Genomic DNA, 72,089 nt, shown 5'->3' with positions numbered 1-72,089 from the left:
TGGATCGAAGGAGCGAGGCTTCCACAAACTTGCGTTGGACCCAAGGTAGGCCTAAAACATTTGTATGACTTTGTTTATAAATGCATATTTAGATAAAGATAGTTTGTGATTGGTTTGCTTGTCATTAGGTATTCTTTATATTCTAGGAAGGTCTATCTTGTCCGCAAGATCGACTCATTCCGTGTGACAAAATGGAAACTCCACTGGGGACTTGATTTTTTCCTTGTTTTTACTTTGACCTGAGAAACTGTGTTTTTGTTTCTGTTTTTGGCTTGTTGTATGTGGAATTGGGTATAAATTGTAGATCCAAGGTTATTTTTCGTTTTTCATAACTTTGGGAGAGGACCGCACCCTAGTCTTTTGACACAGTGCGTACTTATCTGCACTTTTGCTTTTAGCACAGAGCGGTACCGCACCTGTGTTAATTGTGGACCTGCGGACCCTGTCAAAATTTTGAAAAACCTAAGATTTCCTCTGTTAGTCAACTTAGTTTTTGTTTAGAAGTTATTATCCACTGCCCAGACCTGCATGTAACCTATCAGAAGCTTTCCTTAGTTTGATTTCATTGGTGTTAGGGTTTAGGTGAAATTCCTAGGAGTTTTGCTTGTTGGGTTTGTTTTTCATTTTGGTCTTGTAGTAGCTCTGAGCTTAGAAGCTGTAGGGACCTCAGATCACCTTGGTTTCTGCCAACCTTCTTATGAGTCTGACCATTTATGAAATCTACCTTTGTTGAGGAATCCGCTTTGTGTTTTCTCTTTACAAAACTTCAAAAAGCTTGTGTTTAAAAGTTTGGATTTTCATTTTTAAAAAGAAAACAAAATTGGTTGTTTTTGACTGATTTGTGATTCTGCATAAATTGTTCCTTAGTTTACATCTAGCTAAGTAAAACATCCTTAAAAAAGACATCTTGTAAGCTTTGACTTCAAATAGGTTTTTATAATTTATAGATCTCAAGGTTAGTCATTTGCATAGTTTTGAGCGTTTTATAAAAATAAAAAATAAAAATCTCTTTTGGAAAAAGTTTGTTTTTATAGTGGTTGAGTGCTTTGAAAAAGAAAAGGGAAATTTTTGTGAAAATAACTACTTGTCTCGTTTTGAGTGCATTGGAAAGGACAAAAGCTCTTCTTTTAATTTGTTTGTTAAGAAAGATTTGTGTTTACAAAGTATTTGCATTCTCGAACTCTTTCCTAGCTAGAAGTTCATCGAAGGGAAAAGATTGTTTAATCATCTTAAGTGTATTTTTAGTGATTTTGAGTCGAGTCTTCATACCACGAGTTTCATCTTCGCACCTTTTGACTTAAACAAAAACCAATAAAAATAACGCTTAAAGTAAAATTCATCTAGTAAAAGTTTTATTTCTAGGGCTCTGATACACCAACATAGCTTAGGTTAGTGTCTTGGAGTAGGAGAGTAATTAACTCTCCAAGACAGTAAAAACAAACAAGTAGTTATATCTTGTGGTAGGGAATAAATCCAATTTTTGCATGTATGCTCTGGGAGAGCTCCTCTTAAAGGAGAAGCATGAGATCGTATTCGAACCAGTGTGGGAATCAATCCTTCCTCATTGGGAACGGCGCCAGATATTCACGTATTAAAAACGGTAAACCTCAGATTAACCAATGTCGAGGAGCCTGGGGTCACTTGTTGGTAAACCTTGGATTATGTCAAGGAGCCTTCAAGGGGATTGAGCTTGCTACTCTGCCCTTGCGTGCGTATCGGATCGTAGACTGTTCCCCCAGGTATATTTGTTTCAGTTGGTAGCCTTAGTGACCATATTCTTTAGGATTCTTCCTAAGGTGACAGTGGTGGGAAGATCCCACTGTACCTGGAGCACACGTCGGCTACAGTCACTTGGATTTTCTGGGGGGTTCTCTTCACTCAAGATGGTTAAGTGGAGGAACTTGTGCTAGTCTATTCATTAAGCAGGTTGTCGGGGTAACTGTTCCAACCGCCATTTCTGTATTGAACTCTGCGACGTTGGATTTCATCACCAACTAGTGTTCTTAGTACGGAAAGTTACTGTTTGTGTGTGTTTGATCTCCTAGATTCTTTAGGCGTGTGATTCAAATTTGTTTGGTTCTTTAAAGGCTTTAGGTGGTTTTCATTGAGATTTTACTTTGTTTGCGTTTGAAGTAGTTAAAATTTTTTAACTGTGGCTGAATTACTGAGGAAGTCCCGTAGACTTCGGGGCCAACCTCCTGAGTTTTCACCAAGCCAGCCTGAAGGGTTGAAAGTCCTCGTAACTCATAGAGACATTAGAGTTGGGTCACCTGAAGAAGGAGAGTCTTCTTTGGTGGTACATCCTGATTTTCAAGCTTTAGTAGCAGATTATAATCTGCAATCAATGTCTGTTTCCGAAGTTACTGGTATCTTTTCATCTACTAGTGATATAGGTGAGGAGCCTGAAATATCCGAACCTGAAAGTGAATTTGATGCTACTCCGACATCGGGGTTTGCTTCTCCAGCTTCTAGTGGTCCTGGTTCACCTAGGGTAGAAAGAATAATTACCCAAAATCTTCCTTCTGGACTTATAGCTATCGAAGAACTTGCTACTCCGGAAGAAGAGGTAGGCATCCCTATCCCTGAAAATCAACCTCCTATTGAGCTAAGGGAGCGTGAATCAATTTTTTACAGTCCACATAGGAGCAGTGCTTGGTATCTTTCTTTGACTAATTTCTTAGAAAACCCAGGGTTAAGTTTTTCACCACCTCGTGTTCCTTATCACCCAACACCTAGAGGTTATTATCCTCTGTTAAATATGTCAAGACAGTCGTCCATGTTTACTCAATCGCTCGAATCCTTTTTGTACGGTGGTCCTTCTATTCCCTCTGGGTATCAGTCACTTTCTGGTACTTTTTCAGGAGCATCTCCTCAACCCATTGAACAAGGGTTATTAACTGGAAGCAATGGTACTAAGCCGTTGAGCATAGAAGATATTCTCATGATGTCAGGTTCTATTCCCAATCCTCAACCTCAAGGTGGCCAGTTACCGCCTGGGGGGCAGCCTCAAAATCCTCAATTATCGCCTGGGGGGCAACCTCAAGGACAGTACATACCTACGGGACAGTACGTTCCTCAAGGTCAACCCCAGACTCAATATGTACCCCAAGGTCAACCCTAGTATCAATTTATACCTCAAGGTCAACCCCAATATCAGTATGTGCCTCAAGGGTATCAACCCCAAGGTCAGTACTCGAACCAAGGTTTCCAACCACCCTCCGGTCAATCATATGTTCAAGGAACGGGAAATGTACCTTTGAATTATCAATCCTACCCTCAACCTTGTTATGGTCCTCAATATTCTCAACCTGTTATGGGTCTGTACCCCGGAATGAATTTAGTGTGGGATCCATCGCAAACTCAAAAGGTCTTGCAACCGAATGTACAGTTGTCATCTCAAACTGGACAACCCTTAGTTTCTGGTACACCCCAGCAACCTGTCCAGTCTTCTATTCAAACTTTTGTACCTTCGGTAGTGTCTCAGCCTGGGCCTAGTATGCCTCGTACTCCGCCTCAAACGACTGCTGCAACTACTGCAACATCTGTTCAATCTACCCCACCTACTTCTGGAGTATTGACAGCTCCGGTTTCTACTGTTCCTGTATCTACTCCTCAGACATCTTTACCTCCGTTTGGATCCACCATTCAAACGTCGGCTCATATGCCTATAGGACAACCTGGTTCAAGTACGGTTGTCACAAGTCAACCACAATTTACTTATCAACCATACCAAGGACAATACCAATTCGGTCCTGCTGTGCAGCAGCCAGTCTATCAATATCAACCGTACCATGGGTACACATATCAACAACCTAAACAACCCCACTACGGTCCGGTTAATCCTGGTTTTCCAGGAGGATACAATATCCCAAATGCAATTCCTATTCCTAGTTATCCTGGATATCCTCCTCCTGGGGCTGGTCTCATGACCCAGAGTTTTAGGGACCCTAATCGTCAGTTACCGTTTATCGCAACTTTGGACTTGCCTGAATTGTCGCACCTAACGAACGATCCCATTAATTATCTTCTGTTTTGGCCGCCAATTTCGAATAAGCTGCCTAGTGATATTCCTAAGTTCGAAGGAAAATCAAGAGAGGACCTGTCGAACCATGTGATGACTTATCACCTCCGGTGTGCGTCTAACTCCATTTCAGATGATTCAATCCATCTAAGGCTTTTCCAGTGCACTCTAATTGGTCTTGTGGCCAAGTGGTACATTGAGTTACCGTGAGGCACTTTTTATAATTTTAGTCAGTTAGCTACCTCATTTTTAACTCATTTTCAGTTGCCATTCAGATATGACAATGGCACAGAATTACTAACTTCATTAAAGCAATCGACGTCCACTTACATTTCAGATCATATTCATGAATGGAGACGTCGATGGCGTTTAGTGAAGGTTTTTGTTCCGGATCAGATCTTGGCTGAATGGTTTGTAAAGTCTTTGTTGCCAAAGATCACTGAAGATGTAGCTAAAGCCGGAGTTGTTACTGAGGAGAAAGTAATTGCTCAAGCACAGTACCTTGACTTGGTCTATACTTAGTCAGGTACGTTACACGAGAAAATCCTTGATCTTCCCAAGCAAAATCAAATCGCTGCAGCTCCTTCGAGATCTCATGCCGCCGATGGTATGATTGGTACGGTTAACAGTAAGAGTAAGAAGAAGTCTTCCAAGAATTATTATCCTATCATAACCTTACCTGATTCCCCGACAGGAGATTCTTCCGCGGAGATTTCCACCGATATTCACGTTGTAGAGTCATCTACAGACAAATCAAAATTCGGTGGGAAGAAGAAAGGGAAGAAGAAGAATAAAACGGACAAAAATTCAAAGGAGAAACTTGAAAATTCATAATCCAATGATGAAAAATGAAAACCTTGTTATCCTTGTCTCATTTTTGACGACGAACATTTTACAAGAGATTTCCCCTCATCATGCAGAGGTTGCGAAGATTGTCAAAGGTTCCCAAACGCCTGTTGTTTTGAAGGATCCTTTTCCAAGTCAAGACAGTAAGATGATAGGTTATTCCTCGAGTGCCAATGAGGAACCCATACTGATGATGTCCCATGTTAGGATTGCGACTCGATCGCATGATTATGGTAGTAAAAGTCCTGTTGATGGTAAAGAAGCAGAATCTTCTCATTCTAATCCATCAACCTCAGCTCCCGGTTTTGATCCACTACAGATCGAGAAACCTAATCCAGACTTGGTAATCAAACCGCCCGCCAAGGGTATACTTCGAAAGTCAGCTTTCAATCCACATGCGAGAGCGGCTTAGAACTATAACATTGTTGAGGATTTAGTTGTTTCACCCTCAGGAATGTTGGCTTTGGAAGTGCTGCAATCATGCCCAGGACATCGTAAATTACTTTTGTCGGCTATAGGAGCTGTTGACGTTCAGGACTCGAACCTAATAATTTTCGATCTAGAAAATAGTACACCGCACTTACCTCATCAAATGGATTTCCAGATTCCAGTGATAGTAAAAAACTGGCCTATTCATCGGGCTGTGATTGATGAGGGAGCCTCAACGTGTATTATGTCGATACAGTGTTGGAGATCACTTGGTTCTCCTTCGCTAAATCAATCCCCGACGATTCTAAAGGCCTTTGATGGTCGTGGGTTTCATCCTTTTGGCATTCTACAGGATTTCTCTATAGGGGTTGAAGGAAAAACTGTTAATCTAGATGTGGAGGTGGTTGATGTCCCTCTAGATTACAACCTTCTCTTGGGTCGTAGTTGGTCTTACGCTATGACAGTTGTCGTTTCATCGGTCTTTCGGGTTATAAAGTTTCCTCATAATGGAAAGATCGTAACAATAGACCAACTGGCTTACTTTTCATCCAACCCGACCTCTTCTGAAAGTATTCAGCATGTCGGTAAAACAACTATCCCATATAAGGATGTTGGAGTAGGACTAGTTAAAGATGCCGGTTTACTAGGAACTTTTCCTTTTTTCTCTAATCAACGCATCGTCTTCATTTGCAACCATTCATATGATTACATCAGAAACCATTGTTTATGATGATCCTTGGACCGTTCCTTCTGAATCTGAGATAGACTCATTTGGTGATGTCATGCCTTTGAGTCCATATGAAATTGCGTATGAGGCCGTGCAATCGTTTACCGACCCATCTTCAACCGAAATTGACTTAATGAATGTGGTCCGTGAAGAATCACTTTTCACGTCAAGCTCGGATTCAGTCACGTTTTCTGAACTTGTTCACTATGATGAGAAAATTCGTGAAATCCTATGTGTAGATGATTTGCCATGGGAAGATCTCCATCACAGATCTTCGTTTTTACCCGAGAATGATCATTTTGGAAATTATTTTTCATCAATTTTTACGACTGAATATGTCAAGGAACCTCAAAATCCAATGAAACATCCTGATTCAGAGTTAAATTTGGGAACCATCTCTCGAACTATTCCTATTGACATTTCAGTTAAGCCTGGAATTGTTGAGAACATTCATATAGGTGCCTCATGTACAGAAAATGAAATTCAAATATATAAGGCCCTATTTCAAGAATTTCGCAACGTGTTTGCCTGGTCCTATGAGGAAATGACAGGAATTGATCCCGCAATTGTTGTTCATGAAATCAGGACTTACCCAGACGCTAAACCCATCCGGAAACATTTGCGTCAAATTCACTCGAGAAAAGCTGCTGCTATTAAAGCAGAAGTTGAAAAATTATTCAAAGCAGGTTTCATTTATCCGATCCCGTTAACGGATTGGGTATCGAATATTGTTCTGGTTAACAAAAAGCAAGGGACAATAAGAATATGTATCGATTATAGGGACATTAATCGAGCCTGTCCAAAGGACAATTACCCAACTCCCTATCTTGATCAAATCATTGATGATTGTGTCGGTAGCAAAATATTCTCCTTCATGGATACTTTTTTTGGATACAATCAAATCAATATTATACCTGCCGATCAACCAAAAACGGCTTTCATTTGTCCATGGGGGACATTTTCTTATTGCAAACTACCTTTTGGGATCAAGAATGCCGGAGAAACTTTTCAAAGGGCCATGTCTTATGCGTTTCATGACATCAAGCACATTGTGCAACCCTATCTCGATGATTTGCCTGCTCATTCATTACATCAAGTTGATCACCTAATCCATTTACAAACAATCTTTATGAGGTGTAGGCATTATCGGATTCGGTTGAATCCACACAAATGTGTTTTTTGTATAGAAACGGGTCGATTGCTGGGGTTTGTTGTTTCGAAAGCCAGCATTCGCGTCGATCCCTCGAAGGTCAAAGCTATTGTCAAATTTCCTCCTCCTTCGAGTCTTCGCCAACTCCAAAGTTTGCAAGGGAAAGCAAACTTTTTACGATTATTCATTCCTAACTACGCCGAGGTTACAAAGGGTTTTACCTGGTTGTTGAAATAGAATACTCCATTCTATTGGGATGAGATAGCTCAGAAATCTTTTGATGCACTAAAACACGTGTTGACCCATGCACCGTTATTGCATCCTCCCAACTACAACCAGGATTACTTCTTGTATCTTGCCGCCTGTCATTCCACCATTGGAATGGTCTTAGTTCAGGAAGATGAATTCGGAACTGAACATGTGATATATTGCTTTAGTCGCACTTTAAGTCCAACTGAGCTAAAATACTCACATGTGGAGAAATTGTCATTAGCAGTTGTTCAAGCTGTCCAACATTTTCGTCACTACAATTTACTACATAAAACTACAGTAATTTCTGATTGCAACCCTATGATCTACATTTTGACCAAGCAATTGCTAGGGGGCAAGTACTCTAAATGGATTGTTATCTTGCAGGACTTCGACTTGGAATTTGAAAAATCTAAGTCTAAGATATCTTTAGTTTTTGCGGAGTTAATGTGTGACTTCCCGCGTGCTGACACGAAAACTGTGGCGGAAGAGCCCATTGCGGACAAATCCTTGTTTCTAATCAGCACTTTAGATCCGTGGTATGGGGACATCATCGTTTATCTCCAGACCCAATCCTTTCGGCCAGAAATTTCAAGGTCAGAACGTCGGAAAATACGACTCCAGTCCCAACAATTCAGGATTATTGGAGATACTCTTTATCGCCATGGGGCGGACTCTGTTTTTCGACGTTGTTTAACTCACGAGGAGACTGAAAGGGTTCTCAATGACTCTCACTCTAGAGCGTGTGACGGTCATATGTCTGGGTATGCCACAGCCCAAAAGATATTGCGCGCTGGCTACTTCCCACCGTCTTTGTTTAAAGATTGTACTAACGCGGTCTCAAAATGCCACAACTGCAAAATTTTTGATCGAAAGATGCGTGCTCCACCTGCTCCTCTCCACCCTATAATTGTCGTTGGTCCTTTCGCCAAATGGGGTATCGATTTTATTACATGTAACCCTCACTCGACTGGGGGGCATGCGTATATCATCCTTGCGGTAGATTATTTTACCAAGTGGACCGAGGCGATGCCTACATTTGAGGCAGACGACAAGACAGCTGCAAATTTTGTGTTCAATCATATAATTGCTAGGTTTTGTGTCCCACAAGTGATTATCACTGATCATGGGTGTCATTTTCGAAACGTTATAATGACCGAACTTACAGGCCAGCTTGGTTTGCGTCACGATAGTTCAACTCCTTATTATCCACAAGCTAATGGTCTGGTTGAATCCATCAACAAAGTTTTAGTCATCATGATCCGACGAATCATTGGGATTCATCGGTCGAATTGGCATAACATGCTATTTTCAATGCTTTGAGCATATCGTACCTCATTAAAATCATCAACAGGGTTCACTCCTTTCCAACTAGTTTATGGTCTGGATGCTATGTTACCCATTGAATGAGAAATCCCGTCATTGCAAATGGCCATCGAGTTACTTCCAGCCACTTTCGAAGAGGAAAAACGTTTGTTATACTTGGCCCAATTATATGAGAATCGACATGATGCTGCATTGGCGATCGAGACTCACGCAAAACGTATGAAAGCTCAGTATGATCGAAATGTGACCCGTCGAAATTTTATGCAAGGAGATCTAGTCTTAGTTTACGATCAACCTAATGATAAATTAGGCGCTGGAAAATTCGTTCCTATGTGGCATGGTCCCTATGTTGTCAATCGAAAGATGGCAAAAGGGGCCTATGAATTGGTAGACTTTGACGGGGACTCTTTGGGTAAACCCAGAAATGGTCTTTACCTGAAGAGGTATTATGCTTAAACAATGGGTATGGAGATTTTTAGTTATGATAGTTTTTCTTTCTAGCTGGTGTGTTTTAGTTTAAAAAAGTGTGCTTAGCTTAGAGAGTGTTTTTCATCATTATTACTGCTTATCTTGGTTTTACTCTTGATATTGTAGATGTCGATGCCTCTCCAAACATACACTGGTTTCGCTGATGGTCCTTGTTGTAATACACGAAACATTTCTTCCGCGGCTTGGGTTATCTATTCGCCCTTTGATGTGTTGGTATCTATGCATGGGGTAAGCCTCGGTCAAACAACAAACAACATTGCCGAGTATAGTGCAGTGATTGAGTTATTATCTGAATCTATTTCATTTGGGATTTGGAGTTTGATAGTGAGGTTAGATTCTGAACTCGTTGTATTACAGCTTAATAGAGTGTATGCCATTAGAAATCCAGTGTTATTGAGATTATTTTTGAGAGTGCGTCTCTTGGAACGTGAATTTGATTATATTGAATATCAGCATATTCCAAGATCTTTAAATACATTAGCAGATGAAATTGCTTCTCGAATGTTAAGTAGACATTTGCAATAATCATACATGTAAATTTAAAACCATTCCATAACGTGATTTACAAGATAAGCTAGTAATATTGATATATATATAGAGGAGTGTATCAAAAAATACATCGTCCTCGATCATAGGTTGAAAAACACCTTATGATCGGAAAAAATGATAAGTACAAAAAGAAAAAATGTCATATGTGCCCATAGGCAATCATCCTATCACTGGTGATGATCTCGATAAGAAACCACTGCACGGGTCACCTTGCAAAGGAACCTCCTAAAAGGTCCTGGGACCCCAATCACATAGCGCTGAAGTTGACGAGGAATGTCATCTATGGTGGTCTCCGGAATATCTCCTGTCAAGCGCTCTAGATGACTCTATAACTCGCCCAAAACCTCTGCTGATTCATCCTGTGGGGCTGGTGCTACTGCAATTGGTTGTTTCCTCTTGTAAGGCCGGAGAGTGGCTGGTCACTGTGGACCCACATCTGCATTTGAAACTTTTACTATCAGTTTTGGGACGATAGAAAAATAATAATAAAAAATTAAAATAAGAAAAATGTTGAAAATGATTTTACCTGAGTCATCCCATTGCTCTCCTGGTGGAAGAGCCATGTCTGGGTCACCACGAAAATCTAACCCAGTGTAAGGGAAGTCCTGAATAGAAAAAACCTGGTTTTCCAACCATTGGAAATACTCAGGTTTGAATCGAACTACCTCTATCCCCTCGTCCGGATGACGGGCCATAACTGCGACCCATCACATCAGTTTGGGCTCTCGAGGAAGCCCAGCTCTAACAGTAAGGTGCTGCGGGATCAACATGGGAACCCTCTCCAGACCAAAACTCACAACCAAAGCCCCATAACCAAAGGTCTTCAGTTGTCCGTTTTTGGCTCTAGTCAGTTGGCCTTTTACATTGGCCAACACAGCATCGCACCAGTTGAAGATGGTCCCTCGAAAGCAATCAACTGCCATCTGCATCTGGGATCCAGTGGCAATATGTAATGTGACACTCTTGCAAAGTCTGGTGACGGTAAATGCGATCACCATGAGTTCAGGAAGGGATATGGTTTTGATGTCTATCCCTTTGCCTCTAGCCTGGCTGTTGCAGAACTCTAGCCGGAGGCTATCGACAGACTGGCCACCTGGCCTAGTCCTGAATAGAGTCAAGTCTTCGCCTCTCTTAGGCAAACCGGTCAAGAAATATATGTCTTCCGGCTCGATTTCGAGCTGGTGGCCACCAATGAAGAAGCACTGGTCCTGTATGCTCCATCTGTCAACCAGCCACTATAAGAAATCCACCTGGGCCCTCATGCTAGGTATGGCCCAAAATTTGTACAAGTCGCATGCCTTCAATGCATTGATCAAAGGTTGGTGATTCAACGCGGCTAGATCCACGTCCTCATGCTCTCGTTCACGCAAATCTAGCATGATGTACTCTCTGCATCCAGTAAAAAGACAAATTAGAATGCTAGAAATTAATTTGTTTGGGTCAATTTTGAGAAATTTTGGGTTAAAAACCCTTGCTACGGGGACCGCACCCTCTGTGTTAGAGAAAGTGCGTGGGTCTGCACCTTGCCCACATGGAAGGTGTGGACCCCTGACTTTTTCCCCATTGAGAAAAATTCGGGGTCCGCGGGCTGCCAGTGTTACTCCTACGGGCCCCCGCGCGCGGGTTTTAAGCCTAAAAACCCTCCAAAAAATGAAATAAAATCCTAAAACAAGAAATGAAATGGTTGAAAATGAAGAGTAGGATGATGTGGATTACCTGGAGAAGACGGCGTTCGATTCCGACGGTTGGATTTTCCGCAATCTTCATGGGAAGTTTTCTGAACAAAAGCACTATTTTCTCACCCAAAACTCAAACGGTAAAAATGAATTGACGAAAGCCCTTTTTATAAGTTTTTTGAGTAAATAAATTGCAAATTTGTTTATGTTTCACTTTGGGAAGGTATTTTTGCAACATTTTTATCCATTTCAAATAGGTATGAGTAATGTTTGCTTTTTTGTTCAGGATAACTGATTATTCAGGTGAAATCTATCATTTTCGACGAAAAAACATTTAGAGTCACCTTTAAGCTCTTTTATGACTACTAAAACATGAAAAGATTGCCGAGTTTTTCTTTTAAACTCGTTAAAACGGAACTAAAAGATAGTTTACTTACAACTCTTTTCTGACCATAAAAACATGAAAAGATTGCCGGATTTTTGTCGTTTCGAATTCGATATTGCTTATAAAATGACGTGTCGATGATCACTTTTTTACTTTTTCGGATCAAGGGCACTAATTACGAAAAGTACTCCTTGGTCGTAAAGATCAAGTGGTTCTCTCAAGTATTATTTTATACTTTTTCGGGCTTGGGAGACACAAATTTACGAAAAAGGTCAACCCTGGAGTCTTCTTAAGTTTTTTCAGACTCTCTAAAATTGAAAAACGCCGAGCTTTTCCTATACTGGACTCATTAAAATTTCACAGTAAAGGACCTGTTCAATTACAAACAGGAACGAACCACTCCTTCTTAGGGTTCAAATTTAAACTAAGTTGGACTCATCCGAAGGATGAGCTTATAATCAAGAAAATGTTATCCTCCTCAAGCTTGTCAAAAATAAAGAGGTACTTGCCAGAAATGGTGGGGGAAAAGAGAGAAAAATGAACCTGTTTGTCATACTTTGTAACCACTCTTGAACACTACACTTTTATTCACCTGGGTTTGGAAATCCTTTGCCTAATAGTTGATCAAACCACATTGAAAGTCTTCAGCCGGTTTCTGGGTATTAACTTTGGGTCAATTGTCACCAAGCCATTTGTTGTGTCGTTATGTGTTCAAGAGGTCATTGTCGATAAGCCATTCATCTGCAAAATATCTGTCATCCATATTGACCATCCCTGATTCAGTCCTTCCAACTAAATTTATTCAACTTGATCTATGATTTCGTGTTGTGGGCTTGCCTATGACGGATCACTTTCTATCGACTTCAGCTCATTATTTAGAAAGATGATCTAGAAATCGGCAGTACCTTGGGATCTGCATGCCTCAATGGTAGGTTTCTCGCCTTTGACGATAGGTTGCATCATTGACCTTCGATCAAAGGATTCCGTGACATGTTCGACATCAACACATTTATTCACATCTCATGGATTGTACTGGGTACTTTGAGAGCCATTGACATCACTGGTGGTTTCTCTCACACTTGTTAACAGTTTACATCATCGACTGGTAATCAAGTGGTTTCTACCATGTTCGACATCAACACATTCATTCGCATGGATAGAATCGTACTGTTTCAAGAAGTAGAGATGAAGACCCTGGATCTAGTTTCTGCAATCCAGGCTGCAAGGAATTTTGTATTCATTATATAATGGACTATTCATAAACATATGGCTGCGTCCATACTGTGTCCACATGAGTCTATACTTGTGATGTATTACAAGATTATTCCTGTATTAGAGCAGTAGTTAGTTTTCTAAGTCAGTTTTGATCTAAGTATGGGAATGCCTACCTCAGCGATGATATGATCTCATATATATATCTTGCGTTGAATGTTTTTACAGGTTCCAATCGGGCTCTCCACAAGATGATCCTCGAAATGATAAAGTACTTCACTCTTCCTAAATGATAAATGAAATCCTCATCTACTACAGACTTCGCACTTTAGGGGGCAATCTGTTCCACAAAAATATCATCACCATGATTATTTGCAGTCAGTATGGGTCTATCATCACTTTTATTGTCCTCCTAAGCAAGTCTCAGACCTCAGCTCTTCAAGTCAAGCTTTGAAAATGAGAGAAAGACATTGAAAATCAACAAAGCTCTGGTTCCGCACTTTCTCTCACTATTTCCTGCGGTCCCGCACCTCCTGTTTACAAAAACTATGGACCTGCCCGCTCTGTCCCTAAAGGTGTGGGTGCGGACCCCTGTGAAAGTAAAAAAGGCACAAGTTTATTCTAAAAACCTCACTTTGGGTTAATTCTAGATTATTCTAGAAGGAATTTTGACATGGATTGGCCGCTCTTAGGTGGTTCATGCATCCCAAAAGAGAAGGAGCTAATCCCTTGATGAGAGGAGCTATCCCTTTGAAGGAGGGCTTTACCCCTTTGAAGGAGGACCTAGTAACTTCCCTCCATAGCACTATAAATTTAGGCATTGGGCTGGTTGGTAGGGAGGTTAGAAGCTGAACATTTTTTAGGGTAAATGCTGGTGAAATTAAGACTTCCTAGTTGAGCTTGAGAGGAGAGATCACATACCTTTTTGGCTTCATTGGGAAGAGAGTGAAACTTGTCAAAGTAGAGGAGATTTCTTGTTGGACCCTAGGAGGAGCTTGTACAATGTCAAGGCACAAGTTGTAAAGTTCTTCTTTGATTTGAATTAATACAATCAGATTCATTTTTCTCAACAAATTGTCTCATGTCATTTGTTTCATGAATTCCTTTACTTTCATGTTAAATATATTTTATGATATTGGCTTTTCAGGTGCTATTTAATTTGTTTGCTTGTTTGTGTTTGCAGATTCGCGACAAGGGAGCTCATTTGGATCGAAGGAGCAAGGCTTCCACAAACTTGCGTTGGACCCAAGGTAGGCCTAAAACACTTGTTTACCTTTGTTTATAAATGCATATTTAGAGAAAGATAGTTTGTGATTGGTTTGCTTGTAATTAGGTCTTCTTTAGATTCTAGGAAGGTCTATCTTGTCCCCAAGATCAACTCATTCCGTGTGACAATGAGTAGAGTAACTCTTAATATTTGGGTCCACTTGTCCTACCAAGAATGAATTGCACTTTTTTCTCACTTCATTATACTAGGTTCAACCACAACAACCCTATTCAACTTAACATCAGGCCAAGTTAAAAGGTAGGCCAATAGGATTAAGGGTTACAAGAGGATGCACACACTCTATATGTTCCTCACACCATGAAAAAAAATCTCCACCCTTTCTCTTATTATCTTATAAGAATCCAGGCTCTAGAATGTCACTTATTTATACACGGAACCCAACATCAATTTAAATAAATCCACCAATGACTAATTTCAAAGAGATAATTATTTCATGAAATGGAACCGCCGCACCCCCTCGGCACAATATGAAGGGGTTGTCACTACCACAATAGGAGTTGCCACTACCACAACTCATTGAACTCTGAAGCGGAAAAATCAATTTCTAAATCCATGTAACTGATTTGAAGTGTTATATAACTATGGATGCGTAGACATAGTAGCTTTATAGAGTGTTTTGTTCATTGAAGTTGTCAGTTTCCACGACTCAATTGTAGTTGATCATTGTTGAAACTACATTGTGACAACTCCCCTCTTCTGTGGCAGCAACTCCCTATTATAGTGGTGGGAAGCACCCTATTTTGGTGGTACAATTGCAACAATGCCCCTATAGTTGTGGGCACTTTCCTATAGCTTGTTGGAGTATTGTACTTTTATTGAAATATTTGTTTTTGCATACTATAAATTTTATTGCTACTTTATGTGGTTTTTTATATTTCTTTATAAAGTTGGAAATCGTAATTGAGTATTCAATTGTGCCCTCTTTCTTTCATCATAGAGAGAAAGCCATTAATTATCACAAACAACACCCTCTTATTATTTTTTACATCCCTAGATAACTTATTATCTCATATATTAACCATTTTCTATTATGTTGATTATTATTTTATGGCTATATTTTAACTTGAAACTACATGATGAGGATTGATTATGATGGAAGCCTACCTTTTTAAATAAGCAAATCAATATTTAATTTTTTTCATAAAATTAAAATGAAAGATTAAAAATTGAAAAAATAAAGTAAATAAAATGTAATATAAAATCATGGAACTCTATCACATATATATTACATTCTTGAATAAATATTTAAGTTGATGTGATGTCACCAATTCTCTCAAAAGGTATTGCACCATGCAATGGGAACACACATCCTCATTCAACATTTCTAGTTGAAATTCAAACCAATTTCCTTATTTGTTAAATAATAAATACATAATAACCAGAATATTTTGCACATTTTGTTTTCGTCTGCTTTCTAGTTTCTACAAAATCATAAAATTCAATAATCCACATAGAAATAGATTTTCAAGACATACAAATAATTCTTTTTAGAATCACATTGAATGATTTTGAAAAGTTGTTATAGTATTCCAACTTCTTTTGGACTTGACACTAGTCATGTCTATGATACAAGTCATTGATCACTCGTGAATATGATATCATGGACAAAACATTGAAGTTAATTATGAGAGGATCCTCCTTAACGTGTTGCTTTCCATATAGTTTAACGCATTTCTTTACTGTTCATCTAAATCGCTTCCCCCTTTTCTTCCCCACATAAGTTTTGAATCTCTTGCAATATATTCCTCTTATATTACTCCATCGTCCCTACACATGTCTAACTTCAATCCAATCTTCCATTGGTTAAGAACACGCATTTTATGGATGTATCAATCAATTACATGCAAAAAACAAACATGGGAACCCCTAAACTCAAATCTTTGCTGTTCAATTCCTCCCCCTTGCCCATCCCACCCCACCCCACCCCATCCCACCCCACCCCATCTTGCCTTTTGGTGAAGAAATCCCCAATAGAAGTATTGGATAAAACTTATAGAAAAATGACATGGGAACCCCTAAGCTTAGGCTCTTTATTGTTGAATTACCCCCGTTGCCCCCCACCCTTGGGTGAAGAAATTCCCAATGGAAGTAAAAGATAAAACTAGTAATTTTCGAAACCACATAACTATTAGAGATTGTTTTTCCATTTTCTCCTAAAATCACTTTGGTAGAGCATTGCATTGATCACTGTAACCTTATCATAATTTAATATATGTTACTAAAAATGAGAAATGGGAAACAAAATGAGAAATGAGAACGGTATGATAAATGGAGTTTGGAGGTTTCACATATAAGAAATGAGGAGAGAGAGAAAAACATGATTAAAGGTGAACAATATAAAACAAATCATTAATCGTAAACATCCAATGTTTCCGCTTGTGAAATTGTAAAGAAACATTCATAAATAGTGATTTAGCTTTAAGAAAGAAGTGATAATTTTGTAGACCAAAACATTTAGCCAATCATTAATTCAAATAAGATAGCAAACATTTATAAGAATAAGAGATTTGAAATATAAATAATTAAATGTATACTTTTGAATATATATGTATCTCTAAAGCCACTTTCAACAATTCATATGCAAAATGCAAGTAAACCTAATAAACTATATTTTCAAGCTCATTTCCTTCAATGGTTGTTGAGCTTGAGCCAATTCCAAAAGCATTATTTTGGTCATTAGACTTTATGGTGTCATCAAGCATGTCTTCAACATTTCCTTGTAGAAGCTCAAGTGGAAGCTCATCATCTCCATCATCTTGTGAACCACCATAATCCCACATTCTTGTGGGTTTGGTTTTGTATTCTAGTTGTTGTCACATATATTTGAGTGTACAAACACCCAATCTTGTGCCATTTTTTTTCCTAGGTGATTCCTCTTTGTTGAATGGATAAAAGCATATTCACTCAAGTTTCTTTAACATGCAGAGGAACTAGTCATCGATGAAATAAAAATAACATTATGTTATCCATAGTCATTTGAAATCCTAACAGGAAAATAATACAAAATGAACATTAGACTTAATTGTTTAAACAATAAATCAATACATTAAAGGTATTTTTTATTGAGCATGCATGTGAAAACAAACATATAGCCAACCAATGAAGCAAGGGGGTTCATGTAGCATATTTCATCCAGAAGTCTATGGGTCCAAGTTGTTATTTGTTGTATGAACAATCTTCATTTGCAAAGTGGTCTTTTGATCTCAAGTACTTTCCTAAATCAATTTGTAAAGTAGTGTGATCTAAAGATTGTAACGCCTACTTATAAAAGTTTTCTAGTTCTACATCACCTCTACATCTGAAGATGGTTTCTTATGAAACCGTTTAGGATTGAGTAGGAATGCAATTGAATGAAGAGGTCTATGAAGCATTTTCTAGCTTGTCAAATTAAGTTCCCACACTTCATTTCGGGTGTGTTTTTCTATCCTAGAATTTTCATCTTATATTATGTTATGAAGCTTCTATCTCATTTGATCCATATTCTCAAACACATCCCCTAATCATGGTTTGTCACTATCAAATATACAAAGGGTGGAAACAATAGGTGTAATAAGGGTGAAAATATATTCCACTCTCCTCCAAACATCCTCTGAAGAAGGACCAATAATAATGTCCTCATTGTTTTGGGCCATCCCCAATATGAGAACCCTTCCACCTATGCCAATCCATTGATACCACCATCTCTCTCAAATATTGATTTATTTTAATAAGGCGTTGAAGCATATGAGTGCAGATGCAAATGTAGTATCGGCACATCGAAGAAGCTGAAGTTTTGCATATTTCTTATAAATTACTATGGATGTTCCATGATTAAAAATAAATTTTTTTAGCACCTTTCCTTCAATTATAGGTTTATTAACCCATGAAATTTTTATCAATATCATTCAAGAGAAAATTCATGCAGTGCACAGAACGAGGAATCCAAAAAATTGTTGGATATTCATCCTCAATCAACCCACCAGCAAGGACATTTTTTAGGCATTATCTGTAATAATGTGGAACACATTTTCTCTTCCAACCTCCTCTATTACTTATTTGAGGAGACCCATTAGATATGGACCATCTTTTATCTTTCCTGTGGTATCATGGGATTTTAAGAACATAACTCCTTTTGGGCTAGAAACGAAAATATTGATAAGGGGACGATGGTTGACATTTGTCCAACCATCTGAGACAATGGAGATCCCAAATTCCTTCCAACTAAATTTAATGTCATGAAGTCTAGCTTCAACCTGAGACCTCTCTTCAAATAAAACTGATGTCCTCATATTTTCATAACTAGGAGGTTTGTAACCTTCAGGAGCATTGTTAACCATAACCCTTACCATTTCCTTCCAATAAGGATACCTACAAACATTGAAATCTATGCCATTTGCAAAAAAATCATCTAATGGATGCATCCAAATTTCCCCTCCCTTGTACAACCCATAAGTTTTCAAGCTGGGAAACAAAAACTTGATGTTGAGAATGAGAGTGTGGACCGCCAATAGAAACCTTTAGCAATATGTCTCAAATTTTTAAGTTCATTAAATTTCTTAATTAGAGAATCTTTCTATGTTTTAGGTAGACTCTAACATAAAGTTGTTTGTTATTTTTTCTCCATTCCAAGTAAATGCCATCAAACTCTTCCTACATACCTTGTTTCTTTTTTTTATAGTAAGGACACAACCAAACCTTTGAACCAGTTGTTCCACTTGCTACTCCACTATAAGATTTAGTGCATTTCGCAACTGCCCATAGCCTTGCTTGTTATGTGGAATTTTGCATCTACAGACAAGCACAAATTCCATAGGTGGTAGCTACACCTAGAACAACAGAATTAAAGCACTTACCCTTTTTCTATAGAAGATAAATAATAAAAGGGATCTGCTTGTTATCTTTCGCTTTCCCTTTGTCTCCTTTGTATGGCCTCCATTGCTCCTTCTCGAACTTAATCTGCTCGACAAGTACCTGCAATCATAAACACAGGATAAAAACCAATCAAAGCAAGAGATCTATCTACTATAAGCAAATGGAATCAAAATAATTTACACATATTATCATCATACATAAAGACAAGAATATGGGAAAAGGTATAAACAACTTTATTAAGTAGAAGGAAGAGTTACAACCATAAAGTCTGATCCAATGTTACTCCTCCAACTTGAGTTCCATCCAACATCACATCAAAAGAACAGCACTCTGGCAGCATAAAAATACTTGCTTACAATCTCAAACCTCACAATAACAATATCTCCTTACAGATTCTCAAATTCCAGCCCTTGATCACTTAGATGAGTGCTGAATTGATAGGAAAATGGAGGTGGTTTGGTCATAAATGAGGGTATTGAATGGCCTTCCAAACTTAGAGTTAGTTTCCATGGAGGAAGGGATGAGAGGAAAGGAGGTTACTTAACTCATTCCCTATCCAATTTCAATCTCATAGGAGATGGTAAGTGTGGGAAGCTTCTAGATGCTCCAGAACATAAGAATATTCCCAAACCCTATGAATAATTCGCTCAATCTCACCCAGCACAGGTCAAAGTGGGCCTAAGTGCACTAAACTACACCATTACATGGGCCTACCTGCACTGAAGCACATTGACCCCTAACCAAGGCTACGCTGGTCCCTCAAAGGCGGCATTTCTAGAGAAGTTCAGGCCAGGAAACTTTCAGGGAAGGAGGCATTCAAAGTGATGACTTGTCTAACGCATGTAGTAACTGGATTAGGGTTTGATGAGCCCTAATAGTACTGGTTTGAATGATGGGAGTGATGTGCCCAAATAGACCTGTAACAGTTTCCCCCTAAAGCATGAAGTCGAAAATGATAATGTCGAGTGATATGCTTTACGATGTGATGGAGAGGAACTAAAGCGGATGGTGACCTGCATCGATTACAATACATAACATCATGATATTTTGGATTTTTTCATGAATTTTTGGGGGAAGTCATACCCATAGCATATAAACTTTTCATTACATGTACAAAAGTCAGATTGTCATCTACAGATATAGACCCATGATAGGAGGACCAACAATGTAAAGCCATTGTACAGATGATTTAGTACTCTCTTGCAATCGCAGCTCGCATGGATGAAACTAGATCTGGGGTCTTCTATCTCATCCAATCGTTCACTTAAGTATGAGTCTAACCATGTGAATATGTGTTTTGAAGTCGAACATGGGAAGACACCTTCTGATTACTAGCCAATGATGTAAATTGTTAACAGATGCGAGAGAAATCACCGATAATGATAATGATTATCAAGGTACTGCAGTACATTCTGCATGGTGTGAATAGATGTTTTGATGTCGAACACCATAAAAAGTCTTTCGGTCGAAGGCCAATGATGTCAACCTGTCATCAGAAGCGAGAAACTTTCCATTGACGTATGCAAGCCTCAAGGTATTGGAAGGGTGCTTCTAAGTCAACTTCTTGGATAATTTGCTGACGTCGACAAGAAGTGATTCATTTCATGAGGGCCTTGATGTATCCCACATCAACAACATGAAATGAGTGTAATGATTTTTGGAGACAGAAGGTGATTGATGACACAAGGTTCAGGAATGGTGGTCATGAAAATCAAGGTTTATGAGTATTGCAAAGGATGAATTTTAACTGAGTGACTTCTCTTGAACATATCAGCGACACTGAATGAAGTGGTAGCATTGACCCAAAACCAAAGTAATGGATGGTATGATAGACCATTGGTATGATAACCATCAAGCAGATAACCCAACCCAAATAGTCTGAATGAATTGGCAGTGTTGACCCAAAACAAAAGTGATGGATGATGTGCTAGACCATAGGTATGTTAACCATCAAGCACATAACCCAAACCAAATAGTCGAATGAATTTCCAGAATTGACCCAAAACAAAAGTGATGGATGGTGTGATAGACCATAGGTATGATAACCATCAAGTAGATAACCCAACCCAAATAGTCAGAGTGATGAATTGAAAGTGTCATGTTCAAGAGCGACCTGCTACCATAAAGTGGTTTACCCCTTTTCCAATTTTCCCCAGCCATTATTGACCAGTACCTCTTTATTTTTTATCAAGCTTGAGGAGGATAACATATGCTTGTTGTATAATTCCACCCTTTGGGTGAATCCATCGCTATGTGATGTTTTAAAAATTCTAGTGAAGGTGAAACTCAGTCTTGTCATGATGGATAAGTTTCTCACAATTTGATGTTTTAACGAGTTTAACGACAATGATAACTCAATCCTTTTCATGTTTAGAGATTTTGAAAAGGAAAAAAAAATAAAACTCCATAAGTTCTTTTTCGTAAGTTTGTCTCTCAAGTCTGAAAAAGCATAAAATAATACAAGAGAGAACCTATTGACCATGTTATATCAACGTATTCCTTTTTCGTAAATAATCTATCTCAGTCTGGAAAAGGGTTAAACTTATACTGAGTAGATTTTGTTTCCAATCTGTTAACGAGCTGAAAAGGACAAGCACTCGACAATCTTTTCATATTTAGAGAGTCTGAAAAGAGCTTAAAGAGGACTCCACTTAGAGGAACGACTGGTGTCTAGGATAGAAAATGGTTCCAGTGATGTTGGAACTTCTAAAAACATGTTGATTTATGTGAAGAATCTGGCTAATGGCTCCTCAAAAAGGGTAAAACAACCAAGTGAAAGCTTATGATCGGCCAAGCAAATAGTGACGATGGAAGGAGAAAAGCCAAGGCTCATCTGACGGAAGAGGTTGATAGAATGGAAATCACAGGGGTCAAAATGGAAATGGGTTCATTTTTACACAAGATTGAACCATAGGGAACTATGCTTGGATTCAGTTTCATGTTTATACAAGCTTGAAACGAAAAACTATGCTTGAACTCAGTTTCATTTTTACACAAGCTTGAACTAAGAAAAAACTATGCTTGAGATTAGTTTACATGCCCCCAGCATGATGATTCGATTTTAGGTGCATGCCCCCCAAGTTTCATTACATTCACCTAAGTAGTCTACTTGTGGCTATGAGGTGGATGGAATGAAGGTTCATTTATGAGATCAAGTAAAAGACTCGACTAGGATTTTACGAGATCTAATCAATGATTCGAATTGGAACTTTGATCCACGGGACCTTGTTTCATTTTTTAACGAGCTTGACACAAGACAAGGGACTCTGCTTATATTCCTTGTTTCGTTTTTTAATGAGCTTGACATAAGACAAGGAACTATGCTCGTGGACTTGTTTCATTTTTTAATGAGGTTTTCAGAGTAAAAGAACTATCCTCATATTCCTTGTTTCATTTTTTAACGAGCTTGACACAAGACAAGGAATTATTCTCATATTCCTTGTTTCATTTTTTAACGAGGTTGACACAATAAAAGGAACTATCCTCATATTCCTTGTTTCATTTTTTAACGAGGTTGATACAAGACCAGGAACTATCCTCATATTCCTTGTTTGAATTTTTAACAAGCTTGACATAAGACAAGGAACTGTGCTCATACACTTTGTTTCATTTTTTAATGAGGTTGACACAAGACAAGGAACTATCCTCATACCCTCCGTTTCATTTTTTAATGAGGTTGACACAAGACAAGGAACTCTCTTCATATTCCTTGATCACATCTCATAAGAGGTCATGACTTCAAAGAGGTTCTCATCATATGGGAGAACAATGCTCTGGAAGGGATTAATAAGAAGGAATCTGAGATCTGGTTCGAATGCCCCCAATACATAATGTACAACATCACGAAAATGATTGTCAGTTGATGTAGGCATGGAACAATTTTCCACATAATTGACCCATGGCAGGGAAGATACCATTGGGGCAAAAGGACCATTTAAGGAAGATGGTTGACTGGAAGCCATATTTGGACCGGGATATGAAAGTTGGTCAACGGTGACAATTCTTCCTTCATGCAGGAAACAAATCACTCAAAAGAGTGTTGAAACAATAGATCCTATGTCATAAACATAGTCACAACCAAGAAGTAGATTGTAATATAAAGGGCCTGGGACTACCATCACATTGAGATAAGCAATTTTTCATCCCAAAGTAATAGGAAATTGAGGAAGGATCCCTAATGGTTGACTAGTTCTTCTATTAAAAGCCACCACATTTTGGGTAACAGGCACAAGTGGCAGTGAACCGAGTGCTTGCAAAGCAGTGGAGGAAAGGATACTCATAGATGCACCTTCATCTATAATAGTTTCAGGTACAATCATATTACAAACCTGTATTATGATCTAGGAAGGCACATAAGAAGGAAGATGACATCCTGCTAGTCGATTCCAATCAAAGTAAGTGACTAGAATACTTGTAGGGGGTACCATAGAAATGGAAGACTTAACCCCTTGTGTTACAAGAGTGGGAGGATTTTCCCCTTGTCTTGATGGAACAGGAGGGTTGCCTCCAAGCTCATTGGAATCTGAAGAAACAAAAAGAACATGAGTGGTATCATACTCACTCTCTACAAGAAAGGTACGATTAACTGAAGGTGAAATCAGGTCAATTGTTTCCTCGACCTATGATTGGTCAGGTATAGACTCATGGGATTCACATTCGTAGACAGTGGGTTTGACTGACGATTGATTTGGGTCAGTCAATTCATCAACTAGTGAATAATTAAGGGAGAGTCTCCTGTAACCAGATGGAATTCGTTACGGAGAAGCAGGATGGTTATCCAACACTTCTTTTGCTTCATCCAGATAGGGACAAAGGTGAATGGGGTGATTCCCTTCACATAACCTACAAGGAAACTTAACTTTACCCTTCTTTCCGTGAACTTTACTACCACTAGTTGATGGTGTGTCACTAACATGATCTCTAGAAGTTGATGACAGAGGATGATGTGAACGAGAATACCATTCTTCTAAGATTTGAGGAATACCAAAACAATTTCAAAGAAGATGGTCTCCCACAGAAAGTTTGCAAGAATATCGAAGTTTGTGAGGCTTATCAGACTGTTTCTCATCTGAAGTTTTATTCGAAGCAATGGCTGCTTGGTTGGCCCCGTGCTGAATTTTCTTCTTCTTATTATTATTCCCTTTCTTCTTCTTCTCAACCACCTAGTTACTAGTGTCAATACTTTCACGAGGAGGAGAGAAAGAATGGGAGGAAGAAACAACCGACGAAGAAGGTAAAGGGTCAACTTTAGGATCAACTGGAGCTTGCTTTTGTCTGGGTGGAGGAGTACTCGATTGCGGAGAAATCATGACATTTTGAATCAAGGAGGTTGAAAACAACCATACTAGCAAGCCAATGGTAAATCCTGGCAGGGATAATATATCCATATATCGAGCACCAATATTTCTGAAAGGAGGAAAAGGACTAGGATTCCCATCAAAAGGAATTCTTTGGTTGGTGGACTTCAGAGTTGTTGTCATATGTCTCAACCTAAGATCAACTAAGGAGTGATTGTGGAGGATGTTATCCATGGTGAGTTAATTTTATTTTAATCAAAATAACATAGAAAAACAAAAGAGGGATAATCTAGGCAATAGGATTACCAAGTAACTATGAACTGCAGAATACCTCCTGGCGAACTGAGAAGTACGGGCGGGCAATCTCCCTGAATGTTGTGTTCGGTGTATCATAGTGTACAAGGAAACCAACTCGGTTACCTATGGATGGATGGAAACCTAATGTAGTCCTCCCATATATACCCGAAAGTATGTGGAGGCCCAATCCGTGTTAGCATTGTCTAATGTCAAACCGCACAGTGAGAGCATTCCTTCATACTTTACATACTATAAAACCATCCTATATACCCGAAGGTATGTGGACGAGCTATGATATACTCACGTACGTGGAATGAGGTATCGCACTCAGAATGTATCGCATACAATTAACGATAGATGCTATGTTTATGATCCTGGAAGATGTCTCTAGCCTAGAACCTCTAAATGTTATGCATTAAGTTACAATGCTCCATTAGGTTAATTGAGATTAATTTTAAGTTGATCTTGATTAAGAATTTGTCTTTCAAGGTTCACCACATGATGCCTTTGAAATTCCTAGAATGCAACTAATATGATAAGCATTCTTTCATTCAATTAAAAATGAAAATTGTAGCTAGTAAGGGATACAACAATCAGATCTTTGACAAAGAGAAAAGAGCACACCTAATGCAATTTCCCTAGCTATTCCTTTCAAGCATTCACAAACTACAATATGCACGATGCAAGTTTTTCTCTTCAATTCCCTTAATGTTGAAATGAACAAAAGGAAACTAATGCACATACAATCAAACAATATTTTTGCAAGAATGAAGACTTTACAAAGGTTCCTTTTCAAAAGAAGTGAAGAATTTTACCACATTTTCTTTTGAACAAAGATTAATCAACTATAAACTAACTTTGAAAATGAATTGATAGTGATAAAGAAATCATTTAAGAAACACTAAATAATCAAGGCCAAAGTAGGGCTAGAAGAGGAAACACAAATTCATTTCAGAGACACAATAATCATTGATCTTTTAGCAAGCAAAAGCAAAAGGAAAATTGGGAAAAATAAAGTCAAAGGTGGGATTTTTTTACCTAAGGAGGATCAGCGTAGCCTTGAATGGGAGACAATGTGATTCAAAGCATTGTACTCAAGTCAAGGGTGCTCTTTAGCGCTCTATGTCCCAACCAAGCCTGGGTTGGTGCCAGAGAGGCCATCCTAGGGGCTTTCAAGCACAATTTTTACAAAAACTCTTCAAAAAGGATGAAATAATATCAATGGAAGCAAGTAAAGTCTACTTGGGTATATGTTGGCTTATTGGGCCTGACTAAGGTTTAGAGCTAAGTTAGCCAAACAAATCCCGGTACTACTGGCCCTTTCGGCAACAATCCGGAGAGCGCAGACTAAGGTCTCACCGGAAGTAGTATGGGAGGGTGCTAGAACCAGGTTTCCACACCCTGGAGATGCATGATGAGTTCAAGTGGTCCATGGTTTGACCCTGTGCACAAGTCACTTCGTGCACTTTCCCGTACCTTTCAGCCTGATACACTGCCTTCGCACAACCCTACTCGAGGGTTGAATGCTATGATTTCACATTATTACTCAAGACCTTACTGTTATTCCAATGTTAGTTGATTATTTTATCCTACTTGTGTGCTTTAAATTATACTTAACAACATAAACCATTCATACAGGTGCGTGCAGTAAATAAATAGTATATTTGCAATTTCTATCAACCATGCATTAGCTCAAGAACAGATACATAGAATTATGATGAAACTTCTCTTTATTAATTCCTTCCTTGGTTACAGACTCGACTCCACCCTATGCACTTAGCTGCAGGGGTCCACGCACTCAGCTGTGAACTACTAGGCCTCTGCGCACTCCGCTGCAGAGCCTTCTCCTACTCTACGACCCAAAGACACACTTAGTCACTTAGACTCTTCCTATCTCTCTACTTGCTCTATCTATTTTTACACTTAGATCCTCACTCTACTTATACAATCCCATGGTCCATGGACCATGGGTAGGTCTATCTAGCGAACATTACATTACAAAACTAGGGTGGACAACCCTGTGACTCTATCATACATTTCGCACTCCGCGCTCGTAATTCGCGAATATTTACAATAGAATGGGTCAAAACTTGGGCTCTCAGCCCCAAAACATGCCTTGGGAGGGATTCCATGCCCAACAGGCCCCGAACACAAACATTGTGACTCACCCTCAAGTCACTCTGTCGGTGCGGTGATATTTACACGGAGTCCTTCCAACTGTCTTCGAACTACGCAGAGGTCAACAACGCATTGAGCTGTTGCTTGCTGGATCTATTGCATGCACCATTATGAAACCTCTGTGTCTAAACTGCTTCAGTACATTTGTATCGGTATCTGCTACATATTTTTATAGTCCCGCACCTTTGTTTGAATCCTTGGAGTGCGAAGGTTGTGCTTCTTCCAGTTAGTCAGATAGTCGGGCCTCCCGTGTAGGGCTTCAAATGGCTACCATTCACCTTGCCTGGGAAAGGTTCTCCATTTAATTTGACTAGTTGTAGTACACCTCCATCTGTGACTTCCTTAACCACATATGGTCCCAGCCAATGCATTCTGAACTTTCTTGGGAATTTTTCAAACTTACTGCCATACAGCAACACTAAGTCATTTACCTTGAAGGTGTATAACTTAATATGGAGATCGTGCCAGGCCTTTTCACACTGATTTTGTACCTACTGCTCAAAATTAGCCAAGAACCGTTCCTCCTCAAGTTCTTCTAATTGTGCGAACTTTTCTTCCAAAGTTTCACAATCTGTCATACCTGTGAGCGCTGTTATTCGTAGACTAGGTACAATATACTCCATCGGCATGACAACTTACATGCCATAAAATAACTGGAAAGGTGTTTGTCCCGTCAATTTCTTACACATTGTCCTATAAGCCCATAGTATTGCAAGTATGCGCAGATCCCAATTGCTTCGCTGTAATTTGCATACTTTGGTTAGCACAGTCTCCAGTATTTTTTTTAATGCTTCTACTGTCCCATTGGATTGTGGGTGAGACAATGTGATTTTTTGATGATATACCTAGAACTCTTCTGTGAGCACGTTGATGGTTTCATTCAAGAAATGTGTACCATGATCACTCATTAAGATTTTCGAACAGCCAAATTAGGTCAACATGTGTTCAAACAAAAACTTCGCAGTTGTAGCAGTCGTGCAGTCTTTGATCGGCTGCGCTTTCACCCAGCACGTCAGTTACTCCGTCACGGTGATGATGTATCGCGTGGTTGTTTTTCCATGGGGTTTGATAGGTCCCACAAAGTCAATTGCCCACTTTTCGAAGGGCTGCAACGTCATTTGTGGATTCAAAGGCATCTCGTGCCCTCGTGATGGTTTACTAGTCCTTTGACATATATCGCATGCCTTACAGTGTGCTTTTGAATCCTGATGAAGGGTTGACCACCACAATCCTGCACAGAGAATTTTTTATGTTGTTGCTCGTCCTGCATAGTTTCCTCTTGCAACGCCCCCATGTGCTTCCACAAGGATCTGACTTCGTTCAAATTCAAGTACGTACCTTTGCAATATCTCATCATTTCCCATTTTGTATAGGTGCCTCGCAATGACAGATTAATCTGTTGTGTGTATCACCAATTCCTTCTTCTGTTGAATGGAGTATTCCTTCAGCACATTCCCTCTTGTCAAAAAGTGGATTATATCTTCGAAGTGTCTGTCTGCGACACACACAACAAAGAGCTATGCATCAGGTAATAATTCTGTTGGAAATAATACTGAGAGGGGGGGTGAATCAGTATTATCAGATCAGATAAAACTTTTCAATTTCATACTCAGAAACATATACGCGTCTTCAGTTAAGTTAACCCGCGTGTACACGCGACTGTGTCTAATGCAACTAGCGTATATCCAGAGATCTTATGATTCAGTTAATCTTATCTTCAGTAAATGCATCAGAACATTATTAAGCATGTTAACAGTAAACAGGTGCAGTATAACAGAACAGATCATCACACAAAAGCCACACACATGAACACCATGATATAAGGTGGAAACCCAATGTGGGTGAAAACCACCTGCTGCAATTTGTCTCTTTCTTCTTTAATGAGAACTTCTTTTACAATGTACTGGTGCAGTCCTTTACCAGCACGCAGGCTACAACCTGCAGAGGGCTACAACCCTCTTAGCTCTTGTACTAGCCGATCCATTTACTAGTACGTAGGTGCCTACCTACAGAATGCTTCTTTACTCGTTTTCCAGCTGCTAGTGGAAGGGAGCTACAACCCCCTGGCTCTTGTACTGGCAGATATGTTTACCAGTACGTAGGTGCCGGCCTACGAGCTACCCGGGACCACGTTTCATACATTTTCATACTGGATCCATAAGACAATCATCATTGTAGTACAACCTGCATCATTAATCACTGAAACACCCAATTCTGAATCACTGTAACCCTATCAACAATAACCAGACAATCATAGCAACAACCAGATCCAGCTCCATATTCAAATATCATACTTCACATTGTATACGCTACTTGGATGAACCCAACCTGCGTGTATACGCTCTTTTACCAAAACCAACTCGCGTACAGATCTATAAATTCAACCTTAAAACTCTGCAGCTATATCAGACATCAAAACATACCCAGATCATAATAATAAACATGCGTCAGTAGATCTAGTCTATCCAGAGTCAAACCATATGAAGATAATCATTCCAAGCCTTGAGATCTCGTTCCATCATTCATCATCCTCCACATGGGTGAAACCTTGGTTCAGATCACCAACCCATAACCAGCACTTGGATCACACACTTTCTCAGATCTTCATCACTCACACTTCCTCTCTTTGGCCTAGTGATCTTCTCCTTATATAGCCTTAGGCCTTGCTCAATACCAAGAGCCAAAACCATAGTAACACAATACCATCAACTTCAAAACTAGGGATCGACACGCCCGTCGAGACACAATGGTCCGAAACCATAGGCACAACTTCCAAGGACTAACCGCCATGGACCAAAGGTACTTTTCCACATACACGCGCTTTTTCTGAAGCCAACCTGCGTGTACACGCGACTTGGTCTTAACAAACCTGCGTGTATGAACTTCCTTGGCAAGCTGTACTAGGATCTGTCTTCTGATTAAGTTGCCATCTCCTGTACCAACTTCTGAGCATCTGTACCAACCTCTGAGTGAGTTGCCATCAAGGACAACACTTGAATCATAATGCCAACAATCTCCCCCTTTGGACTTGATGGCAACCACCACACCAAGTCACTCTCCCCCTTTGACATCAAGGGCAAAGGGTGGACCAAGATATTCTCTTCTTTGGTATACCTTCTGCTGTCCATACTGCTGTCCATACTCCCCCTGAGTACATGCTGAAATCTCCAAATGTGCTCCCCCTTTGTGTATGCCAAAGTGTACCAATCTATCCATCCTGCTCTTGCTGAATTGTGCTGTTCATGCTCCCCTTGACTGTAGGCAAGATCTGCAAAAGATGTTCTTCAAGAAGAACAAAGACTTATACATTATAGAAGACCTTCCTATCACCAAAGACTCAATACATACATTCATCACCCAACCTAGTGGGGATATACCAATATTGACTCATCCACCTAACCATGTGGAGATACATTAAGAGTTTACTCATGACAATACATAAACATTTCATCATTCATCCCAGGCATAGTGGGGAAACCAACATAGGCCGTTACATGACCTTGACATCATAAAAGAGATATCACAAAGAGATACATGACATAGTGATGAAATATCTAGACCAAGACTTATGAAAGCCACCAGCAGCATCATGATCTGTACCATAAGCATCAGCCTGCAATACCATTCCTAAACAGCAAGATGTATCATTTAGCTTCATAGACTTTATCAACAACTTCTAACCATAATGCCAACAATGAATTATTTGAAGAATCTGCTCCCCCTGAGTGTGAGCCAACCATGTCTGAACCATTTCCTGAGTCTGTTCTGCTCCCCCTGAGCCTGAGCCAACCATGACTTGCCCTTTCTCCATATACGCGACTTTGCAGCCTGTAACTCGCGTATATACGCGGCTTTCCTTCATGAAACTTGCGTATGAGAATTAGAACACTGAAGTTTTACACCTTCAGCTCCCCCTGAGTTTGTTATGTCTGTGCTGTGCTGAGTACCCTGTGCTGTGCCATATTTTTCTGACTGAACTTCCTTTTTCTTCCATATCTTCAAGCATGTTGATGATTTCTTCTTATCATGAGCTTTGTTCCTGCAATCTCTTGCTTTATGTCCAAACTTGTTACATGCATAGCATCTTACATGTTTCATATTCCTCCTGTAGCAATCAGCAGCTTTGTGGCCAAGCATATTACAAGAAAAACAATATCCATTAAAGTACCTCGAATGTGATGATCTTTCTGCATGATGGTCTTGAAACCTTCTTCTTCTACATATGGCTGCAACATGTCCAAAATTATGACATACATAACATTCAACATTATTCAGTGGAGGAAATAATCGTCTATCACGTCCATAGTTAGGAGTAAAGAATCTTCCTTGAGGAATTTCTTTCCTTGGTTGTTCCTTGTTGGGCATTTCAGATTTCTCATTAGAGTTTCTTGCCTCACCTTGTGAACTAGATTCACCTTCAACATATCCACGAAAACCAAGACCAGTCTTGATAGCAGGAGATCTTTGACTATGAAGAATATCATCCAAGACTTTAGTACTATCTTGAAATCGTAAAAGCTTATCCTTTTCTTCTATTTTACCTTTCAGGATATTTACCTCAACTTGATGTTGTTCTTCCTTTTCAAGACATTGCTTCTCCAAGGTCTCTTCAGCTTTCCTTCCTTCATCCAACTGATGCCTTAGTTTGAGGATCTCGTTTTCTTGCTCTTTATTCAGTGCTAGCAGCATTTCTCGAATTCTGGAGGCACATTCTAACTGATCTTCTAATCTGATGATTTCTTCCTTGAGGGCATTCTCCCCTTTTGCTAGGTAGATCTTGTTGATCTATGATTTGATCTGATGCTTCATTTGCTTGTCCATCTTCAATCTGAGATGCTTCAGGATCTGAACACTTGCTTCCACTCAACGGCAGGTTGTCATTTTTCCTTTGAGCTGTCTTCTTCTTCTGACGTGCTTTCTTCCCCATTGTTCTACGAATCTCCTTCAAGCGATCAAGCTTCTCTGAAGGACCTGCTCTGATACCAATTGTTGGAAATAATACTGAGAGGGGGGGTGAATCAGTATTATCAGATCAGATAAAACTTTTCAATTTCATACTCAGAAACATATACGCGTCTTCAGTTAAGTTAACCCGCGTGTACACGCGACTGTGTCTAATGCAACTAGCGTATATCCAGAGATCTTATGATTCAGTTAATCTTATCTTCAGTAAATGCATCAGAACATTATTAAGCATGTTAACAGTAAACAGGTGCAGTATAACAGAACAGATCATCACACAAAAGCCACACACATGAACACCATGATATAAGGTGGAAACCCAATGTGGGTGAAAACCACCTGCTGCAATTTGTCTCTTTCTTCTTTAATGAGAACTTCTTTTACAATGTACTGGTGCAGTCCTTTACCAGCACGCAGGCTACAACCTGCAGAGGGCTACAACCCTCTTAGCTCTTGTACTAGCCGATCCATTTACTAGTACGTAGGTGCCTACCTACAGAATGCTTCTTTACTCGTTTTCCAGCTGCTAGTGGAAGGGAGCTACAACCCCCTGGCTCTTGTACTGGCAGATATGTTTACCAGTACGTAGGTGCCGGCCTACGAGCTACCCGGGACCACGTTTCATACATTTTCATACTGGATCCATAAGACAATCATCATTGTAGTACAACCTGCATCATTAATCACTGAAACACCCAATTCTGAATCACTGTAACCCTATCAACAATAACCAGACAATCATAGCAACAACCAGATCCAGCTCCATATTCAAATATCATACTTCACATTGTATACGCTACTTGGATGAACCCAACCTGCGTGTATACGCTCTTTTACCAAAACCAACTCGCGTACAGATCTATAAATTCAACCTTAAAACTCTGCAGCTATATCAGACATCAAAACATACCCAGATCATAATAATAAACATGCGTCAGTAGATCTAGTCTATCCAGAGTCAAACCATATGAAGATAATCATTCCAAGCCTTGAGATCTCGTTCCATCATTCATCATCCTCCACATGGGTGAAACCTTGGTTCAGATCACCAACCCATAACCAGCACTTGGATCACACACTTTCTCAGATCTTCATCACTCACACTTCCTCTCTTTGGCCTAGTGATCTTCTCCTTATATAGCCTTAGGCCTTGCTCAATACCAAGAGCCAAAACCATAGTAACACAATACCATCAACTTCAAAACTAGGGATCGACACGCCCGTCGAGACACAATGGTCCGAAACCATAGGCACAACTTCCAAGGACTAACCGCCATGGACCAAAGGTACTTTTCCACATACACGCGCTTTTTCTGAAGCCAACCTGCGTGTACACGCGACTTGGTCTTAACAAACCTGCGTGTATGAACTTCCTTGGCAAGCTATACTAGGATCTGTCTTCTGATTAAGTTGCCATCTCCTGTACCAACTTCTGAGCATCTGTACCAACCTCTGAGTGAGTTGCCATCAAGGACAACACTTGAATCATAATGCCAACAAATTCCTCCAAACTAGTAGGTTCCTCTCCTGCCTCAATACGTGACAAGTCATCTGGTCTTGCATTCAATCATCCATGCCTACCTCAAAGTCATATTCTTGGAACAATAAGAGCCAACTGCAAATGCACCCCCCCAACACAGGCTTATTGACCAAGTATTTTAGCATGGAATGGTCTATATACATCTTGAAATGTCCTCCTAGTAAATAGTGCCTATATTTTTTGAGCGCGTAAACCATAGCCAACCCATCACGTTTAGTTGTGGAATAGTTTTTTTTAGCTTTGGACAACCTGCGGCTTGTGAATGCGATAGGGTGATCCAGAACCTCTCCACCCTCTTGTGTTAGCACCACTCCCAGTGCTATGCATGATGCGTCAACATGGACATGAAACTCTACATCCCATTTTGGGAAGACCAGGATTAGCGCAGAGGCCAATTTATCTTTTAGTACGTCCAGGCTCTTCATGCAATCATCATTCAAGAAGAATGTGACATCCTTTTTCAACAGTTTCTCCAATGGCATGGTGATCTGAGCATAGATTTTGATGAATTTCCTATAGTACCCCGTATGTCCCAGGGCAGCACGCAGTTGTTTAACACTTCATGGTGCTTCCAAATTCAGAATCATTGTAATCTTCGCGAGGTCTACCATCAGTCCTTTTCTACATACCACATGTCCCAATAGGTTCCCAAAGGGAACGAGGAATGTACACTTCTTAAGGTTCAATGCAATCTGGTGCCATGAGCAAGTATTCAACATCAAGTGTAAGCTTGCTACGTGGTGCTTAACCAATCCAAAGACAGTACAATCATCCAGATTGACCTCCAGGAACTTGTGGATGTATTCTTTGAATGCAACAACAACTATGCATGAAAATATGGTTGGCACATTCTTCAATCCAAATGGCATAACATTGAATTGAAAGCAGCCCCATTTAGTTGTGAAGGTGGTCTTTTTCCTGTCTTCCAACGCGATTTTGATCTGGTGGTACCCTAAGAACCCATCGGTGAAAATAATAGGTTTCTTGCCTGCCAACATTTTCCAATACTTCATCTGTGAATGGGGTTGGGAATGGTTCATGTACGTAGGCATCATTCAACTTCCTGAGGTCCATGCATATTCTTATCTCATGCTTCTTCTTGTTCTCCTATACTACCATAGGGCTTACCCAGTCAGATTCTTCAAACAGCTCAATAATTCTGACTGCGAGCATTTTGTCTAGTTCTACGTGGACATTTTCCTTGTACTTAGGATTCAAGTGGTATGGCCTCTGCTTAACTAGCTTGGCGTCGGGTTTTAGCCTGATCTTCATCATCCCTAAGTCACCAACGATCCCCTTTAAGTCTGTAATCTTAGTCGGGAATAAGTCTTGGTACTCACGGAGTAACTCAATGACCTTATTGACTATGGCATCATCCCAATAGTCACCGAGCGTTGCATACTTCGGTTCAGCCTCCGTCCCAATGTTTACCTGCTTTGTTTTTACTGGCGCGGTGATGTCAAGGTCTTCAATAAATGGTCCTTGAGTCTCATGATATCCTTCCGTTTCTGGAATGTTGATTTTTCGTGGATCTTCATCCTCCTCCTCAATGTTTACATTGTAACACTCCAATGTGCAGCTCAGTTGGGTCACCCATTCCGGCTATAGCACTTCAATTGGCTCCTGAGGTATTTTGAAGATAGCTGCTTTTACGGCTTGCAGCACATCATCAACAGTATCCCACCAACGATCCTCAAACATGAAGGTTAACAAGAGTCCTTCACGTAAGATGTCCCATTCACTCGTGCCATGGTGGAGCTCCATCTCAATATACCAATTCATGGGTATGATATCCAAGGTATGACAAAACAAGTGCACCCACTTAGGTTATGGCTCCTCCCCGTAAACCTTGGTCCATTTCGCGAGGTGTGCACGTGGATCATCCCATCCGTCATACTTGTTTGTTAGCCATATCTGAGGCTTCCCAAACTACATCCACATCATCCTTCTGCATTCATGCAATTCCTTAAAACTTCTTTGATGGGTACCCCACCATCTTGTGGGCATAGTGAAAAGTGCCCATTTCAAAGCGTCGAAACGCTATTGTTCCGGTACTTATTTTTCAAATTTGTTTAGGAAATCATCCACCTCGGTTAACCCGTCATATATAGGCAGATCTCTTACCTTTATTGCCATGCAGCGCAGTGACCTTGTCATCATGTTACAGTTGAGTGTGGTTACCTCGTGTAACTGGTTCTGCCATCGTTCTATCTCCTCGTCTGAATCTGAGGTGCTGGATATTTTGCACTGCCACAAAATCCTGACATCCGTTGTTTGATTCACCTAGTCCTGCTCCTGAGTGGTTATCTTTTAGATACAGTCTAGATTTTCATCAGTGTCGTAGTCGCGCACTGACTCTGTGTAGCGCAATCCTTCCGCAGGGTCTAAAGGTACCACTATGCGTAGTGAATTTTTCTTGAAAATCATCTTGCACTTCTTTAGATTAATCACTCCATTTATGTCAGTGTCCCAATATAATCCAAGTAGCGCAGGATAGTGATTGTTTTCATCAACAATCTCTATCACTTCGAGATCTGCAAGCATGCTCGCACCTTTGATATCCATTGTTATTCCTTGCAATCTTCACATGGGTAGGATCTTTCGCCGGTTCACCATTTGCAATTGAATAGGAGACCATTGCAACGCAGGCCTGCCCATGCACTCCCATGTCTACATTGGCAGGATTTTTGCGTCTGAACCTAGATCCAAAATCACTTGATCCATTTCACATTCCCCAATCTGCGTGGTCAATCTCATTTCTCTTCCTGTTCGTGTCGTGTGCTTCCCAAGCTTCCAGACTATGTGTGGTTCTCCTGGCGCGTTTCCAGCACATCTAGTGATGAGTTCTTACAGTCCCTTCACAGCATTGCTGTCATGCAACAGCTTCATGCATGTCTCCAAAAAGGTAGTGATCATTGATGGGTCCATTTCGGGTTCGAGTTTTTCTTTACTTCCTAAAGTGGAGGCCTCCGTGAAGCTCTTCTTAGCTTCCATGAATGTTTCCTTAGCGCGCTCTAATTCAAATTATGGTTCTTTTGTTGGAGCCTTGAAAACCTAGTCACTCTCCTCAGGCTACTTGCCTTTGTCATCTCCTATCGTAATACCACTTCGGAGCACAATGTTTACATTCGGGTCTTCCTCGCGCGGCTCATACCTCATCATTTGTAGGTTCTAAGTTAGGGGAGTTTTGAGTGCTTCTTTATTGTGAAACCTTGCTATCAGCATGGGACAGTTCTCCATCTCATGATCAAAGTGGGTACAATATGAGCATGATGGTCTTGTTGGATTTGTACAATCATAGGCATAATGCCCTGGCCCTCCGCAATTGTAACAGATCAGCTATTCGCGACCCCTTTCTGGTCCCATTCCACCTCCTCCTCGTCCGAACCCCTAAAATCTAGTGTGCGCCATCCCTACATTTTGATCAAGGGCCGGTGTTTTGGTTTGAACTCTGTAGGTAGGAGTCTGATCCATCATCAGTTCATAACTCCTACATGTACACTCATCATGGCCTACTGACCTGTAGAAATTACAGGACAACTACTGGTAACTCTGCATATACTTCTGTAATAGATGGCAGTTATCTGTAGCATGCTTTCCTCTTATTTGACAAATCACACACCATAATGTAGGTGTCATGGTCGGTCCTGCTTGTGCCTCTGGTCTCAATGGCATTGGTCCTCCTGCCTACAGGTAGTTCGCGAATACTGGACAATGGTCCTTGTCATGTCCCTGGCCTTTGCACTTTACGCACCATACCTCCTCACGCGCTTCTAGGTGATCCGTCCTGTCTTGTTTCAAACTTTGCATCTCAAGGCATAAGTTTTTCAACTGCACATGGATCTGTTGGACTCCCAGGTTAGTTTCCTGTATTGGAGCCTCATGCAATCTCATTGTGATTTCGAAGGCCTTGGCTTGAGTGGATAACTTTTGTTGTGATAGTGCATTCCTTAGATGCGGCGTTAGCGAAGCTACAAACCATGCGCGGTGTTGCCCATCCGTCAAGGTCATGTTGGCTTCCCAAATCATACACTTCAGTCTCTGATCTAGCTCCCAAGGGGTCTCTCCTGAAAGCATCGCGATTTCCTTAAACCCAATAATCGACTGTGTCTCTGATTTTGGCCTGCTAAATTCCTTGTTTAGTGCATCTTGGATATTACGATCCCTGTATTTGGATTGTCTTTGGAATGCTTAATGTACCATGTCAGTGCATGATCCTACAAAGAGCTTACCAGCGTTGCCTTATTTATATTGTCATCCGTGACTCCCTGCGCTTCCCATACAGCCTTTACCATGAACCAAAACTGGTTCGGATATTCGTTCCCTACTCCTTTGAACACCAGCAACTTTATCGCACTCTCCATATTGAACTATGACAGTGGCAGAGGTGGTGTGGGCGAAGACGGGGGTGAAGATGGTGAAACTGGTGGTGGTGTAGGTGGGGCTGGTGTAGAGCATTGGAAAGGTATGTTTTAACGAATAACTTAGTGGTGTTTCAAGCAATAGTTGTAACCTTTTCTTTGTTATAAAATAAGGAGAATGTAATGAGAATGAGCACGAATGACCCAATCACTAATAGTTATCTTCTCTATGCAGGAAAAGACAAAAGTAAGAAGGCGCGGTGCAAAACGAGAGTTCCATGAGGAGATAACGGCTGTCCCTCCAAAACCAAATAAAATCCAGACCAGGGCGAGTAAATCAAGGCAGATCAATCCGGGACGAGATAAAGGACTGTCAGTTCGGAAGGCTAGGCAGAGAAAAGAGAGGAGTTAATAGTTTAACAGAAAGATCCTGAGGGATCGTTACTTTCAATTATTTTGTTGTTTAGTTAACTCCGCCATTACTTGTATAAAAAGGGGCAGCATCGAAGACTTCAGGGACTTTTGATTATCTTGTATCTTTACTTTCTGTTTACAGACTTCACAGTTGGTTAAACTCAGACTATCGAGTCTCTTTGAGACTTAGTTTTGCTGTACTATCATTGATGCGTTAATATAATATATTTGGTGTTACTTTCTCCCTGCATCTAAAGTAAGTTACGGCAGTGTGCCATTGGAAGCTAAGGGCCCGGCTCCAACGGACACTAGCTGATTGTATCATTACAGTTTGGCTTTGTGTGGTTTGTTTATTGTTCTTAATAATCTGATATACTTACATGTTGTTCCATACTCGTTCATCAGTAGTTTTTCCTTTTGTAAATCTTTGTAACAAGTTTACATCATATTTCCAGAATTGATCACATAACATTGTTCTGAGTTTTTCACTTCTGTTACAGAATTTATAAGTGGAATGTTTTAGCTACATATGGTTGGAGTGACGATCATAAGAAGATGGAATTAACGTTGTGTGGGGACTACTGGTGATCATTTCAGATTATGTGTACATATGATTGACGTTTCCTGTTTATGGTGGTTTGCTGTTCCATTTGATTAAGCTGTCTACTTGTACAAAAGATTGCTCTTTCTTTGTATGTAAGTTGATGCCAAGAATTGAGAGTGTTGAACTCGCGAGATTTAGTTTCTTTACTGCCGTTCCTTTTACTACTGTTCCATTTCTGAATTGTTGTTCCATTCTGCTTTCTTGCTGTTCCTTTTTACTTGCATTCATTAGTTTGGTGTGGGAGGAGGATCAAGGCTGTCGTGAGACACAGTAGACGTTATTATGCTCCCAGATCCATGATCCATACTCTAATTCCTTTTCCTTCATCAGTTTCTAGAGGGATGGGTTACTATTTCCGTATCCTTGACTGATAAAGTTGCCGCGTGTGATTTCTTTATGCAGAAGTAATTTAGCCATAGCTTAGCATCCGTTTACTCTTGTATTTCTTAGACCTATACTACTAAGCATTACTCTGACAAATAGCCTCAAATTGAGATACCCTTTACAATAACAAAATGCTCTCGGATTGACTTGTAATGTGAGATAACTAGAGGTGAAAAAAACCCTTGTTACAGCGCTACATTTTGGCGCTGTTGCCGGGGAAAGGGTATAGCCATTTGTCTTTTAAATAGGGTAGTGTACGAATCTGCTAGGGGAGAGTTGGATTTTAAAAACGGAAGGTAAGAACCTGCGTACGGAGCATGTAAAAGCCCTGCTCCACCGTCCGCTTTCCTAGCAGAATTGATTGGTTAAATAGGATTTAGCAGTTTAATTGGAGTGCATGACTAAGCAGAAAAAGCCAGAGAAAGATCAAAAGCCTCCATCCAAAGCCAAGGGGCCGGTGACCCTTGGACGAACGACCTTCATAGACGAAATCTATAAGAAAGCCGAATCTCAGCCATCAGTAGGTTATAGGAAAATCAATTCTAAACAGCCTACTAGTTCCCTTCAGGCCTCGGGATCACCATCTGAAGCCTTTGCTGAAGTGCACAGTCAAACAGAGGAGCAGGACTTTCAAGAAATTGAAAATTTGACTCCTGGACTATTGCACGAAGGGAATCTTAGTAACCTTTGCGAAGGAGGAGGAGAAACAGGGGAAATCGGGGAACCTAGATCTCCTATTGAACCAAACCAGCCTTTAAATAGCCCGGATAAAGGAAGCGCTGCAAAAATCCTCGTTGAAGGAATTCATTCACCTCAGACAGTTGGGACCATCATTATCCCTGATAAAGGGAGTGCTGTCAAAACAATCCCTGTTAAGACTACCCCTTCTCAACCAAAGAACACTCTCTTGGAAATTCCTGAAGATTACTGGCATATATTTGATCCCATGGCGCAGAATCAGCCAAACACCCAGACCTCCACATTGCAATATCCTATAGTAGATTCTGCAGCAAATGCACCCATGAAAGCTATCCCTCTCCAGCATATCCCCACATTTCATGGCCTTACAACAGAAGATCTGGATGCATTCTTGTTCGAATTTAATGTATTATGTAGAGGATACGATTACACCACCGATCCCCAGAAATGAAAATTGTTCCCCTCCACATTAAAAGGGGCTGCTTTAAGATGGTTTATGGGCTTAGGTGGTGGGGTTATTAACAATTGGGATCAAATGAAAGAAGCCTTTTTAAAGAAATATCAGGATTACTGTAGGTCAAGAGAACTAAAAGATGAAATCTTTCAAATGTCAGCCAGACCAAACGAAACTCTAGAAGAATATGTGGAACGTTTCCAATATAATTTGCAAAGATCTCCCTATGCATCGTTACCTCTGCCTGATAACGTGTTGAAAACCGCATTAATTAGAGGTATGAAAGAACAATGGATTGAAACGTTGAATATTATGGGGAAAGGAGACATTTATCAGGAAAATTTTGCTGATATCATTGATCTGTGTATCAGGAGCTCAAGAGGCAGCACGAGGATAAAACCAGTAGAATATGATCGCTTTACCAGAGATAACAGAACATCAACAGAGGGAGTAACACGTGTGGAACTTGGAAATTTGCTAGAAAATTTTAAAACTGATATCCTGGGGACATTAACTACACAGCTTGATATTGTGCAGGCTAAACAGAAGCAAGCAGAGGCGAAACAGAATCTAGCGGTTTTCTGCCCTCGATGCAGGAAGAAACATAGCCACAAGGAATGCCCGCTGGATACAGTCCAAATATGTGCTATCTGTACCAAGGACCACCTAACTGAAAGTTGCCCCTCAGTTCCTGGTTTGAAGGCAGTATACAAAGAAGCAGAAGAGGAGCCAGAATCAACATATTTTATTAACCAGCGTCGTCAATGGCAGCCTAGGCAATCTGGTATGTTTTCAGACCCCTCCTCTTCTTTTCAACCCCCACAGTTCAATGCTCAGCAACAGAATATGTGGCAAAACCAGTCTCAACCCCCGTTTTCGAATTGGTCACCTCAAATGTTTCCTACTCCGAATGCTTGGATGACCCAATTTGGTTGGCCAAACTTCCCTTATCCCCCACCATATTGGTAGAATAATTCATATCCTCCGCAGTGGACCCCTTCTACTTCGCAAGGTTCACCCTGGCAGAAAAGCTGGCCAAAATCGACATATCAGCCTGCAGGATCAATTCCACTCCCTCAACCAACTCTGCCAGCCTTACAACAAAATCCCCAGCCTAATCTGAGACCGCAGCTCCCAGCCCAACCCAACCCCAATCCCAATAATAGACCAGTTCAATCTCTTCAAATTATAGAATCCTCAGAGATTGAATCTGATCTGCGGGAGTGCAATGATCTTCAGTTAAGATCTGGGCGAATAATAGAAACTGAGGGACATAGAACAACTCACATTGAAGATCAGTTACCTATAGAACAGTCGTCACAACAGGAAGATAAAGACCAGGCTCATCAGCAAGTAATTACATCTTCTCCACCTTTCCCAGAACGATTGGCCATTCCACGACCAACACGATATCCAGATTTTGATATTCTGGGAGAACTACAAAACTTGTATATAAGAATTCCATTCCTTCAAGCTATACAAGATATCCCCATATATGAAAAAACCATAAAAGACCTGTGTAGCAGAAAATCAAAAAGAAATGTAACCTCTAACCCAAGAGTCCAGGTAGTCGGCACCTTATCCGACCTCCTATCAGGAAAAGAAACACCAGTTAAATACGAGGACCCTGGAAACCCAATTGTCACTGTTCAAATCTATGGGCAGACCTTGACCAACGTCTTAGTTGATCTAGGGGCTGCAATTAACATCCTGACAACATCGACTTGCCAGAAGCTCGGAATTACATCGGTAGAACCTACTTCCACTTTGTTAGAACTAGCTGACCGATCAGTAATTAGACCAGAAGGCACCTTGTATGATGTCATGGTTTCAGTGGATTCCTGGGAATACCCGATCGATTTCCTGATAATTAATCCGAAAACCCGACTAGATGGACATCCGCTAATTCTAGGTAGACCGTGGCTCGCTACTGTTGACGCCTACATTGGTTGCCAGCAGGGAAACATGACCATAACTAGAGGGCCGGATATCAAAAATTTAATCTTGTACCCTCCAGCGCAGCCAAGCATCACGATGATGAGAACCAACCTGCGCCCTGCCTCATATATCACTGACAATATTAGATCCCCATTAACAGTCCAGAAAGCACTAGATTTCAAAGATCAAACGGAAGACGATGCCATCAATAAATTCATTAATCAAACAGAATCCACATCGTATACACAATGTTTTATGATAAAAGTGGCATTTGATAACGAATTAGAGGAGGATCCTCTGAAAGACGAACATGACCAAATTATACCTGTGACTTCTGTCGCTAATAGCAAAGTAGTGCAAATTGAACCGGGGAAAACTTTAAATATTAACGCTAATCTGACACCAGATCAAGAGACAAAACTCATCCAGCTGTTACGAAAGTATCAGGAGGCATTTGCATGGGACTATCCCGATATGAAAGGGATTGATCCCCAGCTATGCACACATCATATTTATATCGAAAAAGATGCAAGACCTGTTCCTCAACCGCAAAGAAGACTCAACCCCCATTTAAAAGATGTTGTAAAAGCTGAGCTTCAGAAACTTTTAGATGTTGATTTTATTTATCCTATTTCTGACAGCAAATGGGTCTCTCCACTAGTGGTAGTACCTAAAAAGAACGGGAAATGGAGGATCTGTGTGTATTATAGAGAATTAAACAAAGCCACACAAAAATATCACTTCCCTCTTCCATTCATAGATCAGGTACTGGACACCTTAGCAGGCAAGAAATTCTTTTCTTTCTTGGATGGCTTCAGCGGATACAATCAGATTCAGATTGCCCCTGAAGACCAGGATAAGACTACCTTTACCTGTCCCTGGGGAACGTTCGCTTATCGAGTCTTACCTTTTGGTTTATGTAATGCTCCAGCCACATTCCAAAGGGTTGTTCTTAGCATCTTTGCAGATTTAATTAATGATGGATTGGAAGTCTACATGGATGACTTCACACCATATGGAGATGACTTTGATCCAGCTCTAGATACTCTCGAAAAAGTCCTACAGCGCTGCATCGCTACCAGACTTTGCTTGAGTCACGAAAAGTGTTACATGATGATGACCGAAGGACTCATTCTGGGACACTATATTTCAGCAGCTAGTATTCAGGTAGACCCGGCTAAAATTCAAATACTTTTGCTTATTCCGACCCCCACTAATCAAACAGAGGTAGGCAGTTTTCTTGGTTTTTCTGGGTATTATAGATGATTCATACAACATTATTCACATAATGCCGCACCTTTACATGCATTAACTAGAAATGTTGACTTCTTATGGATAGAGAAATGTGATCGAGCCTTCAAAGAATTAAAGAAGCTGGTATCTACAGCTCCAGTTCTCCGAGGACCTAATTGGAATTTACCATTCCAAATTTCAACTGACGCCTCAGACACAGCAATCGGTGCAGTTCTGGGCCAAGAAGAGGATAAAAGACCATACGCCATCTATTACATCAGCAAAAATTTGGCTCCGGCTGAATTAAATTACACTGTCACCGAAAAAGAATTTTTAGCTGTGATACACGCTGTTAATAAATTTAGACACTATATTATAGGCTATCCCGTTATTTTGTATACAGACCATTCTGCTATTAAGTATTTAGCAAATAAGCCTGTTACAAATGGAAGAATAACCAGATGGTTGATCCTGTTGCAAGAGTTTGATATTACAATCAGAGATCGACCGGGGAAGGAAAACCATGTAGCTAATTTCCTCTCACGAATACCAAAATCAGTTGAAGCAGCAGCAGTCGAGGACCAATTTCCAGACGAACACTTATTTGCTGTCGCTGTTCAGACTCCCTGGTACGCTGATGTTGTTAACTATCTTGCAGTAGGTAAGCTTCCAAAACATTTAACTCCCAATGAACGGAAGCAGATTGTTCAGAAAAGCAATCGATTTTCGTGGGTTGGGGGCTATTTGTTTCACACAGGAGTAGATATGGAAATCAGAAGATGTATTCGAGAGGACAAAATCTTTGATATCTTGAAAACCTGCCATGACGGGCCATGTGGAGGACATTTTGCTGAAGGAAGAACAGCACATAAAGTATTACAAACGAGATATTACTGGCCTAAAATTTTCAAGGATGCGAAAAAATTTGTCCAGGCCTGTGATAGCTGTCAGCGTGCAGGACGACCTGGTCCAGCCGACGAAATTCCTTTGCGGCCTCAATTAGTGATTGAACCTTTCGAACGCTGGGCTCTGGACTTCGTCGGACCCATCAGCCCGCCATCAAACCAAAGAACCTGCATTTTGGTGGCAACTGAATATGTTACCAAATGGGTTGAAGCGGAGGCATTGCCTAGAGCTACAGAAGGTTCGGTAATACAGTTCTTGTTCCATTTGTTTGTACGTTATGGTCTTCCGAGGGAAGTAATTACAGACGGAGGACCACAATTTGTGGGGCATAAATTAGCTGCAACACTCAATAACTATCGTGTCCAACATAAAATTACTACCCCATACCATCCTCAGGCAAATGGGCAAGTGGAGAGCAGCAATAAGGTAATAGAGTCTATTTTGACAAAAACCGTTGCCTCACATCGGAGTGATTGGGCCGCCCGACTACCCGAGGTACTGTGGGCTTATCGAACCACATGGAGAAGCACCAACGGCTATTCACCATATCACTTAGTGTTTGGAAAGCAACCCATTTTTCTTATAGAATTCGAGATCCAAACGCTGCGAACGGCCCAAGAAGTCGGATTGGATTTAAGTGAAGCACAGAAAAATCGATTACAGCAAATTAATGAATTAGATGAAATAAGGCTCTCTGCATTACAGAATACAGCACTCATTGAACAGTAGCGAGCCAAATGGCATGATGCGCTTATAAAAAACAAGATATTTCATGAAGGAGACTGGGCTCTGTTATATGATTCTAGATTTCAGGATTTCCAGGGGAAGCTTCAGACTCGTTGGTTGAGACCATACGAGATTCAAAAAGTCCATGACAATGGGACCCTTACTCTGATCACAATCGATGGGTCTGGATATACATTTAAGGTAAACGGCCACCGAGTTCGTCTGTATCGCAAACCGCTCACTCAGGAATCTTTTTGTCAGCAGCTACGCCAAGATACTAACATTGAGATTATGGGCGAGGAAGAAAAAACTTCCTCACCTATAGATCAGTAAGAAATTCATCTTTTATTACCACATCTTGTATATAAGATTGTAAATTTTGTATATATGTTTTTAGTATTTGTGCGTGCTGTTCCTTTTCAAAAGGAACAGCACTTGAGTGTTTTTGCTGTTCCTTTTCAAAAGGAACAACACTTGTGTGTTTTTGTTGTTCCTTTTCAAAAGGAACAGCACTTGTGTGTTTTTGCTGTTCCTTTTCAAAAGGAACAACACTTGTGGGTTTTTGCTGTTCCTTTTCAAAAGGAACAACACTTGTGGGTTTTTGTTGTTCCTTTTTAAAAGGAACAGCACTTGTGTGTTTTTGCTGTTCCTTTTCAAAAGGAACAACACTTGAGTGTTTTTGCTGTTCCTTTTCAAAAGGAACAGCACTTGTGTGTTTTGCTGTTCCTTTTCAAAAGGAACAGCACTTGTGTGTTTTTGTTGTTCCTTTTCAAAAGGAACAACACTTGAGTGTTTTTGTTGTTCCTTTTCAAAAGGAACAACACTTGTGTGTTTTGCTGTTCCTTTTCAAAAGGAACAACACTTGTGTGTTTTTGCTGTTCCTTTTCAAAAGGAACAACACTTGTGTGTTTTTCTGTTCCTTTTCAAAAGGAACAACACTTTTGGGTTTTTGCTGTTCCTTTTCAAAAGGAACAACACTTGTGTGTTTTTGTTGTTCCTTTTCAAAAGGAACAGCACTTGAGTATTTTTGGCTGTTCCTTTTTCAAAGGAAACAACATTTGTGTGCTTTTGCTGCCTTTTTTTTAAGGCAATGCATCAGATGAACTCCTCCTCACCCTCCCTTTCAAAAAGAAGTAGTATGCTCTTGTCCCTTTCATATAAAGGATGTGTTGTCCATCCTCTTTCCAAGGCCATAAGTAGCAGCTATACATTTATGTAATGAATATAAAAGTCAGGATATATCGAGATCAGCATATCATAAATCGCTATCTTTAACAACCCTAGTATTGATGCAACAACAAAGGAAGGATCCACACACTCATCATTTTTTCTGTCATGGTCTCACCTCCTCTGCCTTGTTGGAAAATTTCATCATGTTGAGTTCCTACAATTTTCTCTGCTATTACTTGGAAATAAGAACAGAAGATTTATATCTTCCTATTGGGATGACAAGACTTCTTCCACCATTCCCACTCTTAAGGAGGGTTGAACCACCCTTATGTGTAATTACACAAGAGCAAAGTCTGTTTCAAAATAAAAATAAAAATTTGTCAAATGCAGGATAGGGGGTTTCATTAAAGAACCAGCCTACTATGATCATAAGATTGGAAGCGAAGTGGCATTCCCATCATGGCCACCACACCAGGGATATGGTCCAACGGGTTCACTACATAAACAAACCTTGGAATAGGGGGTCTCATTACGAGCCGGCCTGCCCACGTTTCGCGTCTCTCTGGTGAATAGCATCATGGTTATCTGGTTACCAAGCCAGGATGATGGCCTGCATTTTGACAAGAATTTCTCTTCAAAAATACACAAAGGACCATGGTTCCAGGGTGAAATAAACAACTCTGCCAAGGTTATGAACACCTGTCGGCAGTAGAGCTCTGTTAATGGTATCGGAGTCGTAATATATACACCAATTTGGATCATATCAAATACTTCTTTCTATCCTCGTAATAATTATATCTTACACTTTGATGGATACGTCGCATGAATATCTATCACCACCAATCATGGCAAAGGTATTGACTATGACTACCTCAGACCTTATATGAGTGCTAGACATCCTATCCTCCTATTTTGCATCACATCACGCAGGCTTATGCAAAACGCGATCTACCTTTTGCCTCGATCTCGGTATTTTTTTGTCTAATCTGAAACATGGCAAAACCCTATATGTTGTTCCTTTATGACTTGGTGACGGGACGGCGGCTCCTCCTCCATATAACGGCTGGGACAGCCTATCATATTGCGAGGGGGGAGGTGACCTCATTACTCCGCCGGCCACGTGTTAGCACATCATTCGGAAATGATATGGTACGAAGGTACGGTATGGGTTAATGGCATGACAATGCTATTTTTGCAAAAAGTTGTTATTTACAATCAATTTTCATGCATGCTCTGTGTTTTTTTCTTGCTGCGATTACGTTCTTTGCGACAGGTAATTGTTGTTCCATCTAGGATCCCGAAACAGAACCATGGGAGGCAAGGCTATCAGAAGCGAGCCTAGTGAGCTATTAGTCTCCGAAGCTGCTCGGGAGATCCTAGAAAGGGCGGGGTGGCTAACTTATTTTAGCCGCCTGCATGAATCAAATGAAACTGTGGCCATGGAATTCCTGCAGAATTTGCAGGAAGAACACTCCGTAGTAGGTGGGAAGTAGATAATGGTCACGAAGGAAATAATCGCGGAAGTAACAGGATTACCAGCCTCAGGACCAATATGGACGATAAAGAAAGAGAGGTTGCAAAAGATCATAGAAATTTTCCAAGACGAAGGACAGAATCTAACAGTGAAGGGAAAAGGAGTGCTTTCGGAAACGCTAGGAGAACCCTGGAGCGAATTGGCAAAGGTGGTGCAGAGCTACATCACCTGCGAGAGGCGAAAAGATGTGGTAAGACCGCGTCACCTTAAGCTCCTGGCTGTGTTAAAAGGAAAATGTTCTATGAATCTCCCTGCATTGTTAAATTCATTACTGCATGATGCCTCTCGGAGCCTGAAAAAGGCACATCATGAAGACGCAGTGGTTAGCCACCATGGGTTGATCCGCCTGATAGTGAGCTACAATCTCACTCATCAGCAGAGTAGTTGGGGGGAGCTTATTACAGCAATTGGAGGGGGAGTGGCATCACCATCCCCAAAGGCTAAGCATCCCACTAGTACCTCTGAAGCACCCAAGGAGCCCAGAGAATCACCAAAACCCAAGCATCCCTCGGATACACCCGAGCAACCCAAGAAACGCACGGAGTCAGTAAAACGAAAACGTTCCTCTAGAGCATCTGGACATGCAGGAAAACATAAGGAACTGGCCACAGAAGAGCGTGCTGCCTCGAAACGTAGGCATTCCTCTGGCACGCCAGAACAATCTGAAAAACGCAGAAAGGTGGTGGTGGAAGAATAGGTGGCCAGCACACCCGAACAGCCCGAGAGGCCTAGGAAGTCAGCTCGGTTGTCAAGAATAAAAGGCAGGCTGGAGAAAATCCAGCTAAGCATTGACCTGCCAATCGAAATAACAGATGAGCCACCAGTGCCAGAACAGGAACCCTTGAGGGAAAAAGTGGAACAAATTGAGAACGAAGTAGAAGCCGAGGAAGGAAATGAAAATTCTGACTCTGAGGCCCAGGCCGACTATCCGGAGGCAGCCACTGAGCAGCCAATTCAGGAGGAGGAGATGGAACAATTGGGGGACAGCCCTCCACAGGTCCCCGTGGAGGAAGAAGAGCTGGCCACCATCTTGGCCAGCCTGGGAGATTATGTTTCACCTTCCAGTCCAGCAGACCCTCCTGAAGGACCCTCTGGGGAAGAGACGCATGAAGAATTGCATGAAGAAATGGCAGGAGGAGAAAACCTCCCTGTTGTTGACAAAGAAAATGTAAATACCAACCGGGAACAATCCGTTCCCAAGACACCAGAAGAAAACCCACCTGCTGATGACGTGGAGAATGAAAATGCTTGTCGGGAACAGTTCGTTCCCAGAATGCCAGAAGAAATCCCCGGTGAAAGAGGAGAAGAACTGAGGGCCACTCATGCACCCACTGCCGAGGCAAGAGAAATTAAGAAATTGAGAAAGAAACAAGAGAGACTGCTGAATATTATAGCCAAGCGTCGGCAGAAAATTCGAAGTTTGAAAGCCAGTCTGAGAATAAGAAGGACCATAAGGAGAAAAAGAAGGACAAATGCAGTAGGGTCCTGTCAGATGAGAAGGCAAGGGGCTTATAGGCGTCTCATAGGTCAATACTCCGCTGATAGACCTACGACTGTTCCAACCAGCACTGAGGAACAAAATGTCGTTCCATCTGATATGGAACATCTGAATGTCATTCCTATTGACGCTGAGGAACAGACTGCTGTTCCAAATAGCCCATTGGGACCAACTGTCGTTCCAATCAAAACCGAGCCGCAAGACGACATTCCATTTACAGAGGGGCCATCGTACCCCTTTATTCATGTTAAGAAAGAAAGGGAAAACAAAGCAGTCCAAACTGAGGCACCACCTTTAGGGATAATTTGGGATACGAATTCCAGGCAGCGAAATGTGAAGGTCCAGGTAAAACTCCCTGCCTCTGAGAAATCATGGAAAAAGGATCCAAAAACCAAGGCCTTGCACCACGAGATGAAGCAAGCCCGACAGGAGGCTGACCAGCTAAGGGAACAAATGATCCCTCGGGAAAAATACGAGGAGTTGCAGCAGGAAGCTAAGCAGTTAAAGGAACAAATGATCCCTCGGGAAAAACATGAAGAACTGCAGCAGCAACTGCGGAACATGAGTCAATCAGAGAGTCAGGCCTTTGAAGGATGGCAGAAGGAACAGGAAAAGGTTGCCAAGGTAACACGTCGACTAGATGCTGTTATTAGACAATTGGACACTGTATGTTCACTGTATAATGATGTTTTGACTTGCAGGGCCCCTGTAAAGAATTATGCTTTATTTCTCCTTGAAAGATACTTAAGATTGAAAATAAAAGCTGTCAGGGCAGGTGCCCCTATTCAGATTAATACTGTTAATGATTTTATTGATTGTTGCAAACATTATGGGGTTAAGGTCCAACGGTTACTATGTGAATTCTATTTGCACAATATGGTGCTTGAGCAGGAAACTGATTTAAACCCTGGCCCTTTCGTGGGAGATATACAGCTACAAGCCTTTGTGTCATTTGGGGTCAATCAGTTAAAGTGGCTCAGGGCTTACAATGCCTTTCAGAGGCAGGAGAATAGCCTAGATCTATGGGTCAGGGCCGAGCCTAGAGACCCAGTTCACCTATGGCAATCACACAAAAGCCTTATGAGAACCCCGGGCGTCATAGAACTGCTAGGACCCATGCATGAGGATTTGATCCGAAATAGCTTGGAATACTTTCTGGCTATTAAGGATTCTGCCCTGGATGCTGCCAAATTCCGCTATCGGATTTCTACCCCAAGCATCCAGCTCAGGGAGCCATTCAAATACGAGAATTTTGAGCTGGCTGCTGAACGGTTGAGCCTTTATGGCCAGTGCATTCTGCAAGCTGGGCCGTCTTGGTTAGGATACCGGTTCCGTAGCCCAATTATTTGGCACCCTGAACCGGGGTACCAGGCCTTGTATAATATGCCTGCAGATCAATTGAATCAATTCTTTGATAATCTGGTTGCTCACCATTGTTCCAGACCTCCTCACGAGGTGCCCGCTCCCGCCTATTCTCTTACCACTCTCCATGTCAATTATAACGTTTTCATGAGGCCATGAAACAGAGTAAGCCGGGGGGTGTGTAGAGCATTGGAAAGGTATGTTTTAACGAATAACTTAGTGGTGTTTCAAGCAATAGTTGTAACCTTTTCTTTGTTATAAAATAAGGAGAATGTAATGAGAATGAGCACGAATGACCCAATCACTAATAGTTATCTTCTCTATGCAGGAAAAGACAAAAGTAGGAAGGCGCGGTGCAAAACGAGAGTTCCATGAGGAGATAACGGCTATCCCTCCAAAACCAAATAAAATCCAGACCAGGGCGAGTAAATCAAGGCAGATCAATCCGGGACGAGATAAAGGACTGTCAGTTCAGAAGGCTAGGCAGAGAAAAGAGAGGAGTTAAAAGTTTAACAGATCCCTCAGGATCTTTGATCCTGAGGGATCGTTACTTTCAATTATTTTGTTGTTTAGTTAACTCCGCCATTACTTGTATAAAAAGGGGTAGCATTGAAGACTTCAGGGACTTTTGATTATCTTGTATCTTTACTTTCTATTTACAGACTTCACAGTTGGTTAAACTCAGACTATCGAGTCTCTTTGAGACTTAGTTTTGCTGTACTATCATTGATGCGTTAATATAATATATTTGGTGTTACTTTCTCCCTGCATCTGAAGTAAGTTACGGCGGTGTGCCATTGGAAGCTAAGGGCCCGGCTCCAACGGACACTGGCTGATTGTATCATTACAGTTTGGCTTTGTGTGGTTTGTTTATTGTTCTTAATAATCTGATATACTTACATGCTGTTCCATACTCGTTCATCAATAGTTTTTCCTTTTGTAAATCTTTGTAACAAGTTTACATCATATTTCCAGAATTGATCACATAACACTGTTCTGAGTTGTTCACTTCTGTTACAGAATTTATAAGTGGAATGTTTTAGCTACATATGGTTGGAGTGACGATCATAAGAAGATGGAATTAACATTGTGTGTGGACTACTGGTGATCATTTCAGATTATGTGTACATATGATTGACGTTTCCTGTTTATGGTGGTTTGTTGTTCCATTTGATTAAGCTGTCTACTTGTACAAAAGATTGCTCTTTCTTTGTATGTAAGTTGATGCCAAGAATTGAGAGTGTTGAACTCGCGAGATTTAGTTTCTTTACTGCCATTCCTTTTACTGCTGTTCCATTTCTGAATTGTCGTTCCATTCTGCTTTCTTGCTGTTCCTTTTTACTTGCATTCATTGGTTTGGTGTGGGAGGAGGATCAAGGCTGTCGTGAGACACAGCAGACACTATTATGCTCCCAGATCCATGATCCATACTCTAATTCCTTTTCCTTCATCAGTTTCTAGAGGGATGGGTTACTATTTCCGTACCCTTGACTGATAAAGTTTCCGCGTGTGATTTCTTTATGCAGAAGTAATTTAGCCATAGCTTAGCATCCGTTTACTCTTGTATTTCTTAGACCTATACTACTAAGAATTACTCTGACAAATAGCCTCAAATTGAGATACCCTTTGCAATAACAAAACGCTCCCAGATTGACTTGTAATGTGAGATAACTAGAGGTGAAAAAGACCCTTGTTACAGCTCTACAGCTGGTATGCACGGAATTCACTGCTTTATCAAACTGATCGCGCTTCTTGGTGAGACTTTTGTGAGCTCTTCCTCACTTTCCCACGGAGGTGAAATCAAGGGGATAGACTATAGTTCTGTGCTACCTTCATTTCTATAGATATTCCCACTCCACGTAGCCCCAAACATCAATTTATTTGCATAACCTGCTTTTCACACGGTAACATTTTAATCCAAGTGTTCAAAGATTTAACGTACTTACCTCGTGGTCTTTTGAGGAAGCGTCATTCACCTCACTATAGTTGAATGAAGTATCTACCGCGAACTCAGTGATAAACCCTCCTATAATTCGATCAAGCCAATGGTCCACAATGCGTGCAATATTATCTTCCGATGCTTCCAATCTGCACACCAATTTTGGAGTCCACACAATAGGTTTGTCGATCCTACACCTTCCTTGACTATCTACTAACTTCGTGATCCACTCGTACAACTCAGAGGGGAAGGATGCAAAGAAAATTTCGTGGATTTCCATAGATAAGTAGCAACCTAACCACTCTTCCTTTGATAACCACGGATTCATGTTTTCCTGCACCGCGAACTCGTGAACCTTTATGTCCTACCACTCTTGATTTTCTTTCTTTGTCGGATTCCAGTGACACGACCTCAAACATCTCTTACACAGATCTCGATCCTGGTAATGGAACCATTTGTTGGATTATTGGGGCCTAACCCAGGTTCAAAGTTAAGTTAGAAAAAAAAATCCTGGTACTACTGGCCCTTTGGGCAACAGTCCACGGAGCACGGACTGAGGTGTCACCTAAAGTAGTATGGGAGGGTGCTAGAACAAGGTTTCCGCACCCTGGAGATGTCTGGTGAGTTCAAGTGGTCTGCGGTTCGACCCTGCGTGCATGTCACTTCGAACACTTTCCTATACCTCGCAGTTTGATATATTGTCTTCGTGCAGCCCTACTTGGGGGTTGAATGCTGCACTTCCATGTTACTACTCAAGGCCTTACTGTTATTCCAATGTTAGTTGATTATTTTATCCTATTTGTGTGCTTCAAATTATACTTAACAACATAAACCATTCACACAGGTGTGCACAATAAGTAAATAATATATTTGCAATTTATATCAACCATGCATTATCTCAAGAACAGATACACAGAATTATGATAAAAATTCTTTTTATTAATTCCTTCCTTGGCTACAGATTCGACGCCACCCTGCGAACTCAGCTGCAGGGATCCATGCACTCTGTTGCAGAGCCTTCTCCTACTCTACAACCCAAAGACACACTTAGTCACTTAGACTCTTCCTATTTCTCTACTTGCTCTCTCTCTTTTTACACTTAGAGGCTCACTCTATTTATGCAATCCCATGGTCCGCGTACCATGGGTAGGCCTATCCAGTCGACATTACATTACAAAACTAGGCTAGAAAACCCTTGTTACACTAAAAAATGTCACCATGGCTATTTACAGTTAGTATGGCTCTATCAACAGTCATGCTATCCTCCTGGGCAAGTCTTATGCCTCTGCTCTCCATGTCAAACTCCAAAAAGAGAGAAAGTCTTTGTAAATGTGTTTATCTCTGGGTACGCAGATTCTCTCGGCCTTACCTGCGTATACGCACCTGATGTTCACAAAAACTGCGTACTTGTACGCTCTGTATGTAAATGGGCAGGTGCGTACCCCTGTAAAGGTCAAAAAGCGCAAGTTTCACTCCAAAAAAGTTACTTGTGGTCATTTCTAGAGCCTTCTAGAAGTATGTTTGACGTGTATGAAGTGCCTCCAGATGGTTCATGTATCCCTACCAAAGAGGAACTTATCCCATCAATAAGGAAGCTATCCCATCCAAAGAGGGGATTATCCCATTAATGGTGGACCTGATTAACTTCCTCTTGAGCACTATAAATACAGGCATTGGGCCAGAAGGAGGAGAGGTTGAAAGCTAAACATTTCTAAGGGTAGATGCTGCTGGAATTAGGACTCCCATTTAGAAGCTTGTGAGGAGAGATTGCCATCTTTTCTTGTTCTATTTGGAAGTGGGTGAGCTTTGTCAAAGTAAAGGAGAACTCTTGATGGACCCTGGGAGGGACTTGCACAACACCAAGGCTCAGGTTGTAATTGTTCCTTTTGTTTCCTATTAATGCAAATGAGTCCATTCTTCTCAATAACTTGTTATTTATGAGTTGTTTCATGTACTCCTTGGTCTATGTGTTAAATATGTTTTATTTTATGAGATTATCAAGTGCTATTTAATCGTTTGATTGTTAGTGAATGCAGGTTTCGAAGTGAAGGAGGAGCTCATCCGGATCAGCGAGGCTGGATTGCTACAACAGCGTTGGACTACAGGTAGGATCTAAACACTTGATTTCTCGTATAGTAAATGCATGTTTAGAGAAGGATTGCTCTTGTTTGTCACTAGAGAGTCTTAGGATCCTAGGGAGGTTGGTTGTGTCCGCACTATCGACTCTTTCCGCCTGACAAAATGGCGACTCCACTGGGGAATCCATTGATGAGAAAGTTTTTTCCTTTGTATGCAACTTTGATCTGAGAAAAGTCATTTATTTTCTGGTTTTTGGCTCTCTGACTTTGTATTTGGGTGGGTTAGCTTAGGGTTAGATTGAATTTAGTTTTTCTTGGTTTTTTCAGTAGTACGCACCCTTTGAGTATTGCACAGTGCGTACCTGTACGCACTGTTGTTGTGTGCACAGAGCGGGCCTGCACCTGTCTTAACAGGTTGCCTGCATACCCTGCTAAAAATTAAGAAATTTCCATTTTTTACATTTTTCCTCTTAGATTTTGCTTTTTCTTAGTTTTTACTGCCCAGATCCATTAGTCTCTTGTCAAAGATCTTCACCTGAACTTGTTTCGATAGCATTGAGTGTTTTAGTGGATTTCATAGAAGTTTAAGCCCTAGGGTTTGATTTTTGAGTAGGTCCTGTAGTGACTTTGGCGGTAGAAGTTGTCAAGCCTTAGATCTCTCTGGTTTTGTTAGCCTTCTTAGGAGTCGGACCTGTCATAAAGTCTACCTGTGAGAGCAACTTACCTTTGAGTTGTCTCTTTGGCGAATTTCGAAGTGCTTGTTGATTGAGTATTGAATTCCATTTTACAAAAAGAACAAAAATATTTGAGTTTTGTTTTGATTGGTCTTTTGATTCTGCATTAGCTGGTCCTTGGCTTGATTGTGGTCAAGTAAAACAACCTAGAATCACCCTTGTAGGCTTTTGCCTCATTAGGTTTTCTTTAGAGTAAATTTCTTTTTGATTTGCTTGTGAGTCAATTTTTTCATAGCTTTTATAGATTTTGAGATTGATTTTCGTTAAAACAGATTTTTATGCTTTATTAAATAAGAAAAATACAAAAACATCTCCTTTGAAAAGTTTTGTTTCGAGTAGTTTTTGGGTATTTTGAAAGAAAAAGAAATTTTCGAGCACGTAAGGGGTGGTCATGTTTGTATGCTTGGAAAGATAAAGAGAATTGTTTCTTTGATTGTCTTTACTAAGAAAGTTGTTTTTTATAAAATTTTCATTTTCCAACTCTCTTAGTTAGGAGTTTCATTGAAAGAGAAAAGTAGCGTAAATCATCTTAGGTGCATCTTTGTAGTGGTTTGAGTTGAGTCTACACACCATTGGTTTCATTTCTGCTACCTTTTGTCTTTAAGAAAAACCATAAAATTAACGCTTAAAGTAAAATCAACGTAGTAACTTTTATTTACTAGGGCTCTGAAACACCAATTTAGATCAGGCTAGTGTCTTGGAGTAGGAGAGTAATTAACTCTTCAAGACAACAAAACCAAACAAGTAGCTTATCTTGTGATAGAATAAATCCAATTGTCTCATTTGTACTCTGGGAAAGCTCCTCTTAAAGGAGAAGCACGAGCTCGTGTCCGAACCAGTGAGGGGATCAATCCTCCCTCGTTGGGAACGACGCCAGACACGCACGTATTACAAACGGTAAACCTCGGATTAACCATTGTCGAGGAGCCAGGGGTCACTTGTCGGTAAACCTTGGATTATTGTCAAGGAACCGGCAAGGGGATTGAGCTTGATACTCTGCCCTTGCGTGCTATCGGAGTGTAGACTGTTCCCCCAGATGCATTTGTTGCGGTTGGTAACCTTAGTGACCAGTATCTTTAGGATTCTACCGAGGTGACGGTGGAGGGAAGATCCCACTGTACCTGGAGCAGACGTCGGCTAGACTCACTTGGATTTTCGGGGGGTTCACTTCACTCGAGACGGTTAAAGTGGAGGAACTTGTGCCGGTCTATTCATTAAGCAGGTTGCCGGGGTAACTGTTCCACCCGCCACTTCTGTACTGAATCCGGCGATGTTGGGTTTCATCTCCAACTAGCGTTTTCGGTCTGGAAGGCTACTGTTTGTGCTTGGTTTGACGCCCTAGATTCTTTAGGCATGTGATTCAAATTTGTTTGGTTCTTTAGTGACTTTAGGTGGTTTGATTTGAGATTTTACTTTGTTTTCGTGTGCAGTAGTTAAAAGTTTTTAGCTGTGGCAGAATTATCGAGACAGTCCCGTAGACTTCGGGGCAAGTCACCTGAGATTGTTACCGGAACAGATTTGTTGAGGAAACTCCGTAGATCGCGGGGTGGATCTCCTGAAGACATCCCGGGTCAGTACGAAGGATTGAAGGTCCTTGTAACTCCTCCTAGTGGCAGTAGAGTAGGTTCACCTGAAGAAGGAGAATCTTCCTTGGTAGTCCATCCAGATTACTAAAGTCTAGAGACAGGTTATAATCCCGAAGCTGTTACAGTTTCCGAGCTTGCTGGTAGTTTTTCATCTACTAGTGATATAGGCGAAGAACCTGAAATATCTGAACCTGTTACTCCAACTTCTAGTGTTCCTGATTCACCAAGAGTAGAACGAGTTATCACCGAAAATCTTCCTACTGGTTTGATTGCTATTGAAGAACTTGCTCCAGAGGAAGAAATAGGCGTCTCTAACCCTGAAGATCAACTTACTATTGAGCTCAGGGAGCGTGAATCTATCTTTTACAGTCCTCCTAGAAGTACTACTTGGTACCTTTCGTTAACCAATTATTTAGACAACTCAGGGATAGGTTTTTCTACACCTCGTACTCCTTTTCCACCTAGAGGTATTTATACTCCTGTAAATATGTCTGGTCAGTCGTCCGTGTTCATTCAATCTCCTGAATCTTTCTTACACAGCGGTCCTTCTGTTCCCACCGGGTATCAGTCACTTTCTAGTATCTTTGCGGGGGCATCTCCTCAACCCGTCGATCATGGGTTATTAGCTGGAAACAATGGTAATAAATCATTGGGTGTAGGGGACATTTACATGATTCCAGGTTCAGTTCCCGTTTCTCAACCTCAAAGTGGTCAATTACCGCCTGGGGGGCAACCTCAAGGTACACAAATTGTGTCTGGGGGGTAGCCTCAAAGTCTGTATGTACCTATGGTGCAATACATGCCTCAAGGTCAACCCCACCCTCAATATGTACCCCAGGGTCAACCTCAGTATCAATATTTACCTCAAGGGTATCAACCTCAAGGTCAAGGTCAACCCCAGTATCCGTATTTACCCCAAGGTTATCAACCTCAAGGTCAATACTCGAGTTAAGGTTATCAACCACCTCAAGGTCAGTCATATGTTCAAGGTATGGGAACTGTGCCTTTCAGTTATCAATCCTATCCTCAATCTGGTTATGGATCCCAGTATCCTCAACCTGTTACGGGTCAATACCCTGGAATGATAGTGTGGGATCCGTCACAGGGTCAACAGGTGTTGCAACCAAGTATACAATTGGTACCTCAAACTGGACAACCCGTAGTTTCTGGTCCACCCCAGCAACCGCAACCTGTCTAGTCAAATGTTCAAACTTCTGTAACTTCGGCAGTTACTCAGCCGCCAATTGCTCCTAGTACTCCATCTCAAACGACTGCTGCAACTACCGCAACATCTGCCGCATTTACTTCTGGAGTATCGACAGCTCCAGTTTCTACTGTCTCTGCAACCACTCCTCAGACATCTTTACCGTTGTCTGGATCTACGATTCAAACCATGGTCTAGATGCCTATAGATCAGCCTAGTATAAGTACGGTTGTCACTACTCAACCTCAATTTGTTCATCAACTGTACCAGGGACAGTACCAATATGGGCAAGCTGTCCAGCAGCCGGTTTACCAGTATCAACCATATCCTGGGTACACTTATCAACAACCTCAACAACCCCAGTACGGTCCGGTTAATCCTGGCTGTCCAGGAGGATATAATATCCCTAATGCGATTCCTGTTCCCAGTTATCCTGGATATCCTCCTCCTGGGACTGGTCTTGTGACCCAGAGTTTTAGAGATCCTAACCGGCAATTACCGTTTATTGCAACTTTGGATTTACCAGACTTGATGCGCCTAACGAATGATCCAATTCAATATCTTCCGTTCTAGCCGCCAATGCCAAATAAGTTGCCCAGTGATATACACAAGTTCGAAGGTAAGTCTGGAGAGGATCCTCCAATCATGTGATGACTTACCACCTCTGGTGTGCTTCAAATTATATCTCGGATGATTCGATCCGCTTACGTCTTTTCCAGCGTACACTCATTGGTCTCGCGGCCAAGTGGTACATTGAGTTACCACGGGCCTCTTTTTACAATTTTAGCCAGTTAGCTACCTCATTCTTAACTCACTTTCAGTTGCCGGTCAGATACGATAACGGCACGGAGTTATTAACTTCACTAAAACAATCGACGTCCACGTATATTTCTGATCACATTCATGAGTGGAGACGTCGAAGAAGGTTAGTGAAAGTTTTTATTCCGGACCAAATCTTAGCTGAATGGTTTTTTAAATCATTATTACCGAAGATTACTGAAGATGTAGCTAAGGCCGGAGTAGTTACTGAGGAGCAAGTCATTGCTCAGGTGCAATACCTTGACTTAGTTTATACTCAGTCAGGTACGTTACACGAGAAGATCCCAGATCTTCAGAAATTGAATCAAATCGTTGCTGCTCCTTCAGGATCTCATGCCGCTGATGGTATGATTGGTACGGTGAACACAAAGAGCAAGAAGAATTCTTCCAAGAATTCTACTACTCCTATAATCACCTTGCCTGATTCCCCGACAGGAGAGTCTTCTCCTGAACTTTCCGCCGATATTCACGTTGTAGAGTCATCTACGGCCAAATCAAAAAACGGTGGAAAGAAGAAAGGAAAGAAGAAGGCTAAAGCAGACAAGGCTCCGAAGGAGAAAACAGAAAAGTCGGAAACCAATGACGAAAAGCGCAAACCTCGATATCCTTGTCTTATTTGTGAAGAGGATCATTTTACAAGAGATTGCCCTCATCGGGCCGAGGTTGTGAAAATCGTCAAAGGTTCTCCCACTCCTGCTGTGTTGAAAGATCCATTTCCAAAGCAGGAGAGTAAGATGATAGGTTCTTCCTCGACTGCCAGTGAAGAACCCATTTTGATGATGTCTCATGTGAGGATTGTGACTCGATCACAAGATTATGGTAGTAAAAATCCTGTTAATGGTAAGGAAGCAGAATCTTCTCATTCTAATCCATCAGCCTCAGCTCCTGGTTCCAATCCACTACAGATCGAAAAATCTAACCCGGACTTAGTAATCAAACCGCCCGCTAAGGGTGTACTTCGAAGGTCTGCTTTTAATCCACATGCGAGAGTGGCCCAGAATTACAACATTGTTGAGGACTTAGCTGTTTCACCCTCAGCAATGTCGGCTTTAGAAGTGCTGTAATCATGCCCAGCACAACGAAAATTACTTTTGTCGGCTATCGGAGTTGTTGATGTTTAGGACCCGAATTTGATAATCTTCGATCTAGAAAATAGTACACCGCGCCTTCCCCATCAAATGGCTTTCCAGATTCCAGTGATAGTCAAAAACAGGCCTATTCATCGGACTGTAATTGATGAGGGAGCTTCCACGTGTATTATGTCGATTCAGTGTTGGAGATCGCTTGGTTCTCCTTCGCTGAACCAATCCCCGACCATCCTTAAGGCCTTTGATGGCCATGGGTTCCGTCCGTTTGGTATTCTACAGGAATTGCCTATAGGGGTAGAAGGGAAATCCGTTAGTCTGGATGTGGAGGTGGTTGATGCCCCTCTAGACTACAACCTTCTTTTGGGTCGAAGTTGGTCATATGCTATGACAGCGGTCGTTTCATCGATCTTCAAAGTAATAAAGTTTCCACATAACGGCAATATCGTGACAATTGATCAGCTGACATACTTTTCATCTGACCCAGCCTCTTCAGAGAGTATCCAGCATGTCGGTAAGATGAAAATCCCTTACAGGGACGTTGGCGTAGGTTTAGTTAAAGATTCCGGTTTACTGGGAACTTTTCCTTTCCCTCCAATCAACGTAGACCCTTCATTTGCGTCAATTCATATGATTACATCAGACACCGTTATTTATGACGATCCTTGGATTGTCCCATCTGAATCCGAGATAGACTCATTCAGTAATGCTATGCCTTTGAGTCCATATGAAATTGCTTATGAAGCCATCATGTCTTTTACCGACTCACGTTCAACCCAAATCGACCAAATGAATGTGGTCAGTGAGGAATCACTTTTCACATCAACCTCAGAACGGATAGCATTTCCCGAAGTCGTGTCATCTGACTAGCAACTTCGCCAAATCCTAAGTGTAGACGATCTACCATGGGAAGATCTCCATCATAGATCTTCGTTTTTACCTGAGGATGATGCTTTTGAAAACGATTTTTCATCTATTTTTACCGCTGAATATGTCAAAGACGCTTAGAATTCAACGAAACATTCTGATTCAGAGTTGAATTTAGGGAATATTTCTCGCACTATTCCCATTGACATTTCAGTGAAGCCCAGAATTGAGGAAAACATTCATATAGGTGCCTCATGTACAAAAGATGAAATTCAAACTTACAAGGCCCTATTCCAAGAATTCCGCGATGTGTTTGCCTAATCTTACGAGGAAATGCCAGGAATCAATCCTGCCATTGTTGTTCATGAAATAAAGACCTACCCGGACGCTAAACCCGTCCGGCAATGGTTGCGTCAGATTCACCCTAGAAAAGCGGCTGCGATTAAAGCAGAAGTCGAGAAGCTGTTGAAAGCAGGTTTCATTTATCCAATCCCGTTAATAGATTGGGTATCGAATATTGTTCCGGTTAACAAGAAACAAGGAAAAATAAGAATCTGTATCGACTATAGGGATATAAATCGAGCTTGTCCAAAAGGAAACCTATCCAACACCTTATATCGATCAAATCATTGATGATTGTGCCGGAAGTGAAATGTTTTCCTTTATGGATGGTTTTTCGGGCTATAATCAAATCAATATTCTACCTGCCGATCAACCAAAAACGACATTCATTTGTCCATGGGGGACATTCGCTTACTGCAAATTACCTTTTGGGCTTAAGAATGCCGGAGCCACTTTTCAACGGGCGATGTCTTACGCATTTCATGACATCAAGCACATTGTGCAACTGTACCTCGATGATTTGCCTGCTCATTCTTTACATCGAGCTGATCACCTTGTCCACTTACGAGCAATCTTTATGAGGTGTAGGCATTATCGTATTCGGTTGAATCCCCACAAGTGTGTCTTCTGTATAGAAACGGGTCGATTGCTGGGATTTGTTATTTCAAAGGCCGGCATTCGCGTCGATCCCTCGAAGGTCGAAGCTATCATCAAATTGCCTCCTCCTTCGAGTTTGCGCCAACTCCAAAGTTTGCAAGGGAAAGCAAACTTTTTACGCCGATTCATTTCAAACTACGCCGAGGTCACTAAAGGTTTTACACGGTTGTTGAAACAGAATGCTCAATTCTTTTGGGACGAGATTGCCCAACAATCTTTTGATGCACTTAAGCATGCGTTGACCCATGCACCGTTGTTGCATCCTCCCAACTACAACCAGGACTACTTCTTATACCTCGCAGCTTCACATTCCACTATTGGAATGGTGCTAGTCCAAGAAGATGAATTCGGAGTGGAACATGTGATATATTATCTTAGTAGGACATTAAACCCCACTGAGCTAAAATATTCGCATGTGGAGAAATTGGCCCTGGCAGCCGTTCAAGCTGTCCATCGTTTTCGTCATTACATTCTTCTCCGTAAAACTACAGTTATTTCGGATTGCAACCCTATGATATATATTTTGACAAAACAACTGCTAGGGGGCAAGTACTCTAAATGGATCGTTATCCTGCAAGAGTTTGACTTGGACTTCGAGAAGTCCAAGTCTAAGAAATCCTTAGTTTTTGCGGAATTGATGTGTGATTTCCCGCATGCTGACACAGAAACTGTGGCAGAGGAGTCCATTGCGGATGAATCTTTGTTTCTTATCAGTACTTTAGATCCGTGGTACGGGGATATAATCATCTATCTCCAAACCCAAACCTTTCGGCCTGAAGCTTCAAAGTCAGAACGTCGAAAAATTCGGTTTCAATCCCAGCAATACAGAATTATTGGAGATACACTTTATCGCCGGGGGGCAGACTTAGTTTTTCGACGTTGTTTAACTCACGAAGAGGCTGAGAGGGTTTTGAATGATTGTCACTCTGGAGCATGTGGCGGTCATATGTCTGGGTATGCCACAACTCAGAAGGTGTTGCGCGCTGGCTATTTCTGGCCGTCCATGTTTAAAGATTGTATCATTGCGGTCCGAAAGTGCCACAACTGTCAAGTGTTTGATCGCAAGATGCGCGCACCACCTGCTCCTCTCCATCCTATAATTGTCGTTGGTCCTTTCGCCAAATGGGGTATCGATTTTATTACTTGTAACCCTCACTCGGTCGGGGGGCATGCGTATATCATCCTCGCGGTTGATTATTTTACTAAATGGGCCGAGGCGATGCCTACATTCGACGCAAGCGGAAAAGCAACTGCAGTTTTCATATTCAATCACATTATAACTAGGTTTGGTGTCCTACAAGGAATCATCACTGACCATGGGAGCCATTTTCGAAACATCATGATGACTGAGCTTACAAGCCAGCTTGGTTTGCACCACGATAGCTCTACTCCTTATTATCCACAAGCTAACAGTTTGGTTGAGTCTATCAACAAAGTTCTGGTTATCATGATCCGACGAATCATTGGTATTCATTGGTCAAATTGGCACAACATGTTATTTTCAGCGCTATGGGCATACCGAACTTCAGTGAAAACTTCAACAGGTTTCACTCCTTTCCAACTAGTTTATGGCTTGGAAGCTGTGTTACCCATTGAATGCGAAATCCCATCACTTCAAATGGCTGTTGAATTACTCCCAGCTACTTCCGAAGAGGAGAAACGTTTATTATACTTAGCTCAATTAGATGAGACTCGACGTGACGCTGCATTGGCAATCGAGACTCACGCGAAGCGAATGAAAGCTCAGTATGATAGAAATGTGACCCCTCGGAGTTTTTCAGAGGGAGACCTAGTGTTATTATATGATCAAGCTAACGATAAGCTAGGTGCTGGAAAATTTGTTCCTATGTGGCATGGACCCTACATTGTAAATCGAAAGCTAGCAAAAGGGGCCTATGAGCTGGTAGATTTTGATGGGGACTCTTTGGGTAAACCCAGAAATGGACTTTACCTAAAGAGGTATTATGCTTAAATGGTGGGTATGGAGAATTTTAGTTAGGTTAGGTTTTCTTTCTAGCTAGTATGTTTGTTAGTTTAGATAGTGTGCTTAGCTTAGAAAGTGTGTTTTTCGTCGTTATTCTGGCTTATCTTGGTTTTACTCTTGATATTGCAGATGTCGACGCCTCTCCAAACGTACATTGGATTTGCCGATGGTGCTTGTCGTAGTACACGGAATATCTCTTCCGCAGCTTGGGTTATCTATTCGCCCTCTGACGAGTTAGTTTCTATGCATGGGGTGAGCCTCGGTCAAACGACGAACAACATTGCAGAATACAGTGCAGTGGTTGAATTATTGTCTGAATCTATTTCATTTGGAATTAGACGTTTGATAGTGAGGTTAGATTCTGAACTCGTTGTATTACAGCTTAATAGAGTATATGCCATTATAAATCCTGTGTTATTAAGGTTGTTTTTGAGAGTGCGCCTCTTGGAACGTGAATTTGATTACATTGAATATCAGCATATTCCAAGGTCTTTAAATACATTAACAGATGCAATTGCTTCTCGAATGTTGGATAGACATTTACGATAATCATGCAAGTAAATTTAAAAACATTTCATCACATATGTTAAACAAGATGAGCCGATAATAATGATATATATATATAGATAGGAGTGTGTCAAAAATATACATCGTCTTCGATCATAGGTTGAAAAACACCTTATGATCGGAAAAAATGATAAGTACAAAAAACCAAAAATGTCATATGTGTTTACAAAAGTGACTAGCCAATCACTGGTGGTGCTCTCTATACGAGACCACTGCCCGCGCTACCCTACACAAGAACCTCCTAAAAGGTCCTGGGACTGCGACCACATAGCGCTGAAGTCGAACGGGAATGTCATCTATGGTGGTCTCTGGTATATCCACCGTCAGACGCTCTAGATCCTGTTCCAGCTCGGCTAAGGTCTCTGTGGCCGCATCCTGTGGGGCTGGTGCTGGTACAGCTGGTACTCTTCTCTCAAAAGCCCGGAGGTTGGCTGGACGCCGTGGACCTACATCTGCATTTTGAAAATTTGTGCTGTCAGTTTTGAGGCGATATATAAAAACAAAAAATATACATAATTTAAAAACTTGTGAAAAATGAAATACCTCTGTCGTCCCACTGTTCTCCCTGTGGAAGAACCATGTCCGGATCATTCCGAAAATCCATTCCGGCATAAGGAAAGTCCTGAATAGCAAAGACCTGGCTCTCTAGCCAGCGAAAGTAACCATCAGGAAATCGAACAACTGCTGCTCCCTCGTCAGGATGTCGGGCCATTACCGCAACCCATCTCGTCAACTTAGGCTCCCGAGGAGCCCCAACTGGAACTGTAAGATGCTGGGGGATCAGCATTGGAACTCTCTCTAGGGCAAAGCTCACGACTAAAGGCCCATATCCAAAGGTCTTCAGTTGTCCTCTCTTTGCCCTGGTTAGTTGGCCCTTCATATTGGCCAACACAGCATCGCACCAGTTGAAAATGGTGCCTTGGAAGCAATCTATAGCCATCCGCATTTGGGACCCGGTGGCATGGTGCAAAGCGGCCGCGCCGCAAAGTCTGGTAACAGTAAAGGATATCACCATAAGTTCAGGTCGGGATATGTACTTGATTTCTGTCCCCTTCTCCTGGTTTTGATTGTTGCACCACTCTAGCCGGAGACTAGCAAGGGATTGGCCACCCGGCCTAGTCCCGAATAGAGAGAGTTGCTCACCCCTGTTAGGCAAGCCAGTGAGAAAATATATGTCGAAGGGCTCTATCTCGAGCTAGTGCTCTCCGATGTAGAAACATTTCTCCTGAATGTTCCACCTTTCAACCAGCCACTCAAGGAATGGCACCTGGCCCCTCATGCCAGGTATGGCCCAGTATTTGTACAGTCCGCATGCTTTTAATGCATCAATGGAAGGTTGATGACCTATTGCGGCCAAATCAACATCCTCGTGTTCTCTTTCACACCAATCAAGCATGGTGTGCACCCTGCACATCATAAAACATCTGTTAGAATCCATAAAATTTTAAAATTTTGGTTCATTTTGGAGAAATGAGGGTTTCAAAAATGCGTTTTGCGGGGTACGCACCCCGGCTTTTAGGAACAGAGCGTCTGGACACAGCTTCCATTAAGGCCGGGTGCGTACACCTGGTATTTTCCCCATTGAGAAAATATCGGGGTACGCAGGTCAGCAGTGCATGACCTGCGTACCCCGAAGGGCGCATCTTGAAACCCCAAGACCCCCAAAAAATCAAATAAAAACTTAAAAATGAATTTTAAACGAATGGAAAGCAAGAGAAGCATGTTGTAGAATACCTGATGAGACGGCGTTCGGTTCTGACGGTCGGATTCTCCGCAATATCCACAGGAAGTTTCTTGTCAAAAGCCTTTTTCTCAACCTCAACAGTAAAATGGTAAAAATGACATGGTAAAAGGTCTTTTTATAGGTTTTTTGGATGAATGAATTCTAAGTTTGTTTATTTTTCACCATGAAAGGAAATTTTTCAATGTATTTTTACCCATCTTAAACAGGTATGAGTAATGTGTCATTTTTGTGCAGGACAAAAGGACTTTAGAGTAAATCATCATTTTTCATGAACCAAAACATCAGAGTCATCTTTTAAGCTCTTTTCTGACTCCTAAAACATGAAAATATTGCCGAGCGCTTCTTTTACACTCGTTAAAAAGGAATTAAAAGACGGTCCCCTTATAGCTCTTTTCTAACCGTAAAAAGAGGAAAAGATTGTCGGGTTTTTGTCGTTTCAAACTCGATATGGAAATAAAACGACATGTCCTTGATCACTTTTTACTTTTCAGGTCAGAGACACTAATCATGAAAGTACTCCTTGGTCGCAAGATCAAGCGGTTCTCCCAGGTATTATTTTATACTTTTTCGGGCTTGGGGGACACAAATTTACAAAAAAGTTCAACCTGGAGTCTTCTTAAGTTTTTCAGACTCTCTAAAATTGAAAAACGCCGAGTTTATCCTATACTGGGCTGGTTAAAATTTCACAGTAAAGGACCTGTTCAATTACAAACAGGAACAAACCACTCCTTCCTAGGGTTCGAATCAAAACTAGGTTGGACTCATCCGAAGGATGAGCTTATAATCAAGCATATGTTATCCTCCTCAAGCTTGTTAAAAATAAAGAGGTACTTGCCAGAAATGGTGGGGGAAAAGAGAGAAGAATGAACCTATTTGTTATCCTTTGTTACAGAAGAACCTTATCACCGTTCTTGAACACGACACTTTCCGTTCACCTGGGTTGGGAAATCCTTTGCCTTAAAAGTTGATCAAACAACTTTGAAAGTCTTCAACCGTTTCCGGGTATTAACTTTGGGTCAAATCGTAACCAAACCATCTGTCGTGTCGTTATGTGTTCAAGAGGTCTCTGCAAATAAACTTTCATCTGCAAAATACTTGTCGTCCATTTGACCATCCCTGAGTCAGTCCTTACAGCAACATTTCTTCAACTTGAACAATGATTTCGTGTTGTGGGCTTGCCTGCAACGGGTCGCTTTCTATCGACATCAACACATTATCTAGAGAGATGACTTAGAAATCGTCAGTACCTTGAAGTCTGCATGCATCAATGGCAGGTTTCTCGCCTTTGACGTCAGTTTACATCATTGACTTTCGATCGAAGGATTCCGTGAAATGTTCGACATCAACTCATTCATTCACATCTCATGGATTGTACTGGGTACTTTGAGAACCATTGACATTACTGGTGGTTTCTCTCACACTTGTTAACAGTTTACATCATCGACTGGTAATCAAGTGGTTTCTACCATGTTCGACATCAACTCATTTATTCGCATGGCTAGAATCGTACCAATTCGGGGAGTAGAGATGAAGACCCTGGATCTAGTTTCCACCATCCAGGCTACGAGGAGTTTTGTATTCATTATATAGTAGACCAATTATAAACAGATGGCTGCGTCCATACTGTGTCCACGCAAGTCTATGATTATGATGTACTGCAAGATCATTCCTGTATCAGAGTAGTTGGTCTGTTAGTTAAAGTTTTGATCTGAGTATGGGAATGCCTACCTCAGCGATGATATAATCTTATACATGTATTTTGTGTTGAAAATTGCAGGTTCTGACCAGGCTCTCCACGAGATAATCCTTGAAATGATAAAGCGCTTCACCCTTCCTAGATAATACAAAACCCTAATCTACTACAGGCTTCGCACTTTAGGGGGCAATCTGTTACACTAAAAAATGTCACCATGGCTATTTACAGTTAGTATGGCTCTATCAACGGTCATGCTATCCTCCTGGGCAAGTCTTATGCCTCTGCTCTCCATGTCAAACTCCAAAAAGAGAGAAAGTCTTTGCAAATGTGTTTATCTCTGGGTACGTAGATTCTCTCGGCCTTACCTGCGTATACGCACCTGATTTTCACAAAAACGGCGTACTTGTACGCTCTGTATGTAAAGGGGCAGGTGCATACCCCTGTAAAGGTCAAAAAGCGCAAGTTTCACTCCAAAAAAGTTACTTGTGGTCATTTCTAGAGGCTTCTAGAAGTATGTTTGATGTGTATGAAGCACCTCCAGATGGTTCATGTATCCCTACCAAAGAGGAACTTATCCCATCAATAAGGGAGCTATCCCATCCAAAGAGGGGATTGTCCCATTAATGGTGGACCTAATTAACTTCCTCTTGAGCACTATAAATACAGGCATTGGGCCAGAAGGAGGAGAGGTTGAAAGCTAAACATTTCTAAGGGTAGATGCTGCTGGAATTAGGACTCCCATCTAGAAGCTTGTGAGGAGAGATTGCCATCTTTGCTTGTTCTATTTGGAAGTGGGTGAGCTTTGTCAAAGTAAAGGAGAACTCTTGATGGACCCTGGGAGGGACTTGCACAACACCAAAGCTCAGGTTGTAATTGTTCCTTTTGTTTCCTATTAATGCAAATGAGTCCATTCTTCTCAATAACTTGTTATTTATGAGTTGTTTCATGTACTCCTTGGTCTATGTGTTAAATATGTTTTATTTTATGAGATTATCAAGTGCTATTTAATCGTTTGATTGTTAGTGAATGCAGGTTTCGAAGTGAAGGAGGAGCTCATCCGGATCAGCGAGGCTGGATTGCTACAACAGCGTTGGACTACAGGTAGGATCTAAACACTTGATTTCTCGTATAGTAAATGCATGTTTAGAGAAGGATTGCTCTTGTTTGTCTTGTTTGGCACTAGAGAGTCTTAGGCTCCTAGGGAGGTTGGTTGTGTCCGCACTATCGACTCTTTCCGCCTGACAACCCTGTGACTCTATCATACATTTCGTGCTCCGTGCCTGCAATTCGTGGATCTTTACAACAAAATGGGTCGAAACTTTGGCTCTGAACCCTAAAACATTCCTTGGGGGAGATTCCATGCCCAACAATGTACTAGGATGAATGTAAACTACCCGAAATGATGATCATTCCTTAGCAGAATCGCCAATTTGTTATGTGGAATTTTGCATCTACGGATAAACACAATTTCCCTAGGTGAGTAGCTACACCTAGAACAACAAAATTAAAGCACTTAACATTTTTCTATAGAAGATAAATAAGACAAGGGACCTACTTTTTATCTTTCACTTTCCCTTTGTCTCCTTTGTTGGCATTATGATACATATGTTGTACTTGATGGAAACCCACTCATCTCAGATGATAAATTATAGTGCAGCAAAGTTCACGCACTTTCATGAAGATAAAAGTTTCTTTCATGAAGAAAAAAAAGTTTCCTTCATGTAGAGAAAATTTCACGCACTTATATGCAGAGAAAAGTTTATTTCTTGTAGAGAAAAGTTCACGCACTTTTATGCAGAGAAAAGTTTATTTCATGTAGAAAAAAGTTCACGCACTTTTATGCAGAGAAAAGTTTATTTCATGTAGAGAAAAGTTCACGCACTTTTATGCAGAGAAAAGTTTATTTCATGTAGAGAAAAGTTCACGCACTTTTATGCAGAGAAAAGTTTATTTCATGTAGAGAAAAAGTTCACGCAATTTCATGCAGAGAAAAGTTCCTTTCATGAAGAGAAATTTTCACGCACTTTCATGGTTGGCTCATGGTATTAGTCCGACAGTTTTTGATCCTATGGTTTTCGTCCGTGGTATTGCATCCAAAAGTGTTGATCTCACGCACTTCCATGGTTGGTTCATGGTATTAGTCCTATAGTTTTTGATCCTATGGTATTGGCTCGTGTTATTGCATCCAAAAGTGTTGATCTCACGCACTTTCATGGGTGGTTCATGGTATTAGTCCAACAGGTTTTTGATCCTATGGTTTTGGACCATGGTATTGTGGAAGGCCTAAGACTATAAAAGAGGAAGGAGATCATTTGGCAAAATATCATCGAATGAATTGAATATCTAATAAGTGCTAGATCTGAAATATTTGTGATTGGGTTATGGTGCAGATCTGGATCTGAATGAAGGAGGAACCTTAGCGCATAAAGAAGGATAAGTTCTTTTGATGGGTCATAATATTTATGCTTGAATAATAGTATCTTTGCATGATTTTGATCTGTTATATGAGGCGCATGCTTGATCTATAAATCTGACAATCTGGGTTATTTAGTGTCTGAATATTTGAAAGAACGAATTATCCTTTATAGATCTGCACGCAGGTTTGAGGTTGTTGAAGTAGCGTATATCTTTATATTATGATCTAGCTGCCTCTGTCTATTGCTGCAGTATTTTGGGTTCAGAATTTGGTGTGTGGTTATTGTTACTGTGTTCTGGGTACAGCTGTCAGAGAAGTGTTTACTTGATTTAGTGCTAATTAGGAAAGGAGATTGTTTGATGTAGATATACTTGATGATTGATTGATGTTCATGGATCCAGTCTGAAAATTTATGAAACGTGGTCCCTGGAAGAAAGAGAAGGTTGTAGCCTTCAGTAGGTCAACACCTACGTACTAGTATCTTGGCTAGTACAAGAGCTAAGGGGGTTGTAGCTCCCTTCCAGGAGAAGCTGGAGAACGAGAGAGGGTTGTAGCTCTCTGCAGGTTGTAGCCTGCATACTGGTAAAGGACTGCACCATTACAAAATCATTGTAAAAGGAATTTCTAATTGAAAGAAGATAGAGACATATTGCAGCATGTGGTTTTCACCCACATTGGGTTTCCACCTTATATCTGGTGTTCTTTTGTGTGACTATTTGCTTTTCTTGTTCCTACTCATTAATTTTATGATACTGACATACAAAGTAATGATCAATATTTGAAGAATTATTCAAAGTATAAATAAGGAAGATAGATTGATAAGAATTTGATAATACTGATTCACCCCCCCCCCCCTCAGTATTATTTCCAACAATTAGTATCAGAGCAGGTCCTTCTGAAGAAGCTTGATCGCTTGAAGGAAGATCTAACATCATGAGCAACTAAGAGAGGGAAGCATCCATCAGGCCACCGATTTTTAATGGAACAAACTTCGTATATTGGAAGGTAAGAGTTACTGCCTATCTTCAATCTTTGGGTACAGAAGTATGGGACATTACAGAAACAGGGTATACTTTTCCATCAGCTACTCCTACAGATTCAGCTGAGAAGAAGAAATATGAAAAAATGCAAAGGCGGTTAATACTCTTCTAGGATGTCTATCTCAATCTGAATTCGTGAAGGTTATGAAATATAAATCCGCAAAAGAAATATGGGACAAGATTGTTTTGAGCTACGAAGGAGATGAACAGGTAAAACGTGCAAAAAACCCTCAGGATTCAGTATGAGAATCTCAGAATGTATAATGATGAAAGTGTGGCTAACTATTTCCTTCGGGTAGATGAGATTGTTAATTGTATGAAAAACTTGGGTGAAGAAATAAAAGAGGTTGTTGTGGTTGAAAAAGTCCTAAGGTCATTGTCCCCCAAGTTTGAATCTAAAGTGTCTGCAATAGAAGAAAAGGAAAATCTATGAACTCTTACTATGTCTCAGCTACACGGAATTCTAACTACTTATGAAATGAGAAAAGGAGGTCCATCAGACAGGAGAGAAGTTGCTTTTAAGGCTTCAAGCAAAGGAGACTACTATGAATCAAGTCACGTGCCAGAAGAAGAAGA

This window comes from Pinus tabuliformis, chromosome 2_2, assembly GCF_031772625.1.
Source record: "Pinus tabuliformis cultivar Carrire ecotype Pingquan chromosome 2_2, CPIR1, whole genome shotgun sequence".
Classification (NCBI taxonomy): Eukaryota; Viridiplantae; Streptophyta; class Pinopsida; order Pinales; family Pinaceae; genus Pinus; species Pinus tabuliformis.
This window is presented reverse-complemented; position numbering follows the sequence as displayed.